The 60948-nt window shown below is 47.3% G+C and overlaps 3 protein-coding genes and 1 non-coding gene across 6 annotated transcripts; 1 reads left to right on the top strand and 3 right to left on the bottom strand.

The window, feature by feature from the left end:
* Positions 1 to 389: 389 nt before the first annotated feature.
* SEZ6L2 (seizure related 6 homolog like 2) lies at positions 390 to 20228 on the bottom strand. 2 transcript variants are annotated; one of them, XM_069570009.1, is made up of 18 exons: positions 20085 to 20228; positions 19031 to 19162; positions 18077 to 18373; positions 17599 to 17738; positions 17139 to 17340; positions 11439 to 11624; positions 10311 to 10479; positions 9519 to 9682; positions 7429 to 7629; positions 6832 to 6970; positions 5813 to 6009; positions 5499 to 5693; positions 3269 to 3460; positions 2994 to 3185; positions 2493 to 2531; positions 2193 to 2310; positions 1970 to 2066; positions 390 to 948 (listed from the first exon to the last, which is right to left on the bottom strand). In XM_069570009.1, exons 1-18 carry the CDS (start codon positions 20161 to 20163, stop codon positions 919 to 921), a joined length of 2769 nt encoding a protein of 922 aa, XP_069426110.1. In that variant the 5' UTR covers positions 20164 to 20228; the 3' UTR covers positions 390 to 918. The 2 variants fall into 2 exon arrangements, with proteins under 2 accessions (XP_069426110.1, XP_069426111.1); XM_069570010.1 differs by lacking the exon at positions 2493 to 2531.
* On the bottom strand, positions 12450 to 12522 carry TRNAH-GUG (transfer RNA histidin (anticodon GUG)). The gene has a single exon. It is a non-coding gene; the product is annotated as a tRNA-His (tRNA).
* A 1894-nt stretch (positions 20229 to 22122) lies between the features above and the next one.
* ASPHD1 (aspartate beta-hydroxylase domain containing 1) lies at positions 22123 to 25735 on the top strand. The gene is made up of 3 exons (XM_069570013.1): positions 22123 to 23087; positions 24941 to 25054; positions 25591 to 25735. The coding sequence occupies exons 1-3, from the start codon at positions 22208 to 22210 to the stop codon at positions 25698 to 25700; spliced, it is 1104 nt and encodes a 367-aa protein (XP_069426114.1). The 5' UTR covers positions 22123 to 22207; the 3' UTR covers positions 25701 to 25735.
* A 226-nt stretch (positions 25736 to 25961) lies between these two features.
* KCTD13 (potassium channel tetramerization domain containing 13) lies at positions 25962 to 39746 on the bottom strand. 2 transcript variants are annotated; one of them, XM_069570012.1, is made up of 6 exons: positions 39288 to 39746; positions 37744 to 37913; positions 29559 to 29648; positions 29417 to 29469; positions 28532 to 28732; positions 25962 to 26742 (listed from the first exon to the last, which is right to left on the bottom strand). In XM_069570012.1, the coding sequence occupies exons 1-6, from the start codon at positions 39529 to 39531 to the stop codon at positions 26703 to 26705; spliced, it is 798 nt and encodes a 265-aa protein (XP_069426113.1). In that variant the 5' UTR covers positions 39532 to 39746; the 3' UTR covers positions 25962 to 26702. The 2 variants fall into 2 exon arrangements, with proteins under 2 accessions (XP_069426113.1, XP_069426112.1); XM_069570011.1 differs by having other exon boundaries at positions 28537 to 28732.
* Positions 39747 to 60948: the final 21202 nt, after the last annotated feature.

Raw genomic sequence — 60948 nt, 5'->3', positions numbered from 1 at the left:
GGAGAATCCCATGGACAAAGGAGCCTGGCGGACTACCATCCACAGGGTCGCAAAGAATCGGACACAACTGAAACAATTTAGCAAGCATGCATGCATGCAAACAGTGAGAGATGAGAAGCACCTACTGCCATCTATGGCCCATCCTGAAGAGCCTGGAAATGCCACGCCCAGTAGAGAGATAGCTGAGGCCAGGAGGGGACCCAGCTGACCCTCCAGAGGCTGAGCCTAAAGCCAGGCCAGCCTCTTCAACACTGCCCTGTTTGCAAACGTAAACTGCCATCTTTTCCGCAAATTGCTCCTCTCTCCCCAGCCCTCTCCCCAGAGAGACCAGTATTGCCACCTCCAGTGCTCTGTGACCCACCTTCCCACACCCCACCAGCCCAGTTACAAATGGTGATTTTCTGTTTATTGCTCAAAACCAAAAATCCAGAAGCAAAGGCGGGGACACCATGGGGAGGGGACATGGCAGGAAAGGGGTAGGGGTCTTGTCCTAGCTCTCCGCTTCATCCCTCTTCTTCTGACCCTCTAGGGTTAGAGGTTAGGCCAGGGCCAGAGCAACTGGGAAGGACAGAGCCTTCCTGGCCAAGGGAATAGCAGAGCTCTTGGGTATAGTCCCTGTGGGGTGCCCTGGGCTGGAAGCGCCCCAGCAGTTGCAGCCGGGACTGAGTTCCCCTCCCAGGGTCCAAAAGCAGGTAGAGTTGGTGGGGCAGGCCCCTTGTTTGGCAACTGAGAAGAGGAGGCTTTGGGCACAGGATGCTGGTTTATTTACTGTAGGGTCCCCAGGGCCATCAAAGCCCCCTTGTGGGACCAGGAGACTATTTACACAGCAGGGAGGAAGGAAACCAGAGACCAGGTCCTGTGCTCCTTCCTGCCCAGAATGAGGAGAGGAAGGGCGTCCTGCAGCCTTTGTCTTGGTGTTCAGATGGATACTTCATACTCGCGTGTATCCTGGAAACAGAGAGATGTATCAGCTGCTGGAGTGGGATGGAGGTGGACGAGACAGCAAAATAGGTATCCACAAGGAAGGGGAAAGACTCTGTGTGTGTGTGTGTGTGTGTGTGTGTTGTTTTTTGGCCATAGAGTGCAGGGTCTTAGTTCCCCGACCAGGGATTGAACCATGGCCCCTGCATTAGAAGTGTGGAGTTCCAGTTCACGCTGGAGCCAAATTCTCAGTCCCTTGGTACTAAATTTACCCTTGAAGTTCCCTTAAATTGCTCGTTAAGCATAGACTGCTGTGGTCTCAGATGTAGATCAACACAGCCTGTTTTCTTCCAGCACAGGAGCAAATGGCTTTTCTTTGGTCGAATACCAAATAAATTAACTGATTTAAATACCCCTTGTATAAGAAAAGGTTGCCTTTAAATAGCAAAAGACATTGTCTATCAAATGATAGAGTCTTTACTACTAGACTTCCAGGGACATCCAAGACTGTGTTTTTCAAATAACATTGATCACTGGGAGTTTGGCAGCCATGGGATGTGAATGGGGCCGAATCTGGCCAATGGATATGTTTGGTTCACTCTACAGTATCTTAAAATCACATAAAAATTGAAATTTCTGGATCTTCTTGGACAATTGGAAGATCTGGCAATTGAGCTTAGGTTTCCACCAGAGGATGAGATGGCTGGGTGGCATCACTGATTCAATGGACATGAACTTGGGCAAACTCCAGGAGATGGTGAAGGACAGGGAAGCCTGGTGAGCTGCAGACTGTGGGGTCACAGAGTCAGACATGACTTGGCAACTGAACAACAATTCCACCACAAACTGGATGGAGTACAAGTTTTCCAATTAGCCACAGTCCACACCACTCCCCATTGCCCACTGACTTGCTTTGTTCACTGATGTGGCCTTTGTAGGCAGCTGAGTTTGCAGTTCCCAAGACTGATATTACAGAGACCTTGAGAGAAGCTTATGGGTCCTGGGGGAGCAGAGGGATGGGGCATTCTAGGATAGCAGAAAGGCTCACCCCAGCTTCATACAGTGGATTGCTGAAGTCTGACTCCACCGTGATGGGGCTGTAGGAATGGGAGCCCGAGAAGCCGAAGAGGGATTTGCCCTGTAGCCTGGGAAAGGAAGGAGATAGAGGGGCTTATCGAGAAGTGAGCCCCCAACCCCCCCTCACCCGGGCTTCTGTGCCAGGCAGGCAGGACGTCTGCCCTGGCCAGCAGCTCCCTGAGTCGGGTACTTACTTGGTGTAGTATATGTAAACACCACTCCCGAGGACGATGACCAAGCCCAGGGGCAGCAGAATGGCCAAGGCGAGGTTCCCACCCTCTAGCTGCCGTGACGGGTCAGTGGTCTGGGTCACTGGAGAGAGGAGGAGAGGCCAGTGAGCTGGCGCTGGGCCCACCCTCGGCTCTCCCAGCCTCCTGCCCTGGGCCTTGAACCCCTGGGCCCTCACCCCGCCAGGGATCTGGCCTCCTGCCCCCGGCCTCTGCCTTGCCCTCCCAGCTCAGCCAGGCCTGGGTCTCCACTGTGCCCTCACTGACCTTCCAGTTTTCGGTTGTCCAGGAGCTCCTCAAAGGCCACTGCAGGGAGAGGAGGGGGAGGGGACGGGGTCTGAGCCAGGGAGGGAAGGAGGCTGCGGAGAGGGCCGGGAGCCCGGTGGGGCTGGGTTGGACAGCCTGGTTTCTCTGCCCTCTGCTCAACCTAAGCTTGATCCTTCCCTCAGGGGGGCAGGGCCTTGGTCCTCCTTGTCCAGACCCCTGGGGAGTCTAAACCCACCAGGTCTGTAGAATTTGTCAAAAATAAGGAAACTGAGACCAGTCCAGAGGGCAAGGGACTGCCAAACCAAAGCCCCCTGCCCTACTTCCCTTAGGATGAGTCCATGACCTTGAACTTCCCCAGGGCTTGTGGATCTACCTCTGAGGATGAGAGCCCATGGAGGTGAACAGGAAAACTCAGCAGTCTCAAGTGTGCTATCTGACTTTCCCTGCCCTGTCACATCCCAGACACTGCTATGCCCCTTCCTGCCCTGCATGCCCAGGCACCTTTGCAGAGTGGAGGCTGGCTGGTCCACTGGGAGGGGTGGCCGGGCACACAGGTGATGGTGACCTCGCCGATGAGCTCAAAGCCCTCATAGCAGAAGAAGCGCAGAGACTCGCCAGCCTGGTAGTGATGCTTGTATAGTGTCTGGTAGCCATTCTCTGGCACCCCAGGGTTCAGGCACGGCTCGTACTTCACTGCGGGGAAGAGGTCAGCCATGGATCAGCTGCACTGTGAGCAGGCCACCCAGCCACCTGTCCCAGGGTGTCCCCAGACTCACAGGCGCACTTGGGGACCCGGTCGCTCCACTTGGGCGTGCCCGTGTCCCGGCTGTAGCAGGTGAGCACGGCCGCCCCCTCCAGGCTGTACCCAGGCAGACAGCGGTACTGGACATGGGAGCCAACCGGGAAGCCGGCATCGGAGGTGGTGCGGTGCCCATTGGTGATCTCACCCGGGTCTGCACAAGTCATGACTGTTGACAAGAGGGCAAAGTCAAGGGGAGCCGCGGCCTTAAAAGATCTCCTAGAAGCTGAGAGCTGGGGAAGCCCTGAGCCATAGGCCATTTCCTTGGGGCAGACCCCTACCCCCCACCACCTCCCACTCCTTCCTCAGAATGAAGAGAGCAGGAATTGGGAAAACTTTAAAAATGCAATGCATTTTACATATCAGGTTTCCCAGTATTGTTGCCTGGAGAATTCCATGGACAGAGGAACCTGGTGGGCTAATGTCCATGGGATCGCTAAGAGTCAGACATGACTGAGCGGGGCTGACACTTTTCTTCCAGAAGACAGACTGTGTGGGGCAACCTGGGCCCCCATCCCAGGGTGAAGTTTGAAATAGTGAACCACTTAGCCAGAGCAAACCAGCTAAATGCCTGCTGTGTCAGCCCTGCCTGGCAAATCATCAGCAGAAGAGGGGCCCAGCCTTCCTGTTTCCCTCATTCTCAGCCCAGTCTGCTCACTTATGTTGCCTGCCTGGCCCCTGTGGGCATCTGTTCACAGACATGCTATGAAAGAGTCCCAGGCAAAGCCATTTCCTATATACAGACCTGTGCAAGGCACCCTGCTAGATGTTTTACAAACACAATATCATATACCCTGATGAGGGATCAAGGTCACTGTCATCTCCCTTGGGGCTCAGAGTTCAAGGCAGTCAAATGACTGGCCTATGGTCACTCAATCAGAAAGTGGCAGAGCTGGAACTGTTCAGGATCACAGCCATGGAGCATTGGGCTGAGTTTCAGAGACCTGGGTCTCAGCTCAGCTGAAGGGTCAGTGTGAGGCCTGGGGCGGGTCCTCTCCTTAGACTTGGGCAGCTGGGCCAGGCCCTATTCCCTCTGGGCCCTGCTCTCATCTCTTCCTGTCCCTGCCCCATCCTATCTGGTTTCTGGATTAGACATCCTGTGAATCCTTCGAGGAAAGGGGACCTGTGTCAACTAGAAAGTTTTCCTAGTTGACAGTGTCCAGTCGAAATCTGGCTTCCTGAAACTTATCCTCATTGGTCCCACTGTCCCTCCTAGGTTCCAGATGAAAGACCTATAGCCCCATATCCTGGTGACCCAAAATTTGGTGAAAGTGACAAGATGCCACCCCTCTTTTCAATTCCAAAAGATAAACACTCCCAGCTCCTTTAAATGTCGCCTCTGTGAAATCTCCAGCCCTATCTGTGGAGTAATGAACCCCCCTCTTCCCACAGCCCTTCTTCATACTTATAGCAGCTAGTACTTACTGTTTACTATCACCAGGTACTAATGTGAAAACCTTTCATTTGTTTTTCACAACATCCTATTCCTACTTCACGGATGAAAAAACTCAGAGATGTTAAGTACCTTGCCTGAAGTCACCCAGCACTTAGCACTGTAATATCTTGAGTTAAGTATCTGTCCCTCTCCCAGACTGTGAGCTGTGAGCTCTGTCTCCGTAGGTAGGGTTCCTGACCTCTCTGTACAACCCCAGCCCCAACCCAGCACAGCACTTTATTGACTGCATTAAAATTAACCAAGTCCTCTGACGAGCTTAGGCCCCAGCAAGGTGGCTCCCCATAATGTCAAGGGTTGGGGACTGAGAGACTGGAGAAGGGCCTAGAACAAGAAAAGAGATGATAGTGCGGGCCAGGTAAGGGGTGGAACTCAGACGGGGCAGAGACGGGGTTAAGAGACTGTGGGGGCGCGGCCACGAAAAGATAAGGCAGGTCCCAGAGGAACAGGGTGTGACCCAGGACAGCGCAAGACGGAGGGATGTAGCCGTGGGAAGTTGAGACTGGGGAGCAGAGAGGACAGTTTTGGGACACCGAGGAGCAGAGGAGTGGTATACCTAGGGGGCATATGGTCAGGGCCTGAAGAAGATCTGGGCAAGACCTAGAGCGAAGGGGTGAAGCCCAGGCAAAACAGGGGCGGGGACAAGATGGGACGAAGCAGGGAGCAGAGGGGTTGGGCGGGGCCCAAGCAGAGCAGCGAAACACAGGTGGGCAGGGGCGGGGCCATGAGTGGCAGGGGTGGGGCCCGGGCTCACTTTTTTGGCAGGCGGGCGGCGCTGCGCTCCAGGACAGGTCCCATTGGCAGGTGAGAATGTCGGAGCCGAGCAGCTCATAACCAGGCTCGCATTGATAAGTAAGCACAGTGCCCCGGATCAGGTCCCCGTGGGAGGCCGTCCTCCAGCCCCACTCCGGAGGCGGCAGCTCGGGGCACGTGTCGTTCCTCGGGACTTCTGCAGGGGACAGACAGCGAGTTTGGAGGCTGTCCTGAGACTCAGGGCGCCCTTCCAGCTTCGGGGGCCTCTCTGACTTGCGGGACCCCTGCCCATCTCGGGACCCTCGGCCTTCGTACCTTTGAAGTGCAACACGAAACCCTGGCCCAGGCCCGGGTTGGGGGGTCCGGGCGGTGCCTGGAACTGCAGCGTGAGGTCGGACCCAGAGGAGAGGAGGCGGCGGCGCGGTTGAGGCCCTCTCAGCTGGGCCAAGACTCGTGCACTTGGACCGTCCCCATCGAACAGCGTCAGCATATCCCCTTCACGCACATTCAAGCTGCAGAGTGGGGGATGGGTTATGATCAGCCCCTCCCGTCCAGTTCTGCCCAATCCTAACTCGGTTCGTGGACTAACCTTACCTACTCTCCAGTTGCCTATCCTATGCCTCAGGTTTGGCTCAATAATGGGCTTCTCCATGCTAGCCGCTCCAGGTTCCATTGGTTTCTCCCGATTTCTGCTTCCCAGTACCCAACCCTGCTCACTGCTAACGCCTTCTACTCCCCACTCCCTTCTCTATCACCAGGTGATGCTCAACTCCAAAAGCCTGTGATTGGTCAGGCTCAACTCCAACTCTGACCAACCACGGGCCATGCTCATTACCACCCCGCCCAATTCTAGGCTCCCCCTGAGTACTTGCTTTTTGAGCTATGCCCTCTCTAGTTTTGTCCAGGCACATAACCACCTCACATCAAATGAGCTCACTGGATTTCCCCCACACCTATGTTCATCTCGTGTGCTGCTGCTGATGCAACAGTTGGGCCTGGGTCCCCTGAAATCACTCCACAGGTGGCCTTGGAAACAGTCAAACAGTGAGACTCCAGGCCAGAGTCCCCTTTTCACAATAGCCCCTGAGGAAGGCTGCATTACCCCCATTTGCTTCTCCAAGGTTTTCCAACCAATACATGATTTGTCCCTAGGTCTACTTGATGTCCCACACCCCCATCCTGAATCCTTATACACCTTTTAAATCTGAACATATATCCACCGACTCATGTGAAAAAGCTCAGGACAGCTGGGCTGAGAAAGCAGGGCAGTGCATTGTCATACCACACTTGGCCGAGCCCACACCCATCGCACCCTCTGTGGTACCCAAACGTACATCTCAACTTGGAGCAAGATGCGTTTCTCTTCCTGGACATGCAGACCCCACACACAGTCTTGGCCAGGGCTATAGCTCTGGGGCCAATCCGGAGAGAGGACCACACCCGCTGGCTCTGACAGCTCCCCTCCACACATGGCTAGGGGAGAAACGGTGTCAGATTCAGGATCAGGTGGGCATGCAATCTCCATTTCACCACCATTCTCACCACTCCTAACTCTGCGCACCATACCTCCTCCCGGACTTCTATTATCTATTACCCATCTGATTCTTGCCATGCTTAGTCCTGTTGTGTCCAATCCCCAGCCCCACTCTTAACTCACCGCGCCCACCCACCAGCCGATGCATCACCACCCAATCTCTGACCCAGCCCAACTCCAGCCCTAGCTCTTGAAGATATTTGTGTTATGATCCCTGAATTCTGTAACAAGCCCACCAACTACTTAGCTAAGAAAACTGAGCTGAGCCTCTGAAAAGGACAGGGATTGATCCAAGGCCTGAGTTTACTAGGTTCTCCTTTCTGATGGCCTTCCTAGGTTCCCCGGCTCAGGAGGTAGCCTGTGGACTGAAGGAAGTCTAGGGTGGTGGAGGGCTCACCCTTGCATGCTGGCTCCGTGTCATTCCAGTGGGGTTCTGTAGGATCCACACATTCGATGACATTGGGGGGGCCAGGGGGCTCCAGGGCATATCCTGGGAGGCACGAGAAGGTGGCCAGTGCCCCTGGGCGGTACTCAGGGTCCGTGGTGGTGACGTTGCCATGTGCCAGGAAGGGGGCGAAGCAGCGATCTTCCTCAAAGGCTAGAAAGGAATCAGTCACAGGAAGTAAACATTAGGACAGGGACTTCCCTGGCAGTCTGGTGGTTAAAACTCTGTGCATCCAATGCAAGGGGTGCATGTTCAATCCCTGGTCAGGGAACTAAGATCCCACATGCCATGTAGCCAATAAATAAATACTTTTTAAAAATACACACACACACACACACACACACATAATAGAACAGGCCTCTAGGGATCTCAGACTGGGGAACTGGGCTGAATTCCAGTGTGGTTTGGGTTATTTAAAATCGAATGCCCTTGGGTTTAGCTTTCACTCTCCAGTTTCCCCCAAACCTTAATATTCCTCATAGGCACATTTATGTTAGCTCCTTGGCCTCTAGACAGAGGCTGAGACCAATCAAGTCCCAGCCACTGTTCTATAGATGAGGACACCAGGTCCACAGTCAAAAAGCCATTTGTCCCATGTCACAGGTTGGGGCAGTGGCGGAACCAGACCTTCTTAAGCCCAGACTCCTTGATTCCCAGCCAGAGATGCCTGGCTCTGGAAGCTGCAATGGACTGAGGGGGAAAGGGTGCCTTTGGAGACTTGGCTCATGTAGGTGTGCTCACTCCTCAAAAATAACAGTTGACTTCTGATCATCCCCGATAATCCATACTGTGGCTGGAATCCAAAGTGAGGCAAACACAAAAAGCTACTTATTTAACTTTGGGCTAAGGCAGTGAAAATGAACATTTGTAGAGCATTTTAGTTTTTAACCCATCTGATCATATCTTAGCTGCAAAGACTCAGGTAAGATTCAGGTGCTTATGATGCAGAAACAGTCTAAAGCCCATGGAGCAATAGTGACCCACAATTGTGCAGGCAGGCCTCAGACCTAGAAATTCTTTTTGCAGTCTCAGAATCTAATATGCAATTTATTTATCAGATCCACTGTTCTATTTCACTGTTACTTAACCTAGTAAGGTGAGATGTCCAAATCCTATGCACCCATCAGGGCACAGTGCCGATTCCCTTTCTCCTTTGATTCATATCAGAAATGACCCCCTTTCATCTCTGTACATTTCACTTTCTTTGTCTCTTTCCTGCTACTGTTTACATAAATCTTCCACTTGAGACACAGTGAAACTCTGTATCCCAGATATATCAGGCTTTTCTCTACCTCTCTACTGTTGCTCATGCTGTTCTTTTATCTGAGATGCTCATTTCCAATCTTTGTCTTTTAAAGTGGTCTCCATCCTGTAAGTCCTAGTTCAAATGACTCCTCCTATGATCACTGACCTCCCTGCTTCTACCTGTCTGGCATCCAGTCTTCCTTCCTCTGTTAAGAGCGCTCCTATTTTCATTTTGGGTCTCATGCCCTCCCCACTTCCAGTGCATGAGGTTCAGCTGGGGCCAACTAGGAATGGACGTGTGACGTGGATCTGCCAATCATTATACCACCTGACAGTGACTGGCTCAGGCATAGACATCTGACCTAAGCCAGGACATTGAAAGCCTTGCCTGGCATCTTTGCTGAAGCTCTTAGAAAAGTGGTATGCTTCCTCTCTTTTTGATGGAGTTACTAAAGCTGGTGGTCTGTAAATCTGGAACTGCTAGGTACACAGGCTGAGAGTCTGCCTAAGAATGAAGCCAGCCAAGAGGAAAGAAAGGAGAGATGAAAGCAACTGGCCTCTTGGCTGTGTATCTGAGACCAGCTGTACCTGGATCCAGCCATACCTGAAGCTTAAGTAGAAAGGCCACATCAGGAAATTAGACAGAATCTTTGTCACTTGGGGATCAGGAGGCAAGTCGGTTTTTAGGAATCCAAACATGGAGATGAGCAGAGATGGAATATGTGCTTGTGACCATGCCCGGGCATCAGGAGGAAGGGAAAGTGGGGGAGCTGGGGCCCCAGGGGGAAGGCTGTTACCTTCAAATCGGAGGCTTAGCAGCAGGGGATTGGCAGGTGTCTCTGAAAGCAGCTCCACATAGAGGGATTGGGCGTCACTGATGAGACCCCGCTCTGGGACATCATCCATGTCCGAGTCATAGATCACTGGTGAGAGGGGACTGCCCCCTGAGCGTACCATCAGCCTGGGATGGACAGAGGTGGTCAGGAGCTTGGCTTCCCCTAGGAAGCTGCTTCACCTCTTGCCTGCTCTAACTTAATTTCATAGCTATTGCTTTCAAATATTAACTATATGCCATGGACTCCTCTAAGCCTGTACACATTTTATCTCATTGAATTCGCACAAGAACCCTCAAGTCAGATACTATTATTATTCCTCATTTCGTCAATGAGAAAATTGAGGCACAGAAAGGGTAAGTAACCTGTCCAGCATCACACAGCAGCTAGTGACAGACCTGGGGTACCAGTTTATTAGATAAAGAGTGAGGATAATGATGATGATGGTAAACACATTAAGAGTGCTTACAGTGTGCTGGTCACTCTAAGAATTTTACATATTTTTAATTCATTTGTCCTCACAGAAACATTAAGAGTGAGCTACTATTATCTCCATTCTACAGATGATGAAAATGAGGCACAGAGAGGTTAAGTGATTGTCTCAGTTTGCACAGCTACACTGCCTAAGAAAGGGGAAGGACTGACCTCCATTTAACATAGATCCCAACTGGGATGCCCCTAGTCTGCCTGCCTCCTTACGGTAGCCTTCCTATTTCCTTGAAGTGGGAACCTCTGACCCAAGGCTCAGACCCTCACCGGTCATTGTCCTCATCCAGCGAGACTCTCTCGAAGTGCAGGTGCAGCCGGCGTCCCTCGGCTGCTTCAATGACCCAGCGGCAGGTGAGGTTGGGTCCTGCAGCTCCCCCGGGCTCAGGGGACACGATGCGGCCAAGAGTAGCATTGTGGATGGTGCCCCCACAGGATGCTGTGGGCAGAGGGGCAGCAGGTTAAGGTGACTTGTCCTTGTCCCATCTTCAGAGCTGTTGCGCCCACACCTCTGCCTGGGCCCTGGCCTTGGGATGACCTCTGCCCTACAGGCTCACCCCAGGACCTTTTCCATGCCACTACCCAGGTATGGAACCAGCTCTGGAATAGAAAGACCCCAGGATGGACACTCCCCAAATGTGGACACCCTGGGGTGGGGAGTTATGAGGGATTCCCTCCAGGTGGCACTAGTGGTAAAGAAGAAAAAAACCCCCGCCTGCCAATGCAGGAGATGTAAGAGATGGAGGTTCAATCCCTTGGTGGGGATCGTCCCCACCAAGGAGGAGGGGCACCGCAACCCACTCCCAGTATTCTTGCCTGGAGAATCCCATGGACAGAGGAGCCAGGCAGGCTACAGTCCATAGCGAAGCAAAGAGTCAGACACGACTGAAGCAACTTAGTACACATGCACATGCACGTGCCCCGAAACTGAAGCTCTCGGATGGCGAATACTCAGGATATGCCCCCAGGATGAAGGCTCTCCAGTATAGAGACCCTCAAGATACAGACCCCAAAAGCAATTTCCTCTAGGATGAGGGTTATCCAAAACAGGGACCTCTAGAATGATGACTCCCCACGTGGGGACCCTCCAGGAATTCCCTGGCAGCCCAGTGGTTAGGACTCCATGCTTCCACTGCTAGGGGCATGGGTTCAATCCCTAGTCAGGGAACTAAGATCTAGGAACCCTCCAGATGGGATTTCTCCAGATGGAGACCCTCCAAGAATGGAGACACCAAGGATGGAGACCCTTAGGGTGAAGAGCTCCAGAGGGAGACCCTAGGATAGGGAGTCTTCAGGATAAAAAAACCCCTTCAAGATGGGTGCTCCCCAAAGATAGAGATCCCCAAAGACAGGCCCCTCCAGCGGGGCTCCTGGGACAGGGAGGAGCAGGAGACTCACCCACGCAGCTGGGGGGCTCACTGCTCCAGGCTGGCCGAGTGCCATTGAGGCAGACGAGGGTCTCCTCTCCCTGCAGCTGGTAGCCTGAATCACAGTGGAAAGTGGCAGTGCCTCCAGGGTGAAGGTCTGTCACACTCACATCCCCATGGGCTGGCTGGGGAGGGAAGCCGCAGCTCAAGAGGTAGGCTGGATCAGGCAGAGAAGGAGGAGACCTCAGTTTCCCATGCCACTCTCTCTCACTGGCCCCCAGCACTTCCTCCCCTCTTTCTACCCCCCACCCCCAGGGGCACACACTGGCTTCATACTGGAGTCCTTACATGGACACATTTTCTCACGAGGAGGTAATTTCCACACCCCTGGGGTCCCCTAATCTTTGTAGTCTACCCCCTTGGGACCCCATTTTACAGATGAGATGATAACCTGAGACTCAGAGAAGTTCTGGACCCTAGCTAGCACTCATTGGCTGTGTGACCTCAGGCAAATCAGCAGACCACTCTGAACCCCATCCAGCTCTAATAATAACACATGGTATTTGCAGAGCCCACTCAGCTTCCAAAACGAGTTCATGCAGCACTTTTGAGGAGGCAGGCTGTGACCCACTTTCCAGATGTAGAAATTGAGGCTCCGAGTTATTAAGTGGCTCATATCATTTTCTCCTCTCCACACCCACAGACTTCCTTCCACTGGGGTGCACTGTGGTATTATATCCTCAGCTCTCATCCAAAGGAGTCACAATGAGCTCCTTTAGAAAGTATTTTGCCATTACAGACTCTAATACTCAGCACCCTCTGAGTAAGTCTTCCACAGAAAGTAAAGTGCTAGGGAGAGTTCTGCTTTCCCTAAGCAACTGGTTTGTTTTCTTTCCTGTTGTGAGAACTCTGGAATCTCTCTTTTTGCACTGGCTGCTGGGAAGCTCAGAACCAGATGGAGTGAGACTTGCTCCCAGTAACAGTGGCTTATCCATCCACGTTCTTTTTTTCCAGTCGTGCTACTCAGCCTGTAGGATCTTAGTTCCCCAGCTAGGGATTGAACCCAGGCCCTCAGCAGACACAGCACAGAGTCCTAACCACTGGACCACCAGGGAATTTCCATCCACATTTTTTTTTTTTCAAATTTAATAAGCATTACCTGGTGCCAATTTTTTCTTACTTATTCTATTTAATTTTATTGCTTGTGGTCTTTTTTTGAAAGCCTCCTGAAATTCTTGCAGTCATATGAGATAAAACAAATAAACAGAAAGTGCATTGGTAATAAATGATGGACGCTGAACTTGATCCTGACAGAGCTCTGTATGTCTGGTTAAGCAGAGCTCATCAAGAAGGCCTTCCTGGGGACTTCCCTGGTTGTCCAGTGGTTAAGAATCTGTCTTGCAATGCAGGGGAAGCTGGTTCCATCCCTGGTCAGGGAACTAAGATCCTACACGCCACTGCAGCTAGAGAGTCTGTGTACTGCAACAAAATGTCCTGTATGAGTCAGTGAGAATCACTTGTGCTGTAGCAATTAACACCTGACACAGCCAAATAAATAAACAAAATAAAGTGTAGTGATTTCAAAAAGCTGGCAGGGGTACTTCCTGGAGGAAATACCTCAAAGCTGTATCTTGTAGGAGGGGCAGGCTGTGGTTAGCAGAGGGTCCAGCTTGTCTAGGCATTTGCTTTTTCTGATTCTCCAGTCCCAAGTGGTTCTGTTAGAGACCCTAGTCTCTCTGTGTTTCAAAATTCAACAAGCATTTCCTTGGCTGGGTCCGAAGGCCAGAGGTGAAACAGACTAAAGCCTTGCCTTCAGGAGTTCATGGTCTACTAAGATCGACACAAATACGACCTTGTAGATCATAGGATCTGAGCATTTCCTGGTGGTCCAGTGGTTAATGACACTGAGCAGAGCCCTGTGGGGCTTCTGAGCACAAAGTCTTTCTGTGTCCCCCATTTCTTTGGTTATAGGAAACAGCCTTCATTCAGCCTCTATGACCTTCCCTCAGTTCTAATGGGCAGATTCTAGCAGCTGTTAATTAGGGAAGGGAGGGGATGCTGAGACCAGAGAGAGTCAAGAGAAACAATAGTGGGACTTCCCTCGTGGTCCAGTGGCCAAGACTCTGATCTTCCAATGCAGGGGGCCCGGGTTCAATCCCTAGTCAGGGAACTAGATCCCATATGTGGCAACAAAGATCCCCAGTGCTAGAACTATTACTTAAACCCAGAGCAGCCAAATGAATAAGTATTTTCTTTTAAAAAAAGAAAAACAATAGTGCACCCTTGGGACACAGTCCTATTTCCCCATCAATGGATACACACAACAACATCTTTGAGCTATTTTGTAGATACTGAAACCCTTGCCAAGTGCGAGAAGCTAACAAAAATTGATGATGGTGTGCTGCCCACAAGTTTATAGACCCCAGACCAGTTGGACTTGAAGGTTGATGATGCTGACTTCTACTGATCTCACCACCAACCCATCAGAAGAATATCCACGAGCTGATCACTCCCCCTTTGAACAATTACTATAAAACTTCTCATTATTTTCTCTAAGTTGGGACACATTATTTTGAGGTCATTGGCCAGCTCTGGGCCCCTTTGCCTGGCAAAGTAAAAAAGCTCTTCTTTTCTACATCACTCCAAACTCTGCCTCTGAGATTCAATTCAGGACTCGTGTACAGAGAAGCCGAGCTTTCAGCATCCTTAGGGCTTGGCAATTTCACTGCTGGGCCAGGGTTCAATACTTGGTAGGGGATCCTGCAAGTCACACAGTGGCCAAAACAAAACACATCCCCCACCCCCTGCAAAAAAAAAAAAAACCAACAACCCAAACACTGTGATTTCAATAAACTTTAGCTTCTGTGATGGCTCCCTATGATTGACAGACTCAAGCTTGAAAACTTTAGCTTTCTGAAAGCCCCTTCCACAACTGGGTCTAGCCCACAATATAGTTTTGTGTCCCAATTCCATGTATTTTTCACATAATTTCCTCTACCTGCAAGGCTCTTGTCTTACTTTTCCTTATCTCTCAAGGAATAACTGAAGTACCACCTCCTCCAGGAAGTTTTCCTGACCCCCTTACTCCCCTTTTCAATAAAGTTAGGTGGGGTGTTTTTTGGTCTATACAGAATCCACATGCATAATTTTATCGTCACATTAATGCCTGCCTATTGCCACTGTGAGACTGAACCAAACCATTTTTATTTTGTCTCCTAAAAACCTACCCTTGCTGATCAATTGATGCTACCAAGAGTCAATGTGGAGCAGTGCAAAGAGCACTGAATTTAGAGATGGGCACACCTAAGCTCCGATTCCAGCTGCACAACTTATTTGCTGTATGGTCTCAAACACGTGACTTTGCCTCTTGGGCCTTCCATCTGTAGATGACAATAACAATTCCTATAATTGAGGATTGGCCTTAAAGAAAATAAACACACCAAGCACCTGGAACTAGAAAGTCCTCAGAAAATGTTAATCACTTGCCCCTCAGCCTCAATTAATAAATGGCTGGGGGTCAGGGACTTGGGGATCTGACTTCTGACTTTGCAGTGCATTTGCTAGTGGCCAAACCATCCTTGTAAGCTTTGAGGCTTTGTCTTCCTCTCAGAGACAAAGTTGACAAAGGCCACCCCCAGGGCTGCTGTGAGAAGGGGAGGATGGTTGGCCCTGGGGTGAGGGGTGATGGAGCCTTTGACCATCCAGAGAAGCTAATGGGGACTCTGTGGATCAGAAGGCCCAGTTAGTGGAGACTGGCAAGGGCTTAAACAAGGCCTCAGTCCCAAAGGGGCCAGGAGAAGCTGCAGAACAAGGAAGACTGAGGCAGGTCATGAAGGCCCCTTTACGCAGTAGCCCTGCTTCCCCAGATGTTCCATTTAGCCTAATGAGTCCTATTTTCAATGCACTAGGGATGCGGCTGCTTAAAGGAGCCAGTGGAGAGCCATTTTGCAATATCTGAGGCCTAGCCCTCAGCCCTGGGCCCTCAAGGCCTGCCCTTGCTCCCCAGCAACCAGCCCCTGACCACCAACTACATGTACCCCGACTCACTGGTCTCCCTACAGGTAGGTTTACTAACTCCACCTTGCACACCTGACCCCGTGGGGCAGGTCCAGAAGAAAGATCACAGGAGAGGGTGTGAGGAAGGGATAATGGTTGCCTGTGTCCTGGATAAAGTCACAAGGGATCCAGGGTCTGCAGAGCTCACAAGGGGGCAGCAAAGCCATGAGATGACATGAAGGGACACAATTCCCTCTCTGTTTCTGAGCCGAGGAAGGGACTTTGGAGATGGCAGCAATGTCCAGAAAAGGATCATGGGCTGGGCCCCTGGCCTCATGCACACATGTATGCTAGAACATGCACTTGCATCGTGGGAAGGTTTCCATACACACAGGCAAATATGGATGAACACGTGTGTGTAGGCTGTCTGTGGGCGGGCGCTAGAGAATGCAAGCATGCGCAAACACGTCCCCTCTTTCCTGCCTGCTCCCCCGGAAGTCAGCAGGATCTTTTTAGGTCACAAATCTGAGGCTGTCACTATCTTGCTTAAAACATTTCGAAGTGGCTCCTCCTCCCCTGTAAGGATAATGTAGTCTGAGAACTCCTCACTGAAGCTAGTAAGGCCCTTTGTGATCGACATCTGACCTACCTCCCAGTCTAGTCTTTTCGCCTATTTCCCTACCACTTTCTGGGCTTTTCCTGTAATAGCAATGATCAACTTTTTGAGCCCTCGCTGGGCACCAGACAGTTTTAAGCATTTGTATGGATTCATCTGACCTTCCTAATAATGTGATGAGGTAAGCATCATCATCCTCATTTTTCAGTTAAGATGATGCAGTCCAGAAAGGTTAAGTAACTCACCCCAGGTCACACAGGACAATTCTATATTCCAAGCTGAGTGACCTCAACTCCTCTGGGTGGGGTGTCACAACTTTTTTTTCTCCTCTCTGGGTCTTGGGATATATTTTTTGATCCATCTAGACATCTGCCTTTCTCTTTCTGTCCCTCCCACCCTTTCCCTAGTTAACTCATTTCAGGTGTCAACTTAGTCATCACCTCCTCCAAGGAGGTGTTCCTATATTCCTTACAGAGGAAATGTAGGTCCCTTTGACATTTTGCCCATTGTCCTTCCATCATAGGGATTGGGGTCCGTATCTCACTGGATTATAATCCTCTTGATTATTTGCCCATCTCCCTACCTAGATTCTGAGTTACCTTTACGTTTGGCTTGTTTAGTCTTCTCCTCAAGGATAACCCAGGGCCAGTATGAAGTGGGCTCTGGATAAAGATTTGTTGAGGGAATGGACGAACTGTCCCTTGGATGGGTGCATACCCAGACACAGATCTGCGTGTGAGATAAGTGTGTATAGGTCTTCTCTGGGGCTTCCCTGGTGGCTCCTGGTAAAGAATGCTCCTGTCAATGCAGGAGATGTGGGTTTGATCTCAGCATCAGGAAGATCCTCTGGAGGAGGAAATGGCAACCCACTTCAGTATTCTTGCCTGGAAAGTCCCATGGACAGAGGAGCCTGGCAAGCTATAGTCCATGGAATCACAAAAGAGTCAGACATGCTTTAGCAACTAAACAATAAGAAGGTCTCCTCTTAGGATTCTGCCCCTCACCATTCCTAGTCAAGAGGAAAAGGCTTTGACATCACCCTGAGGTTAGCAGGCCTATGAGATGTCCCCTGAGCCCAATGTGGCCCCTGCCTTTCCACAAGGACCCCGAACTCCTCACCCTGATAGTGGATCCTGAAGCCAGCACCCCTGGGGACCCGTGGGCTCTGAAAGTGCAGGAGCAGCCGGTTGGTGGGACTCCGAAGGACCTGTCCTTCACCCAGCATAGAGGAGTTAGCCAGGAGTCGGGGGGCCAGACCTTGAGACCCCCCACCAGCCAGCACCAGAAGTTCCTCCTCCCGAGACAGGTTCAGCATCTGCACCTAAAGAAGCCAGATTCAGACCCGCCAGGGCAAGTCAGCCAGGGTGGTAACCCCCTAAGCCCCCCACCCTTTTCCCTGTATGTAACAGCACAGTGACACTGGCCAAGTTGTAGAACTCTAGGGGAGTTTGTGAGAGCCTCAGAAACCAGGCTCATCGGAGAAAACAAGTTCTCTGGTTCTTAGGCCAAACCTGCCCACACCCCTGGGCCCAGAGGAAAGGGTTAGGAGGTTTCACAATAGGATGCTTAATGCAGTTACCTGGATCTCAATGCCATAGCCAGGGTAGACATGGATACTGTACGTGCAGTCCAGGAGCCCCAAGGTGCGGCTGGCTGCGCTCCCTAACTCTGGGGATTCAACGTGCCCTTCGCCTTCGGAGATGTTGTTATTACACAGAACTAAAGAGACAGAAGCGACGGGACTGAGAGAATCTCTGCATTCGTGCCCTCCCAGCCAACTCCGGGGGTCCCCATCCATCATCTCCCCAGCAGCCTTCATAACTTAATCCAATGCTTACTCTCCCACTGGCGCCCAGAACTCCCTTCCCCAACTGTCATAATAGATAAAAACCTAGAACGGCACTGGTACATAGTAAGCATAGATCAATGCTAGTCTTTATGATTACTCTTAAGCAGAAGACTCTCTCCTATCTGGATCCCTTCTTCCACACATATGCAGCAGCCTCTCCCCCATCCACGCCCTGCTCCTCTCCCATATCCCCCGTCAATCGTCTCACCTGGGCTGGTCACTGTTGTGGTGACAGTTGTCGTGGTGATAATGGTGGTCGTGGTCTCCTCTTCTCCCTCGGGCCCCAAGGGTGGGCCTGGAGAGGCGGGACCGGGAAGGGGCGGGGCTGTGGTTCCTGGGGGCGGGGTCAGCAGCTCTGGCGCGGTGGGGCCTGCCCCCCTACCCCCTTTAGGGGTTACGGCGGTTGTCAGAGGCCCTGTGCCCGGCTCAGTGGCCCGAGGCAGAAAGGGTGCTGCAATAGTCTGGCCAACTGGAGGGGTTGCTAGTGTGGGGTCTGGATCAGATCCTGGGACAGGGCAAGGGAAATCAGGGAAAAGGAGGAGCAAATTGGTGGGCCTTGGTTGGGGAGCAGGGCTCAGGGAAACTGAGAGTTCCCCACTGAGACCAAAAGACTTCTCCCACAAGGCACAGATCCCCCACCTCTCCCTTCCCCACCCCAGCTTCCCACTGCCTCTCAAGCTTTCCACAGCCTGCCCTCCACCCTTTTTCTTCTCTGTGTCCAGGCCCTTCCACTCTGATCATCTCTGTCTCTCCATTCAGATCTGGCTCCCTCTCCTGGTTACCCCTTTCTTGTTCCTCTGTCTTTTTCTTTTGCACTCTCTAGAACTTTTGATCTCTGTTTAATATTCTTACCCCTTTCTGATTTTATGATTCTAAATCTACTAATCCTTGCTTTTCTCTCTCTTTCTGTGTCCCCCCCCCCCCCCCAGCCACTCTATCTCTGATTCTGGTTCTCTGAGTTTCCATCTGTCTTTCTCTTTGATTGTCTGCTTTTCCGTCTGGCTCTGTTTCTTGATCATTCTGGCTCTCTGTCTACGTCCAGTGTTGATTCTCTCGAACCATCTCTCTGTCTCTCTCTGTATTTTACTGGCCTGGTTGCCCATCTCCCTGAGTTAATGTCCCTCCCTCTGCCTCTCAGCTTCTGCCACTCTGGGGGCCTCACCCGGCAGGTATCCCATCTCTGGGCCCTTCCTCAGCAGGGCCCCATGGAGCAGCTCCGCCAAGGCCTCAGAGGCTACTGCGGGGGTCTCACTTCCAGGCTCCGGCAATGCCTCCTCCTCCTTCAGGGGCAGACCTAGGAGATGAAATCATCTGAGCTCTTCCACTGCCCCACACGCCTTCCTTCTCCAGAAAGATCTTTTCCAGAGCTCTTCCTCCCCAGTCAGCTGGGCCAGCAGGAGCTCGGAGGGTCCCAGACTGGGCTGAGAGCCAAGACTGGAGGAGGGGCTCCCCGCTGCCCATCATACCTCCTAGCCCTTTCTTTCTCCCTTTTCCCTTAGGCCGTGTGGGCCCTCAGTAAGCACCTTGGACAGCGCCAGCAGGGCAGAGAAGCGGCGGGTTGCTACCTTCATTTTTCCCTCAGAGGTGCTTCCCGCAACCCCAGGGCTCTGCGGAGGGTCTGGCAGCACCTCCCAGCCCTTGCTTCTGCAGTGCTTAGCTTTCTCTCTGGGTTTCTGTCTGCAGTGTGGTTCTCTCTCTCCCCGCGCTACACCCCCTCCCCTTCCCTCTCATTCTCTGCAGTCTCTGCCCCCTTCACTGGAGTCTGGCTGGAGGGTCAGAGTGGGGGAGTAAATATCTGGCCTCTGAGCACTGTCTCTGTTCATCTGTCTTTGTCCATACGTCCAAGAATGTTTGTGTGTGCAGTGCCTGGCATCTCTCCCATCACATCCATCTCCCACCCAGGTACCCTGCCTGTTTCTGCCGCCTCCGCAGATTGCCCCCCCACCCCGCACCCGCAACTTCCCCAGCCCTTCTTCCTGGATTTAACCCCTGAGACGCTGCTAAAAGCTCCCCTCATTCGTTTCCCAACTCCTCAGTATATGAGGGTAGGGGCTCCAGGTGCAAGCCAGAAAGCCCTGGCTTTCTAGGTCCGTCAGTTGTGCCCCTCCCCTCCCCCAGGAGCTCAGAAGACGCAGGATGTTCTGAGAAAGAAAGGTATAGAACCCCCCCCAGGGGGACATTCCCGGGGGCCCACCGCCACGCACCCATGTCCTTACCCCGAATCCAGGGACAGCTCAGCAGAAACAGGAACAGCAGCTGGAGAGGCGGCGGATGCTGGGCCCTGGGAGTCCCCATGGCGACTCACCAATTTCTCTCCTCTGCGACTCTCCTAAATAATCTAGCTGTCACCTTTCCTCCGTCTCCTTTTATCTTTCTTGTTAATTTTTACCCCCTACTAGCAGTTAGTAAGGGAGACAATTTTTCTGCCCTTTGGGATGGAGAGGTAGAACTAGGTAGGGGGGTCGTCTGGAGCCCACCCCTCTTTGCCCAATCTCTTCTGTCCTCTGCTGTCGAGTGTGTGGGAGAGGGGGCGCGGCTCCGGCTGCAGGGGGTGGGGCCGAGAAGGGCGAAGGAGCCGGGTCGCCTGGGTTACCCTCTGGCTCAGGCGCCTGGGTCCCCCGGGTTGGCTGGATTCTAAGCTGGGGGAGTGGGTCGAGGCAAAACAGGTCCCGGGGACCTAAGGTGGGGTCGAAAATAGGGAGGGTCCCTACTGTGCTCTAGTGGAGCTTGGTGAGGAGGGGAGGAGAAGGGGTTGCAGAACCTGGAGAGCTGAGGCTCGGGCACTGAAGCTGCGGGAGGGAGAAGCTGAGAAAGGTATCGAGCCCACGTCAGATCCTGGGGACGGGCGAAGGGAGGGGCCTGGGATTTATTTGGGGGCGGTGGGGGGAGGGAAGAGGAGGAAGTGCAGATGGAGGAAGGAGGGACCACATGAGCCAGGGTCGTAATCCTCACTCCCGCGGCCCCTAGGGGAAGCGAAAGAAACTCTGGTCCCAGCAGTAATTATACCTCCTCCCCCAACCATTCCAGCATATTTGAAAGCTGAATCTCCTCTTCCTGGGGTGCCCAGTGGGGCAGCGTAGCTGGATTCGCTCTTGCTCAGCCTCCCAGTATGCCCCCGGCTTACTTCCAGACCCTTTCAGAGGAGCTCATGTGGAATGGGCTTTCCCTTCCTCCAGAAGAATGACAGGTTCCTACGTTTGTGAGAAGTCTAAGGGGTGACAGGCTGGGACCTGGGGAGGGGAGACACCCCCCCCCCCCAACGTACAACACACCCCAGCCAGCTGTCCGGCGGCTTCAACTTTGATTTTTTTTTTTTTTTTCCTCCCGATCTCCTCACAAGAGGCCTCCGGAGCGCCCTTTTCAGCACCACCAGAAAGGACAGCTCTTCTCGGCCCCGCCCGAGCTGGCCTGGCCCGCGGCGCGGCGGGCGATTGGCTGCGGCCACCTTCAGTATTAATCTGGCTCCCGCCGGGGGCTGGCTCTCGTGAAGGCGAAGGGGGAGGTGGAGTAACAGACCGTCTGGTCTGGAGATCGGCTGACCCATCGACAGGCCGCAGCATCGCTGTCCGCAGACCGCGAGCGCCGGCCTTGTCGATCAGTCCTCGCCCTCGCCCCGCCCCTTAGCTTGCCACACCCCGCTCAGGCCCCGCCCTTTCTTTTCGCATTGCGGGGCGCTGGAGGTTGGCGCTGTGCCCCCGGCGCCGCACGTGGCGGCCCGTAGGGGCCGGGGGAGGCAAATCTGGAGACGGACCCCCCCCAGCCCCTCGACCCCAACCCGGCTGAGTTGCGGTTGCCACTGGGCGAGGGCGGGGGTCGCCAAGCTGAGAGGACTGTGGGGAGGGGTGACGTCAGGGTGAGTGGGAGCCAAGAAAGGAGCGAGTAGGAGAGAGGTGGGGAGGGGGTAGCGGGAGAGAGAGAGAGAAGCCGTGGGTCGGGTCGAATGAGAAGCGAGGGCAGGCAGGAGACAAGGGGAAGGAAGGAGAGAGAAGTCGCTGCAGAGGACGGCTGACTGCGTTCCCTTCCCGGGGCTGCGGGTCCAAGTGGGGTAGGAAGTGCTGTCTGGGGAAGCTGGAAGGGCAGAGGGCAGGGGGAGGAAAAGAGAGAGCGAAAAGAGGTGGGGTGGGGGCGGTGGTGGAGGAGGAGAGAGGAAAGGAGAAGGGGAGACAGGAGAGACTGACGGGAGAGAGGAAACTGCCGGAAGGAGAAAGAAGAGGAGGAGAGAGGCAAAATAGAAAGAAGAGAGTTGAAAAGAAGGGTTAGAGGTACAGGAAGGGAGGGAGAAAGGAGAAGGTACACGGTGGCAACAGGACCTCAGAAGGACAGAGAATCAAGAGTAGGAATGTGGCGAGGAAGCAGCACAGGGGGTAGCCAGGGAGCAGCCATGGAGGGAACCGGTGGAGAACTGGGGGGACAGGGGAACTGGGGTCTGGAGGATGGCCCAGGCCTCTTGGCCAGGGCCTCCCTGCCCATCATGCCTGCATGGCCATTGCCTCTGGCCTCTTCTGCCCTTACCCTGCTCCTTGGAGCCCTCACTTCCCTTTTCCTCTGGTATTGCTACCGCCTGGGCTCCCAAGACATGCAGGCCCTGGGGGCTGGAAGTCGGGCTGGGGCTGTTGGTGGTAGGCCTGGAGGGTGCTCTGAAGCGGGCAGGCCAAGTCCAGGCCGCTCTGGAGAGTCCGGAGAAGGACCCAGGACGGAAGGCCTAATGAGCCGTCGCCTTCGGGCCTATGCCAGGCGCTACTCTTGGGCAGGGATGGGTAGGGTGAGGCGGGCAGCTCAGGGTGCCCCCAGCTCGGGGGGAGGGCCAGGGGTCCTGGGCATCCAGCGCCCAGGCCTGCTTTTCCTGCCAGACTTGCCCTCTTCCCCCTTCGTGCCCCGGGAGGCCCAGAGGCACGATGTGGAGCTCCTGGAGAGCAGCTTCCCAGCTATCCTGCGGGACTTTGGGGCTGTGAGCTGGGACTTCTCAGGGACGACTCCTCTGCCTCGGGGCTGGTCCCCACCCCTGGCCCCTGGGTGCTACCAGCTCCTGCTATACCAAGCAGGCCGCTGCCAACCCAGCAACTGCCGCCGGTGCCCAGGGGCCTATCGGGCACTGAGGGGGCTGCGAAGCTTTATGAGTGCCAACACCTTCGGCAATGCTGGCTTCTCCGTCCTCCTGCCTGGCGCCCGGCTTGATGGCCGCTGTGGGCCCACTAATGCCCGCGTCAGATGTCATCTGGGTAAGTGGATGCTGCTTGCAGACCACCTCCTTGCCTCCACGATTTCCCCTCCAGACTCTCTCCTTTGCCATCATAGCTTTCTACACTGTGATTCTGATCATGCCTTTCTTCTCAGAAATCTTCCATGACTCCCTATTGCCTACAGCAGCATTTCTTGAGTTTCAATGATCAGAAAGCCATCTTCACAAGGTTCCCACAGTCATTTACCACCTGTCCTGTTTCTTCATATTGACTCCCCCTCATGTTTTACTTATTAGAAGGCATCTGTATAGAACAATGATGATCAGTATTACTTGCCCTAAATAGAAGTTATTCATAAGACAAGTTTAAACTTAAAAAAAAAAAAGCTTGAAAACTTCTGGCAAAATCTTCTAGTCTGAGACTGAAGCCTACATTCTCCTCCTTTAAAAAGGAGCAATGTTGGGAATTCCTCAGCAGTCTAGTGGTTGTAAATGTTGCTAAGTTGTGTCCGACTCTTTTGCGACCTCGTGGACTGTAGCCTGCCAGGTTCTTCTGTCAATGGGGTTTCCCAGGCAAGAATACTGGAGTGGGTTGCCGTTTCCTTCTCCAGGGAATAAAACCCAGGGGTAAAACCCACGTCTGACCCAGGGGTAAAACTCACGTCTCCTGCATTGGTAGGCAGAATCTTTACCACTGAGCCACCAGGGAGTTTGTATTTTCATTGCTGAGGGCCTGGTTTTGATCCCTGGTCAAGGAACTAAGATTCTACAAGCCACATGGTGCAGTCCAAAATAAAAAAAATAAAAAGCAGCAATGTTAGTAGGGGTGTTAAAGTTATGGTAGCATCAAACTGAGATTTTCTTTTCAGTGTTTTAAAGGTTGAAAGAAAATGAGGAGAAAAAAAGCAATCCCTCATTTTCTGATTGATAAGTTATTTAATGCTATGACCTCGTTTTGCCTACTCCTGTGCTACCAGTTGAATGTGTTCTATACTTTAAAGCACACTGGCTTTGAAGAGCCTGGATCAAGTTCAGCTCTTTTCTCTCTTCTCCCACCTGTTCCCTTCTTTCCCTTCCTTTCCACCATGCCCTAAATTATGAAGGCCTTCTGGCTGGTCCTGGCAGATGCCACACGCATGCTCTTAACCTAGGATGTCTTTCCCCCTTTACCACCTCCTGGAAAACTCCTAATTAGCCTTCACAATTCACACTTTCAAATGTCACACCTCCTCTGGGATGTCCTCCTATTCCCCATTACTTGAGTTGGCTCCTCAGTTTTCTGCACCCCACTGTGTGGTCTTCGGCAGGATGGAGCCCTTTGCTTTATACTTTTTGGGGAGAGAGGACCTAACACAAGAGAGGGTTCTTGAGTTAAACCGACAGAAGCTAAAGAAGGGAGGCTGGTTCCTTTAGAAACCCTTCCCTTTTCTCTGAAACAGAACAGATTGCGCTTTGCACTGTGTTTCCCATCTCCTAGCATTTCCTCTCATCCACTACTGTATTGTAATTTTACATGGGTCACTTTCTAGAGAACTAGGGAACACCATTTGTTGTTGTGTTGTCCAGGTGCTAAGTCATGTCCGACCCTGCGACCCCACAGACTACAGCCTGCCAGGCTCCCCTGTCTCGCACTATCTCCCAGAGTTTGCTCAGATTCATGTCCATTGAGCCAGTGATGCTATTTAACCATCTCGTCCTCTGCTACTCCCTTCTCCTTTTGCCTTTAATCTTTCCCAGCATCAGGGTCTTTTCCAGTGAGTCAGCTCTTTTCATCAGGTGGTCATAAAACCATAGAACCTGGCATGTAAAATTCTCAGATTCTGTTTTTTGACTCAAGGGGGTGGGCCTCTTCAATGGAGGCAGGAATTTGGAGGTCTGCATCTCTTTCTACAGGCCTGAAGATTCCCCCTGGTTGTGAGCTGGTGGTCGGGGGCGAGCCCCAGTGCTGGGCTGAGGGACACTGTCTTCTGGTGGATGACTCCTTCCTATACACAGTGGCTCATAATGGTAATGGGGCTCCCATTCTGCCAGGAGGGATGAGGGACTGGAGTGAAGGGGATTAGACTATAGAGGCTACAGAATTGGACCCAGCTGGCTTCCTGTCCTACACCACTATTTCCCAGTTGCATGACCTTGAACAAGTCACATGATTTCTCCAATCACCTGGAAAACAGGGCAACCCCCTTCTTTGTCAAGTGACTGTAAGGATTAAATAAGCTAATGTAGGTGCACAGCCAAGTGGTTCGTGGCACCAGACCCTCGACCTGACCACCTGGTTTCCTGTCCTCCCTCTGGCACTTATGAGAAGTATGACCTGAGTCAAGTTACTTAACCTCTTTCTGCCTCAGTTACTTTGCATAAAACGGGAATGCTTATGGTACTATCTCCTAGTTTTGATGATTAAGAGCTAATACACATAAGGGATTAGAACAGTGACTGGCACTTATTTGCATAGTGTCTGCCTTTCTGAGTATTTGGTAAGTGCTCTGGCCTGTAAGTACTTAATGTCAGCTGCTCTGCTGTCTCCACCCCACGTGCCCTAGGCTCTCCCGAAGATGGGCCTCGAGTGGTCTTCATCGTGGACCTCTGGCATCCCAATGTGGCTGGGGCCGAACGCCAGGCTCTCGACTTCGTCTTCGCACCAGACCCTTGAAGGAAGATGCTCCTTTCAGACATCCGGGCTGGAGAGAGGCTGCACTCAGGGATGGCTTGAGTGGTAGCCAAGACCGCCTCTCCACTGCAGGGGGTGGGGTGGGGCTGAGGGTGGGAACTGGCTGAAATATAGATTTTAAATCCTCTCCTGACTACTTTCTTCCCAGCTGCCAGCCCAGGGAAAGGCTGGGGGCAAAGGTCTGTTATCCAGGTCTCTCCCTAAACAAGCCATTTTCCTGGGAGCCAGCACCAGACCCTCAACTCGGCTTTATTCCAATCATTTAATAGAAAATTAAAATAATAAATAATATGAAACAAATTGGGAAGATGCTGAGCTGGTGCAGGCCCAGGTCAGCCTAGTATTAAGGAAGTAGGGAGAGTGGTGGGGAGGAGGAGGGAGCAAACAAGCCTGCGCAATGGTGAGGAGGTGGCTCAGAACGCGGTGGGTGTTATTACGGGCTGGCTTGACACTTTGGCGTGTTAAGATGTACTAAAAAAAGAGAAAGGGAATTCTAAATCCTTCTAAACCGGCTGGTGAGGGGAGAGGGCAGGACAAGGATGGGGATGAAGGATGGAACGTAGGCCTTCTGAAGGCCTCTGAGGGGAGGGGCTGGAATGTACCGTGTGGTTAGCAATGAGGTGGGAATAGATGGAAAAGGGCCAAAGTGAACTGTACCATGTGATGAAGGGACGGAAGGGAGACCCACGACTTGGCCAGCAAAGCCGGGGCAAAGATCTGGGAAGGGGAGGAGGAAAAGAGAGAGGGACTTGGGTCCCAGTGGCTAGAGGAAAATTCAGGGCAAAATTCAGTCCTTGAAGACAATCTGTTGGCCGTGAGGACGCTCATCGTGGGTGATGTGGCGCCGGACGTGGATCCTGCGGACACGGTGCTCTCGGTTCTCCTCCTCCTCCCCTCGGCTGGCCCCACCACCTCCAGCTGCACCCCCTGTGGCCTCCAGGAGGGCTGGGTCTGGGCCTCGGGGAGTCTCGTAGATCAGGATGTTCAGGGTCTCCTCAAAGATCCGGGCTTCTGGGAATTCCACCTGCAAAGGCCAGCAACCCCCAGCTCCCTCCTTCTGGCCCGACTATACAGCCATCCCCTCCCCCAGGCTGCTCTTGCATTGGCAGGCCTCCTAGCCTGTGCAGTCGCCTAGCCTCCACAGTCACAGGTTCCTCGAGCCTGGACTGTCCTCTTTGCAATGTCTTTACTCAGCAAAGTCATGCTTATGCTGTGAAGTCCAGCTCTGAAGTCAGGCAGAGTTATCTGCTTTGTCCTTTGTTGCTAGGTCTCTTGTTTTTTTTTTTTTCATTTGACAAATATTTACTGAGTGACTGCACAGTACCAGGCATTATTCGAGGCACTGGGGAATACAGCTGTGAATAAAACAGGCAAACTTCCTGTCCGCAGGAAGTTTACATTCTAGGATGAGGACCCAGACATACATGTAATAAGATATAAAATGTCAGATGATGATAAATGCTTTGGAAAAGTTATAGCAGGAAAAGGGGAGGAATGTTACCACTTTAAAGACAGAGCTCAGAGAAGGCCTCACTGAGGTGACATTTGACCAACAGCCAAAGGAAGGGAGGGAAGGAACCAGACAGAGAACTAGCGATCACTCTGAGAAGAGAACAGCAAGTGTAAGAATTCTGGGGCAGGAGTGTGCTTAGTGTATCTTTAGATCAGCAGCAAGGCCAAGCAATGAGGCAGAGTGAAGAAGAGTAGAAAGGGATGAAGAGGTAGTTAAGGGTTCCCTTTGTGTGACTTGGAGATATATAAACAACAAAACTTTAACGAGCTGCATTCTCATTACTGGTTTATCTTCCTGTCTTCCCAACTACAGAGGAAGCTACTTGGAAACTGGGTTATTCATTCATTCATGCATTCAATAAATGTTTCCTAGCTTCTGTAGTGTGATAAAAGCCTGGCTAGTGCTAGAGAGAGAGGGGAAAAAAAGATATAGCTCTGTTCTCAAGAAGCTAACCCCTTGCTGTTGAAGTAAACACCCTCCACAGTCCCATCCCCAGCAGACTACAATCAACGCTGTCTTTAGCTGCGAGGTGGGTAGGACCAACTTTTCTGGCGTGGTTGTCTTGAAAATTCTTGGGCTAAGTTGTCCCAAAGAAAGTGATGCTTGGCTTAGATCTTAAAGATTAAGCACAAGTTCACAAGCAGACAGGAATGAGGAAATATAATCCTAAGAGGGAATGGTGTGTGCAAAGGCCGTGAGGTGTGAAATAGCACTGGGTGCTTAGAGACTTCCAAGATCTTGTCAAGGTCAGAGGGACCAGGGTGATAAGATCTTCAGGGACAGATGTCATCACAGAGGGCTTGTTTTTCACTCAGCATCTCATTTACCTTGGTTTCAAGCCTCTTGCAATGCTTAGAAAGTCTCTGATGATGGTTGCCATGGAAATAACTCAAGGCCTACAATCTCAGTGTGTTCCAAATACTTGAAGTTTTAAGAACCTACTCTGGGTCATTAGATTCTTCTGAAAGTCTAATGACAGGTATGGTCCTTCTATACAGAAAAATGCACACACAAAACCCCAAACCACATATTCTTTCAAGATAGCCTTGAAACTCAACTGGCCTACATTAAGAATCCCATTCTAATCCAACACCCTCCTTTCACAGATAGAAAAGCAAAGACCCACAGAAAGTTAAGATGACTAACCCAAGGTTACAGAAATATGACCCCCAAAACTTGAAACTCCAGCTCCTGACTCCTACTGTTGGAATTCCCAGGCCTGACTGGATGGGTTGCCTCTGTCCGGGGTGCTGATCCTGCCCACCGCCACAGCCCTCCCTGACCAGGCCCCGAATCCCACCTGACCTTGGTCTGCTTCTTCTCCGTGGCATAGACAATGGAGGTGCAGCACACCTCGGCGATTTTGCGGCCCTGCCCGTAGAAAGACCAGCAGCAGATCTCGTCCCCCAGAACATCCTTGAGGAAAAGCAGCCGCCCGTGGAAGCGCAGGGCCAGTTTGTCAAACAGCTCGATGTTCTTAAGTAGGTTGTCATCTGAAGTGCTGAGGACCAGGGGGGCCAAGAGGCCTCAGCACGACGGGCTTCCTTCCCTCTGTTCTGCAACCCACCCCCCTTACCTCAGCTTTAGGGGCCCTGAGACCCAGCACTCTGGTCCTGCCTAGGAGGCTGGTGCCCAGCAGGCCTTGGAAAGGAAGCAGCATTTGTTCAGCAAGTTCCAGCACAGCAGAGGGATCTGCCCGTGCAGGTTCCGGAGGCAAGCGGCCTCACCAGACATTCTCGCTCCACCCCCTTTTAACTGAGTGACACTGAGCAAATTACTTCACCTCTTGCTCCCTCAAAGGCCTCATCTGTAAAATGGAGATCACAACAATAACTACTTCCAACGACTGTGAGGTTCCTGTGAGTAAATGTATGTAAAGTGCTTACAGCCATGCCTCTTACAAAGCAAGCACTTAGGAAATGCTACTCATTATCATCTAATCCTCACTGGGACCCTAGTTCACTGATAAAACTGAAGCTCAAAAAAACCCCACAACCAACCCAAAACCTGAAGCTCACAAGTGAAAATGACCTCTCCAAAGTCCCCAGGGGATAAGTGGCAAAGCTGGAATTTGCATCCAGGCAGGATTCTTTCCATACCCTCTGTGTGGCCATAACCCTCCCCGTGGGTTATGCTGGAGCCCAGGGTTCCACCCACTGCACTTCCCCACCTCCGAGGGGGTCACCTGGTGTAGGAGTACTTGTTGTTACTGCGGTTGTGCAGGAGCTTCACCACGGGCTGTTGGGGAAAAGAGGGTGGAGAAGGGTGGGGGTCAGGCTGCCGGGACAGGCGCCCAGCCTCCACCCTACAGGGCTCAGGGGCCTCACCTTGGAGGTGCTGGCCAGGAGCTGCTGCTCCTCCCGGGGAGATGTCACCGTGGGGATGAGGCACAGCGGGGACACGTTCTCCCTTTTTTGCTGGAGAAGAAGCGGAAGGTGATTAACAGCACAACCAAAGGCCACTTGCTCCCCTAAGAGCCTTCCAACACTGCTTGTTGCTTCTGGGGAAAAAATCCAGACTCCTCAGGGTCCACGTGTGAGCCCTCTGACCTCGGCTCTGCCACTCTCCCCTGCCTGCCGGGCTGAGCCCCGCTTGCTCCTTTCTGCATCCAGCTTGTGCCCCCTTTGCTGCTGCCACTTCCAGCAACGGCCAGCACGCAGTTGTCTGCGTGGCTGGCCCCTTCATGCCATTCAGGTATCAACGCGACTAGTGCCCCTAGGAGGGTACCAGTCCTCCTCCCTGGGCTCCCTGGCTAATTAGCCCCTTCTACTTCTTCCTTTTCACACTCTCCATTCACTTTCTTCATGGCACTCAGGTCCTCACATTTTCTCATTTTTTGGTATATTTGCTCATAGTCTCTGTCTAGAGAATAAATACCTAGTACACAGTATATGGTCAATAAATATCTGTTGAATGAATGAACTGGGCTGGGTGGGAGGTTGGAGGGAGAATTAGAGCCAGACACAGAGGTTTCTTTTCTCTTCTCTGCCTTTGAGAATCTTCACGCCAAAACCCTTCTCACCTCCCCCAACCTAAAAACTAGGTGTGTGATTCTAATACAAATTCCAGAATTTTTTTTTTTTAGAAACACCTAAGACTTCTACTAAAATTAACATGGAAGAACAATTCTACTATTACTTAGGTGAATTTTTAAAAAGAGTCAAGAAAGAGGAGATTGACCCTCCCAGATATTAAAATATCTTACAAAGCCACAATAATGAAAACAGTGTAGGTCTTGTGTGGAAACAAACAAAAACAATGAAATACAATAGAGAACTTGGAAACAGACTGATATATATATATATATATATAAAATGAAAACTGACATTTACAGACAGAACATCACAAATCAGTGAGGGCAAGTGTATATTAGTTATTGCTGTGTAACATTGCTCCAAAACCAAACAGCTTAAAACAACAACAAATACTTATTATCCATTTCTGTGGGTCAGGAATTCAGGAATGGCTTAGCTGAATGCTTTTGGCATGGGGTCTCTCATGAGGTTACAGTCAAGTCAGCTGGGGTTGCAGTAATCTGAGGCTGTCTTCATCTGGAGGATTTGTTTTTCACAAAGCTTATTCATATGGCTGGCAAGTTCCTGCTGGCTACTGGCAGGAAATATTTGATCCCTGTCATTTGGACCTCTGTGATGGGTTACTTGAGTGTCCTCACAATATGGCTGCTGGCTTCTCCAGAGCAAATAATCCAAAAGAGAGCAAAGTAGAGGCCGTTTTTTTTTTTTAATATTTATTTATCTGGCTGCATTGGTCTTAGTTGCAGCACGTGGGATCCTTCATTCTGGCACACAGGCTCAGGAGCTGTGATACTCAGGTTCAGTAGCTGCCCTGCAGCATGTGGGATTTTAGTTCCCTGACCAGGGATTGAAACTGTGTTCCCTGCAATCCAAGGCGGATTCTTAACCACTGGGTCACCAGAGAAGTCCCCTCACAGTCTTTTATGATATAGTTTTGTTAGCTCTATTCAATGTGGAAGGGAACAACACACGGGAATGAATGCTAGGGAATAAGAATCACTGAGGATTGCCTTGGAGGATGACTCCACAATCCATCTTTTGGCCCCTATAGATTCAAATCCCTCCCATATGCAAAACATACTCACCACCTCTTCCTAAGATTGCCCCAAAGTCCCATTCCATTACAGTGCTGATGCGCAGAAGTCGGTGATTCTTCTTTATGGCTCTTGGCTCTGACCTGAATCATCCTTCCTTTTCCATGAAAGATAGTCCATGCTTGCAGCTCCATAGTTAATTTTTTTTAACTTTTTCTTGTATATTGGAGTATAGGCAATTAATAATGTTGTGATCATTTCAGTGCAGCTCTATAGTTTCTTTAGCCTGCTTTTTGCCCATACAACTTTTGGAAGCCCAAAGGTTTCTTTTCCTCTTGTATTATCTCTGTCCCTTTAAGTCTAAGCTGGCAGTGTTTCTGCCAATATAATTCCCTTAAAAACTTAATGGATGTCTTATGACTCATTGGAAAAGACCCTGATGCTGGGAAAGACTGAAGGCAGGAGGAGAAGGGGACAACAGAAGATGAGATAACCAGATGGCATCACCAACTCGATGGACATGAGTTTGAGCAAGCTCCTGGAGTTGGTGATGGACAGGGCAGCCTGGTGTGCTGCAGTCCATGGGGTCACAAAGAGTCGGGCACGACTGAGTGACTGAACTGAACTGTGAGTCCAGGGTTCAGTTCATTAGACAAAAACCACACCCACACAACTTTGTGAGATGAGCTCTTCTCTACTTTGAGCTTATGCTGAGACTGCTGCCTGACAATAGCTTTAAGCTTCTTAGAAGAGCTATCATTTGAATGAATGATTCTGAGGCATCTTCTTGGATATTCTGAGGTCTTTCAACAAAGAATTTTACAATCGCATCCTCAGCTTCATCTTTCAGTTCAGTTCAGTTCAGTTCAGTCGCTCAGTCATGTCCGACCCTTTGCAACCCCATGAATCGCAGCACACCAGGCCTCCCTGTCCATCACCAACTCCCAGAGTTCGCTCAAACTTAAATTCATCAAGTCGGTGATGCCATCCAGCCATCTCATCCTCTGTCATCCCCTTCTCCTCCTGCCCCCAATCCCTCCCAGCATCAGAGTCTTTTCCAATGAGTCAACTCTTCGAATGAGGTGGCCAAAGTACTGGAGTTTCAGCTTTAGCATCATTCCTTCCAAAGAAATCCCAGGGCTGATCTCCTTCAGAATGCACTGGTTGGATCTCCTTGCAGTCCAAGGGACTCTCAAGAGTCTTTTCCAACACCACAGTTCAAAAGCATCAATTCTTCGGCGCTCAGCTTTCTTCACAGTCCAACTCTCACATCCATACATGACTACTGGAAAAACCATAGCCTTGACTAGACGGACCTTTGTTGGCAAAGTAATGTCTCTGCTTTTGAATATGCTATCTAGGTTGGTGATAACTTTTCTTCCAAGGAGAAAGCGTCTTTTAATTTCATGGCTGCAATCACCATCTGCAAGATTTTGGAGCCCCCAAAAATAAAGTCTGACACTGTTTCCCCATCTATTTCCAATGAAGTGATGGCTTCATCTTTAGACCATATCATATTGAGAATGCCCTGTACTTTTTCTTTGCCAGGAAGCCATTTGTTAATTTTAACATCAGTTGTTATTTGAAAGGCTGGGAATGTTCAAGCACTACTCCCCACCCCCCGTGCCAAATTACTGGCTCCTTTGTGTTCAATTTCCTTCTGCTTACCCTCTCTTCTTTTGTTTTAGTATAAGCAATAAGAAACCTGTGGCACCTAACATTCTGTCTGGAAATTTCTTTGCTAGAGCACCCAGTTCATTAGGTATGTTTTCTACTTTCTATTAATACATTACCATCAGAGACAGTGTTGCTACTTCTGCCACTACGTAACAAGGATCCCCTTTCCACCACTTTCCAGGAAACACATTCCACACTGCAGCCTCCTCAAAGGTCATCAGACTTTTATGAATACTCTAAAGCTTTTTAGGCTTTTCTTAATAGTTTTCTCAAAGTCCTTCCAATTTCTGCCCACTCTGCAGTTCTAAAGCCACTCCCACATTTTGTTTTGGCAGAATTACATTCCAGATACCACAATCTGCTATCTGTTACTAGGTAATAAATTAGTACAAACTTAGCAGCTTAAAACAATAAACATTTATTATCTCACAGTTTCTGTGGGTTGGGTACTTGAGCTCAGCTTAGTTAGGTGGTCCTGGCCCAGGGTCTCTCGTAAAGTTTGAGTCCACTGTTGACCAGGGTTGTAGTTATCTAAAAACTTGAATGGGCTCAGAGGATCCAATTCTGGGATAGTTCACCCATTTGGCTGAGAGTTCGTGCTGGCCATGAGCAGGAGGCTTCAATTCCTCACCAAGTGGATGTCTGCCTAGGGCTGCTTGAATATGCTCACAAGGCATCTGGCTTCCCCACAGTGAGTGATCTGAGAGAGGCAGAAGCTGATATGTCTTTTATGACCTAGCTTTAGAAGTCACACACTATCACCTCTGCAATCTCCAACTGGTTACACAGGTCAGCCCTATCCAGTGTGGGAAGGGACTGAACAAGAACCTGAATAAAACCAATAGGCAAAAAAAATTGCTGGTGGCTCTCTCGGACACTGGCTACCACAGACTGTGTAGTAGATGGCACTGTCTGGTCCACGGAGGACAAAAGAGTTAAATCCCTTCATAATTCACATTACTACAGTGAATTCCATATACAAAAGATAAAACTACAAAGCTAATAAAGAATACAGAATAAACTTAAGATCCTACAAGGATCTTGTGGGGGAAAAAAAAAAGAGGAATTTGAATATATTAAACTCAAGAGTCTCTCCAGTTGACAATGAAAAGCATTTTATAAATAATCCCATGTAATGTTGAATGAATTATAATTATTCTACAACACTAATGAAATGATTGATTCTGGTGAGAATTAACAATTGTGTGGTTGATAGATAACTGCCATTCATAAAGTACCTGCATTACTTTCTAGTTGGCAACAAAGGAATGGAACTACAATGAAGGATCAAACCATCACCACTTGAATCTAGTGGCCAATTCTGAGCATCAGTAATGATGGGTCATACTAACAATACTATACGTCTTTATATAACACAGTATGAAATATACAACATTACTTAAAATGTTTTCTAATCAAAATTTTTCATATCAAGCCTTTCAATCTACCATCTAGTTTAGAGAAACTCAAGATAGGATGAGGGTTAACAAACCAAATCAGGCAAATCTGGAAAGTAGGTCATTGTGCAGGACAACTGGTGGTCAGTATTATGAGAAAAGAACTGCTTTGGGTTGGAAAAATAACATAATAGCCAGATGTAATGCAGGGATCTAGACTGGATTGGTTTAGATGTGAACCAGCTATGACAGACATTTCTGGAACAAATGGAGAAATTTATACATGCCCTTGATGTTAGATAAAATTTCACTGACATGGAAAGATAGCAATTATTAATGAACAAAAAAAGCAGATTACAAAGCAGTACATACACCATAATCATATTTTGACAAACACACTCACACAGGAAAAGACCTGGAAGAGTATTTGGTGCTTTTATTTTTTTTATCTGTGTTTTCTAAATTTCTACAATACTTATATATGCATTAAAAATAATAAATGGTTATGTATAATTTTTTTAAAAATCAACAATTTCTGTTCGACAACAGACATCACAGATAGATGACATTCTAAGTGAAATGACTGGCAACATAGAAAACTGACTAGAAATTATTACCTGAAACAGACTTTCTCAACTGGGGTTCCTTACTGAATATCAAAACCCAGCAAATAATCTGAGTAACTATTTTCTCAACTCTTCTGAAAATGTCAGATAAACAGTACCATTCTATATGCACAGGAGAAGTTAATTTATTATGTAAAGTATATGCCCTAGAATAATAGGGCTTAATTCTCTCTAGGAACTAAACTATGTAAGAATCTCCAGCAAAGCAACAAGAAAAAGGAAATTCAATAGAAAATTTGGTAAAGAATAAGACTTGGCAACTCACAGAAGGGGAAACCAAAAACGCTAGTGTGAATATATGAAAAGATGCTTAATCTACTTAGTAATCAGAAGCATGCATATCAAAATTAGATCACTCTATACCAATCAGATGGACAAAATTAGAATGCTGGGTGATGCCATGAGCTGTTGAAGATATGCAGAAATGGGATTCCTTATGCACTGCTCATCAACAATATAATGTGCTACAGCCATTCGGGAGAGTACTTGCTGAAATTCATCTGTATGTGTCCTGTGGCCCAGCAATTCCAATCCCAGCTATAATCATGCGAAACATTGGTCCGGGACCCACGAGGGCACAGGTACAAAGATGCTCATTGTGGCATCGTCTGTGGGGGCAGGAAGCAGGAGGCAATCGAGGTCTCCAACCTCAGAGGAATGTATAAACAAAATATTACGAATGCACATCAGATTCCTGTGCAGCAGTTAGAAGCAAAGAACTAAATGTATGTACAGCAGCATGAACGGAACTTGGAAAAAGTGCTGAATTCAGAAACAGAACACACAATCCATAGCTCAAAGCCATTTACGGAAATTTTAAATGCTTATGTATACAAAGCAACACTTTATAGGTTTTCAAGGGTACAAACATAATCCAAGCAAACATATTGAAACGTTAGAACTGGAGGGGTACTTATGAGGACAAGGGAAGTGGGCAGGGGATCGGTAATGAAGGGAAAATGAAAAGTGAAAAGATCTGCAGAGACTAAAGATATTTAAGTGCACACTGAGAAGTATGATGAACTCAATACTCTGAACCTGAATCTTAAAAACAAAACCCCAAACCTCCAAACACACACACATATTCTAGCTGAGTGGGCTGGGGATGGAACAGCCTTGAGAAAACTTTGAAAGAAGGCAGCTGGAGTACAGAAGAAAAAGTACTGTACTTGGGAGTCAGATAAACTGGGGTTGACTTGGAGCTCTGTTGCTTAAACAGTTCTTTGACCCTGGATATATCCCCAGGTTCCCTCATGTTTCCTTTTGTCAAACAAATGTACAAGGAGGTAACAGACCCTAACCACGGTGGATATACGAGATAACATTAGATACATGTAAAGCTACCAAACAGGAATGCACTTCCAAAGTCATCTAGTTTAATGTTTTTTCAACTGCAAATGGTAACCCATAATGGCCATGAAATAAATTTAATGGGTCGCAAATAGCATTAGAAAGAAAGAAAACATATCAGAGTGTATTTCACTAAAAGTATCATTTTATAGAACTCTTACTTCAGTTACTTAAGTAAGTGAAAGTCACTCAGTCATGTCCGACTCTTTGCGACCCCATGGACTATATAGTCCATGGGATTCTCCAGGCCAGAATGCTTGAGTGGGTAGCCTTTCCCTTCTCCAGGGGATCTTCCCAACCCAGGGATTGAACCCAGGTCTCCTGCATTGCAGGTGGATTCTTTGCCAGCTGAGCCACCTGGGAGGCCCTTGGTTATATAAAGATATAAAAACGCATTTTTCTCTATGAGATGCAGTCAAAAAACTTGAAAAACAAACACAGCTATTGCCCAAAGGAATTTTATATTTTTGGATTTCAAGGACTAATAAGTATTCCCCAAGACAACAAAAAGTTGTTCATAGTTGCCACTTTTTCATATATAAAGGGCATCAAAAAAGAAACTCTTATAAGCTACTAGTATTATATCATAAAAGAAAGGACACTTTTAACACTGTAAAAATAGAACAGAATAAAAGGTTCTGTGAAACTCACTACATCGCACATATTTTTCTCATTTCCTTATCTTCTGGAACATGAGAACAGAATGCCAGAGGTAGGAATTGACTCACTCAAGGTCACTCAGTCAGCAGCAGGGGAGGTGACATTAACCCATATCTCCTGGCTGTCCTTTCCAACCTCTTTTCCTCAGAATTCTAAGAGATCCCCAGAAGAGAAGCCCAGCAGATGGGGCTCTGGAACTGCCAACCCTGTTTTATCAGGAGGGGCTGCTTCTACAGTATTTCATTGCTAGAAAAAAAAGTTACTTAAAGCCATGGAAGCGATGGAATGCTGCCTCCCAGGTTAGGACCAGATCATGGAGGTCATTATATTACAATTTAGATTTAGAATTTTTTTTTTTAACTTAGTGAGACAAGGGCATTACTTGGGATTGCTGAGCAAAGGAGAGAATAAATTGGGATTGTGTTTAAGGATCATTATTGCGGTGGCAGTGTAACAGTTCGACTGGCTGGGTAGAAACAGCAAGATGCAGAGAAAAGAAGTCATTCAAACAACGCAGCAGTCTTGGCATGAGGTGGTGGTGGGATAGCAGAAATGCAGAGGACCCCCGAAACTGCTGGGGTCACAGCCAGTCAGAGTCAGGCCAGAGGCAACATTCCAGTCACTGCGCCATATTTCCTTTTGTTTTTCTTTAATAACAGCTAACTGCTTGGGCAGCTCTCCCAGGGACATGGGAATCAGGGTGGGACTCAGGAGGTGGGGAAGGGATGCTCACCTGCAGTGCCAGCTGGCAGTCCTCAATCAGTCCCTGCACCAGGTAGTAGCGGGCTTCGCCCAGCAGCTCCCCCAGTTCTCTGGTGCTCTCAGGCAGTGGCACAGACCCGTCCCGCAGGTAGTTGAGGATTGTACCAAAATGGCGGCCACTCCGGTCAATCAGCACCCAACCTGGTGGGGTGGGGAGAGGCAGGAGAAAAGGATGGCTTTGCTGACGGCCACAGAACTACTATATTTATGAAAAAAGGATTCCAAAGCCACAAATCTGAATACCAATCTGTCTCAGGCCTCTGCCATATCCAAGAAAATCCCTTTAAAACATCTCCAGTGAGTTCTCCCATGGGCCTTTTATTTATTTATTTTTAAAACACATCCAGCCACAGAGAATTAATTCCCTCCCAAGTCTGGTCTACACTGTGAAGGTTTTCATCATGAGAAAGTACCTACAGATAACCTTATCAATAAACTCCTAACTTCTTGTGCTAACTCTGACCACCCTATTAAGAATGTCTACCGCACCCACCAGTTCACTACTTCATAAATTTCATAGAACTTATTACTATCTGAAATCACATGCTTTGCTCTCATTTTTTGCATTTTTGCATTTGTTTATTGTCCCCCTACCTGCCCCGCCCCCCACACACAGAGAAAAAAAGCAAAACTCTGGAAAACGTATCTTACCAGATTTGTTTACCAAACTATTTCTAACACTAACTGGCATTTTATAAATACTTATTCAATAAAAAAAAATTATTCACCTTCAGGCATATGAAGGCTGAGCGATACCTCCCCAATTTTTATTTGCCGGCTTTCATAATTCTTAACCCCTTCTGAATCACCTCCCCCTCCCCCCATCAAACTTTAAAGTTCCACTTGGGCATATGGGGGACGGAGCTGAATGCAACACTTCCAGAGGGTAAGGTTCACCTGGTGAGGAGAACTGTCCACTCTCCATTCTGGCGTCCCTGGCAAAGCAAAAGCAGCCCCCTCCTTCTACAGTCTGTATAGATAGATTCCTAGAGTGTACAGGGACCTGCGTTAGAGGAACAGAGACAGACAAAATCCTCTAACACTCCGGGATGGTTGTTGGCAGCGCTGAGGAAGAGAGCGGAACAAAAGGCTCGGCAAGTGGAAGAAACTGATGAAAATTGCCTGGAAGGATGCTGTTGCCAGCATGGCGGGTTCCCAAGTCTTTTGAGCTGAGGGGTGAAGGGTGGGAGTGTCGGTGGGACGCAGTAATGAACATTCTCAGCTGACATGTTTAATCACTTACCACTGCGCCCGGCAGAGTAGCTGGAAGGGCGGGGGACGGCGGGTGGTCCATGAATGTTGGTTACTACTGCTGGGGGTAAGGACCGGGGGAGGAGGGAGATAATGAATGAGAAAGGGGAGATGAAATGGGATGTGGGCGCCGGAGGAGGTGAGAACTAGCTAATTGGACGGTAGGAGTAAAGGGGCATGAGAAGACTGGGCGACGACAGACTAGGGGAAAGGGAGGCGGGATCTGGAGGGATGCAGGAGAGTAAGCAAGGGCAGCCCGCGTACCTCCGGCGTCAGTGAGCACCTCCGCGCGGCCGCTGAACATGGCCTTGAGCCTGGTGTCCTGTCCGGTGAGGGTGCGCAGCGTGGTGTAGTGCAACGAGCCGCCCACGTTCAGCTTCACGTACTTGCTATTCGTGGTTAGTGGCTTGAGACCGTAGGCGGCGGAGCCAGGCTCGAGACCCGAGGGCTTAGCGACCTCCAGGGACGGCGCCTCGGCCCCTGCCGGGCCCGAGGCCTCGGCGGACATGCCTGGTGGTGGCGGCGGGCAGCGACCCTAGGTTCTCTTCGCGCTCCCTGGCTGTTCCAGAGACCGAGACCTGAGCCCTCGGACCGGGCCACTGGCCCGCACGCCCCTACGCCGCCGCTACTCGGCAACACTGGCCTTCTGTCCCATCGCGCCGGTACCTCCCGGAAGCCGGGCGAGCACCTGCGCAGGCGCGTCAAGGCCCCGCCCCCGACTTCGCGTGGTCTGGAGTGCGGAGCATGCGTAGTAGCCTTGGGCCGTTGGGTTAGGCTGTGGCTGAGTCGGGTGCCACGCAACGTGCTCTTTGGTCGCCACTTTGGGGTCACGAAGTAAGAGGCTCTTGGCCACCTGCCTGTTGAGGAAAGCGTCGTCCCTGCCGCGTGTTTCTGCTCTCAGAGCGCTTCGTGGGCATAAAGGGAACACTGGCCCAGAGAGGCAGGGGATTGGAAACAGTTCGCCGCCTCCCAGCCCCGCGCATTTGACAAGAGAAGAGCTTCGAGCAAAGCGCCATAGAAGCTCTTAAAGGAGATAGAGGGGGTGGCCTCACAGAGGAGGTGGCAGTACTGCTAGAGCAGGCAGGGTGTGAGGAGGTAAGTCGTCATGGAGGGCTTCTCTGAGGAGGTGATACTGAGCTGAAACTCAGAAGAAGCGGCCATGAGCAGGTGTGAGGGGGGACAGTTCCAGAAAGAGCCACAGGCAAATACAGAGACCCTCAGGAGTGAACTCCCTGGACATAGTTGAGAAGCAGAAAAGGTCAGGGGTGGCTGGAGCAAAGGTCTTAGAATCCCAGCCGATGTCATAAGACTCCCAACCCCTGAGGGAAAAAAGTAAGCTGGAAACATGTTGATAAAGCGTGGTGAGAAGTGTTTTTGTGGGACCCCATCTGTGTTCAGCTGATGGGCTGACACCTCAGAGATTTAGCAGTCTACCTGAATGTCTAGCTGGGGGCCCGCTGGAGGGAAATTGAGAAAGTTGAATAGTTCCTGCCCTTCCACCAGTTCACTGGGTGATCCTAGGCAAGTCACTTTTCTCTAGGCTTATTTGGTTCCTTTTCTGCTTAATGAGGGGTGCAAATTTAAATGCCAGGGAACAGGTAGGAATGTAAAGGAGTGGAGTGGACCAGTTACAAGGTACTAGGGAGTCCTGGGGCTGGTGGCGACCTGCAAAGTCCATGCTTTACGAAAGGACTGCCAATTCTGATTTTTCAAATGTAGCTGATGAAAAAGAGAAAAAGGTATGTCTGGGAGCTAGTTTACACTCTTCCTTCAGAAACCTCAATATTGCTAGGAAGGGGCTTGGCCCCATTAACTAGGCTATGGTGTTGCCCTGTTGAGCATAAACAATTTTACAGAACACCAACGTCAGACAAAGCCAGTCTCTTATGAGTTGAAAAACCATTCCATGATCATATCTGAACCCAAAACATTGCTCAGACCACAAAAATGATCAAACATAACCCTCTTCTCCACAGCTTGAGTGACTGCTATTCCTTCATTGAGTACAGTTTTAGCCCTGATCCATTTCTCCTAATTTCTAAATAAGAATGACTAAGATGAGACTTCCCAGTGGCTAAGATTCCATGCTCCAAATGCAGGAGGCCTGGGTGCAATCCCTAGTCAGGGAGCTAGATCCCACATGCTACAACAAAGAGTTTGTATGCGACAACTAAAGATTCTGCATGCTGCAGCTAAGACCTGGTGTGGCCAAATAAATATTTTTAAAAATGAAAAAAACGATTAAGACAACCAAAAAGAACTATCCCCACTTCCTGACACCATCCAGCCTAGAATATATAGGAATTAAGTTTGCACTGTCAAAGTAAAGTTACTCAGTCGTGTCCGACTCTTTGCGACCCCGTGGACTGCAGCCTCCCAGGCTCCTCTGTCTATGGGATTTTCCAGGCAAGAGTACTGCAGTGGGTTGCCATTTCCTTCTCCAGAGGATCTTCCCAACTCAGGGATTGAACCCAGGTCTCCTGCATTGCAGGCGGATGCTTTACCCTCTAAGCCACCAGGGAAGCCCCAAACCTAGAATGAAGTGAAGTCACTCAGTCATGTCCATCTCTTTGCGACCCCATGGACACCAGGCTCCTCCGTCCATGGGACTTTCTAGTTTCTAGGCAAGAGTACTGGAGTGGGTTGCCGTTTGTAAACCTTCCCTTTTCTTAATCCCTCCAAGAAAATCATCTAACATAAGTTCCTATCCCGAAATACCATGTGAGTGAAAGTTGCTCAGTTGTGTCCAACTCTTTGTGACCCCATGGACTGTAGCCTGCCAGGCTCCTCTGTCCATGGAATTCTCCACGCAAGAATACTGGAGTGGGTAGCCATTCCCTTCTCCAGGGGATCTTCCTGACCCAGGAATCGAACCCAGGTCTCCCACATTGCAGGCAGATTCTATATGGTCTGAGCTACCAGGGAAGCCCAATCCTGTAATAAACCATTTTTATTATGCACTTGCTGAGATGCCCAGCATGGGTTCCCCATGATATGCAGGCTTCCTTGTTCAACTACAGGGGTGTTCCTGGTGGTCTTTGCCTGGAGGGCATTGTCAGAAATGGAGGTTCCATGGTGATTCCGTCCTTGACTATAGTAATAATGTGCACATCTGAGACCGGGTGTCTCTAACTGTTTGAGGTGCCATCTTGCCCATGGCTGGGAGGTAAGTTCTTGATATACTGAGCTCTGATGTTTTGTTGAGACCCTTGAGCCTGGGAATTATTTTGTTTGTTTTCCTTGGAATAAGATCCTCTTCAGGGACTTCCTTGGTGGTCCAAGTGGTTAGGATTCTGCACTGCCAATGCAGGCGGTACAGGTTCTATCCATGGTCAGGGAACTATGATTCCACATGCCACAACTAAGACCTGGTGCCGCCAAGAAAAGAGATCCTCTTCAGTTTTTGGGTTATCCAATTTTATTTTTCCTTGGGGAATTTATTTTCTGACTTTCTGCATCTGTCTGCTCCAAAGGTCCCTTCATTGGATATTGTTTGTCAGAGGAAAAGTATATAGGAACAAGATGGGTATGCAGCCCTGGGTGTCTAAGAATATTACAAAGACTTTCTTGCACAGTATCTGGTGGCTGAACACCATTTGTCCCTCTAAGAAGTTGGGCATGCCAACCACTTGGGGGTCAGTTAGCATGCTGGAGTGTCATTTGTTATCCAAATTAACCAGACAAATCACTTCATCAACTGAGGCCCAATAAGTTGGTCCTACAGCCAGCCCAGGGGACTGTGGCTTTTAGACCCTCAAACAAGGGTGCTTTGAATAAACTTTGCCTCAGGTCTCCGTTCCAAACCTTTGTAAGGAGTTCTGCCTCAGTTCTGTGTGTGTCCGTGAGAACCACTTTGTTTCACTTCTTCTGCCCAGAATCAGGTCATTTGCTCTGGCTTCTGATCAATGACGATTGGTCTTTGGCCAAGTTCTGGAGATACAAGTTTGCACAGCACTGTTTTATGAACTCTTGTCTCAAGTAAAACTGGGCCAAATTCCTGATTCCTTTATGTTTTCTTACAGTTACATTAGCTTGTATCCTTATCTTTCTGACATAATTTCATTAGGGACCATTTAGAATTGCAGTGGCCATTTTGGGGAACTTGGGACAAGATTCTTCATTTGAAAGGTACAAAAAGAAAGGTAGAAGGAAAAGAGAAGGACCCTCATGAGGGGATTGTTCTGTTAGTCAGAAAGAGATTGTTTTGTTTAACATAGGTGATATTTCATTTCTGTACTTTGGAGATTAATAAATACTGATTTTTAAATTATATAGCTCTATTGTCAAGTGCCTAAGATACGTTTTAAAGTTAGGAGGAATGTGACTCCTTTTGTGTGTATGTATTAATATATATCAAAATCTGGGGGGTAGGGGAGGGGATTTGCATTTAAAGCTTCTGTTTTGGACTTAAACTATTTTATCTTTTCCTGCAGAGGGAATACAGATTAGCTTTTTTTTTTTTTGGTAATAGTTTCATTTACTATTACCATAGTAATAGTTTCATGTTTGTCTGAAGTAGCTTTCTCTCATTTTTTCCTGTCCATTTTTCTTTCTTGGAAAAGTTTAAAGCTTAATCAAAACAACATTTTGTTGAGTGTGCACAATTCAGTTAAGTACAGTTGGCCTTCAAACAATATGGGTTTGAACTCCAAATATATTGGAAAAATTGGAGGGGAAATTTGTAAAAATTTGAAAAAATATGTAGCCTAAAAATATCAAAAAATTAAGAAAAGGTATATTATGAATGCATAAAATATAAATAGATGCTAGTGTGTTTTGTCATTTGTTAACCATAAAATATACACAGATCTATTATAAAAAGTGAAAATTTATCAAAACTTGTATACACAAACATTTATAGACTCTTCATGACACTATCGATTACACAAGGTTACCAGAAGGTGATCATATTGCTGCTTCTTCATTATCAATATATGAATCACTTTATCTGTAAATAAACATGAATTTCTTTTTCACACTATTTTTTTTCCATGCATAGCATGGCATGAAGGATCTTAAGTTTCCTGACCAGGAAACTATGCCCCCTGTGGTGGAAGCGTGGAGCCCTAACCTCTAGACGGCTAGAGAATTCCCTATCTTTTCATTCTTGATGTTCAGTGTTGGTAGTATTCAGGCTTCCCAGGTGGTGCTAGTGGTAAAGAACTTGCCTGCCAATGTGTGAGACCCAGGTTTGATCCCTGGGTGGGTCAGGAAGATCCCCTGGAGAAGGAAATGGCTATCCACTCCTGTATTCTTGCATGGAAAATCCCAGGGCCAGAGGAGCCTGGTGGGCTACACTCTGTGGGGTTCCAAAGAGCCTGACACGACTGAGTGACTGATACACACAATGTTATATTAGTAGTACATTTACTAACTACAATGCTTTGTGAAACATAAAACAGTATTGACGTAGATACTGACAGATGATTCATCATGTTAACATATGGTATCATTATCGACAAATATTAAGTGTATTTTCTCTTTCTTAATAGCATTTTCTCTAGCTTACTTTATTGTAAGTATATAATACATATAAAAAGTATGTTTTAATCAACTATTTATATAATCAGTAAGGCTTTTAGTAGCTAAGTTTGAGGAGGGAGTCAGTTTGCCCTAGAGGGTGGGGTTTTGAGGAGTGTTATTTTCTTAAGTTCCCTAACTCCCACATTGTTCAAGGGTCAACAGTAATCAAAAATGTCTGAAAGGACTGCTAAACTATATATGTTTCCTTTGTGAGCACTGAAAAGTAATACTTATATAATAGGTTTTGTATAGTTACAGATAAGATACAAATGGGCTGAATTCCAAAATAAAAGGAGCTTTTAGCATGATCCAGTGTTTTTAACATTTTAATTTGCTATGTAAAAATAATGCCAGCACAATATTTTGGTTTATACAAGGGTTAGTTTTCTCATGATTTTATATTTTATAAGTAAATTATCTTAAGTTTTCATATATGATTTCTTTTGAAATTTTAAAAAATACTCACCATGCTGTCCATTATATCACCAGAACTTATTTATCTTATAATTGGAAGTTGTACCTTTTGATCACCTTCATCCAGTTCCCCAACTCCTACCTCCAGCCTCTGGCAGCCACCAATCTGTTCTCTGTTTCTCTGTTGGAATTTTTTAGATTCTACCTATAAGTGATATAATATCTGTCTTGCTCTGTCTACCCTGGTGGCTCAGCTGGTAAAGAAACTGCCTGCAATGTGGGAGACCTGTGTTTGATCCCTGGATTGGAAAGATCCCCTGGAGAAGGGAACGGCTACCCACTCCAGTATTCTGGCCTGGAGAATTCAGTCTATGGGGTCGCAAAGAGTAGGACACGACTGAGCGACTTTCACTTCTATGTCTGTTAGCATAATAGTCTCAAGGTCCATTCAAGTTGTCACGAATGACAGGATTTTTTTCTTCTTTGTGGCTGAAATAAACAAATATTACATTTTCTTTATTCATTCATCTGTCAGTGGATCCTTAGGATGTTTCCATATCATGACTATTTTAACTAATACTGCAGTGAACGTAAGGGTGCAAATATCTGTTCTAAACATTGTGGTTTCATTTCCTTTGTCTGTATACCTTAGAAGTGGAATTACTGGATCATAGGATAGTTCTATTTTTAATTTTTTAAAGACCCTCCATTCTGTTTTCCAAAGTGGCTATACCTGGTTACATTCCCACCAGTAGTGCACAGCCTTCCCTTTTCTCCACATCCTCTCCAACACTTACCTCTTGTCTTTTTGAGGACAGCCGTTCTGTTGGAAGGTGATATTTCATTGTGGTTTTGATTTGTATTTCCCTGATGATTAGTAATATTGCATGCCTTTTTATGTACCTGTTGGCCATTTGTATGTCTTCTCTGGAAAATTATCTAGTCAGATTCTCAGTCCATTTTTAAATTGGATCTTTTTTTTTTTTTTTTGCTATTGAGTTGTATGAGTTCTTTATATATTTTGGATGTTAATCCTTTATCAAATGTATGATTTGCAAATATTTTCTCCTACTTCATAGGTTGCCTTTTCTTTTTGTTGGTTTCCTTTGCTGTGTAGAAGCTTTTTAGTTTGATGTAGTTCTACTGGTTTATTTTTGCTTTTGTTGCCTTTGTCTCTGGTATCAAACCCAAAATATCATTGGCAAGACTAATATCAAAGAACTTACCTTGCCTCTATGTTTTCTTCTGGAACTTTAATTGTTTTAGGGCTTACATTCAAGACTTTAATTCATTTTGAGTTCATTTTTGTTGTGGTGTAAGACAGCAGTTCAGTTTCATTCTTTTGCATGTGGGTCTCTAATTTTTCCAACACCATTTATTGACGAGACTATCCTCTTCCTGTTGTATATTCTTGGCTCCTTTGTTGTAAATTAATTGACCATATATGCATGGGCTTATTTCTGAGCTCTCTTTTTTGTCTGTTGATCTGTGTGTCTGTTTTTCCTTTGTCCCTAATTTTTTTAAAAAGCAAATGGAAGTTTTACTCTTTATTTTTATTTTATTAATATTTAGAAATTTATTTTTGGCTGCACGGGGTCTTCGTTGCTGTGTTCAGGCTTTCTCTACTTGTGGCAAATAGGGGCTACTCTTCTTTGTGGTGTGTGGTCTTCTCATTGTGGTGGCTTATCTTGCTGTGGAGCACAGGCTCTAGACGTGCATGCCTCAGCAGCTGTGGCACACGGGCTTAGTAGTTGCTACTTTCAGGGTCTAGAGTGCAGGCTCAGTACTTGTGGTGTGCAGGACTTAGTTGCTCTGTGACATGTGGAATCCTCTCAGACCAGGGACTGAACCCATGTCCCCTGCATTGGCAGGTAGATTCCTATCCACTGTACCACTAAAGAAGTCTGCCTCTAATTTTTAAATTGAAGTTTAACTGACACATAACATTATATTAGTTTCATTATGTTGTAAAATGTGATTCAATATTGTATATGTTGTGAAATGTTCATCATAATAAGTCTAGTTAATATCTGTAACCATACATAATTACAAAACATTTTCTTGATAAGACTTTTAAGATACACTCTTTTTTTTTTAATATACTCTCTCTTTTTTCCTCAGTACCATACTGTTTTGATTACTATAGCTTTGCAATGTAGTTTGGAATCAGGAAGTGTGATGCCTCAAGTTTTGTTCTTCTTTCTCAAGATTGCTTTTGCTATTTGGGATCTTTTGTGGTATCATACAAAATTTATTTATTTATTTTGGGCTCTGTTTTGGCATGTGTGATCTTAGTTCCCCTACCAGGGGTTGAACCCATGTCCCCTGCGTTGGAAGCATGGAGTCCTAATCACTAGACCACCAGAGAATTCTCCCATACAAATTTTAGGATTGTTCTATCGCTGTGAAAAATGACAGTGGGATTTTTGATTAGGGTTCATTGAATCTTTAGATTGCTTTGGATAGCATGGACATTTTAATAATATTAATTCTTCCAATCCAGGAGCACAAATATCTTTCCATTTATTTGTGAATTTAATTTGCACTGGGAGTGAGATGGTTGGATGCCATCACTGACTCAGTTCAGTTCAGTTCAGTTCAGTCGCTCAGTCATGTCCGATGCTTTGTGACCCCATGAATCGCAGCACACCAGGCCTCCCTGTCCATCACCAACTCCCTGAGTTCACTCAGACTCACGTCCATCGAGTCAGTGATGCCATCCAGCCATCTCATCCTCTGTAGTCCCCTTCTTCTCCTGCCCCCAATCCTTCCCAGCATCAGAGTCTTTTCCAATGAGTCAGCTGTTCACATGAGGTGGCCAAAGTATTGGAGTTTCAGCTTTAGCATCATTCCTTCCAAAGAAATCCCAGGGCTGATCTCCTTCAGAATGAACTGGTTGGATCTCCTTGCAGTCCAAGGGACTCTCAAGAGTCTTCTCCAACACCACAGTTCAAAAGCATCAATTCTTTGGCACTCAGCCTTCTTCACAGTCCAACTCTCACATCCATACATGACCACAGGAAAAACCATAGCCTCGACTAGATGGACCTTAGTCGGCAAAGTAATATCTCTGCTTTTGAATATGCTATCTAGGTTGGTCATAACTTTTCTTCCAAGCAGTAAGCGTCTTTTAATTTCATGGCTGCAGTCTCAATGGACCTGAATTTGACCAAACCCTGGGAGATAGTGTAGGACAGGGAAGCCTGGTGTGCTGCAGTCCGTGGGGTCTCAGAGTCAAATATGACTTAGTGACTGAACAACAAGACATAGTAAAAATGGAGTATAGCAAGAATGCTCCTTTCTCTCTCTCTCTCTCTCTTTTTTAAATTTGTTTGGCTGTGTTGAGTCTTAGTTGTGACATGTGGGATCTTCAGTTGCAGCACACCGGCGTAGTTTTTCAATGGCATGTGGGATCTTAGTTTACTGACCAGGGATCAAATCTACATCTCCTGCATTGTAAGGCAGATTCTTAACCACTGGACTATCAGGGAAGTCCCAAGAATGCATCTTGATATTGCCCAAATAGCAGAGACATGTTGACAACATTGAACCAATATAGGTGGATGTAATTTTAAGGGTATTGCTGAGAGTTTTTCAATGTATGTCTTACCAGCCAGTGACATATTCCTGGCAAGTCTACAAAGGTGGAACGTGGACAAGAACCAAGACCTTGAGGCCTTTTGAATACCTCCATATGAACTATAAGTACATTTTAGATTTTATTCTTAGGGTAGATTGAGACTTTTTCCTACTGGAGAGTTATGGATATATTGGGGGCAGGAAAATCGCTTGATTTTTAAATTCCCAGCACTGAGGAAAGAAGTCTCAATTTATCTCTCCAGTTACAAAGACGTTTCAATTTATTTTTTCCATACCATCATTAAAAAAATTCTGTATAGCTTTACCTTTTACTTGGAAAGCACACTGTTCATATCATCTACTATCTTCAGCAAAAATAGAACTAAAAGAATGAAAAAAAATACTCGTAGAAAGGGACTTCCCTGGTTGTCCAGTGGTTAAGAATCCACCTGTTAATGTTGGGGACACAGGTTTGATCCCTGGTCCAGGAAGATTCCATATGTTGTGGAGCAACTAAGCCTGGGCACCACAACTACTGAGCCCGCATGCTCTCGAGCCTGGCTCTGCCACAAGAGAAGCCACTGCAGTGAGAAGCCTGTGCACTGCAATTAGACAGTACCCTCTACTCTCTCCAACTAGAGAAAGCTGGCACGCAACAATGAAGAGCCCGGGCAGTCAAAAACAAATAAATAAAAAAATTTAAGACTTGCAGGAAAGGACTTCCCTGGTAGTCCAGTGGTTAAGAATCCACCTTCCAGTGCAGGGATGTGGGTCTGATCCCTAATCAGGGAACTAAGATCCCATGTGCCATGGGGCAACCAAACCAGTGTGCCATAACAAGAGAAGCCTGCATGCCACAACTATAGAAAGCCCATATGCCATCACGAAGAGCCCACATGCCACAGTGAAGACCCAGTGCAGCCCCAAAAATATAAAATAAATGACAAATAGGTCTTAAAAAAAACTTGCAGAAACCAAAAATTTTGCCATTGCCCTTGACAATAAGATCAATTCTCTCTCCTCAGGACCCACAGGTTATCTCCTTCTGAGTTAACTGCCTCATGCATTTGAGAATCACTTCCAATCTTTGACTGACCCCATTATAAATTTATGTTTCATATATTACTTCCAGATTTATCACCAACAGATATAAACTGCATCTCCAAAACACCCACCTAAGTAGCTCTGCATGATCTGAAAACTGAAGATTTGGTCTTCTGGAAAAGAATCAGAAAAAAACTGCCCTTGAGTCTCTACACAAAGGACCTTTAACAGATAACTGACACAACAGTAAAACTCCATGTTGTTGATCTTTCAGCTCATATTTCCTAAGTAAAATGACATACATTGCTTTCTCCAGGGTACCGAGCCTCTAGTCCGCTGGGAGACCTCAAACTGAGCGTTCTTAGACATTTTATAGAAGCTACTTTCACAGTCTTTTACAGAAGACTGTGGGCAGCTTCTGTCCAAGATGAAAGGGGAAGATGATAACTGCACGTATGAACAGATTCTGCAGAACAAGACTAATTTTTTGATTCTTCAGTACCCCTTCCCTTACCTTTTGTTCTCCTAGTAATCTTGCCTATTGTCTTTAACATCCTCTTTGACTAACTGTTTTCTTTTTTAATTTAAACATTTTAATTTATTTGCTGCATCAGGTCTTAGTTTTATCATGCAAGATCTTTCATTTTGGCACATGGACTCTCTAGTTGTGGCTCAAGGGGTTAGTTATTCCTTGGCATGTGGGATCTTAGTTCCCCAAGCAGGGATCAAACCCATGTCCCCTGCTTTGCAAGGCAGATTCTTAACCACTGGATCACTCGGGAGGCCCCCTAAAAGTTTTCTTAATATGTCTTCCCTGTTCTCATCTTGTTACTTTCGACTCTTGTGGTCTCCTCCTGCTGCTTAAGGAGAAAAAATAGTCTGGTGCGTATTTTTCAGACCGTAGGTATTGCTCTGAATTGACCTTATTCCTGGAACTATTGCCTCCCCATCTAATCCTATTGACCAAAAATGTAGTAACTTCTAACACACAATGTAGATACTCAAAACAAGTCCCTTCTGGTCTTAAGTTTTTCCCACATAATTAATTCCAAAGTTTGGTCTTAACAAAACTTGGACTTGAATGAAATGCTTTTGCTAAGGTCTTTATGCTCATGCTGGTGCTCAGTCACTTCAGTCGTGTCTGACTCTTTTCGACCCTATGGACTGTAGCCCACCAGGCTTCTCTGTCAAAGGGATTCTCCCTTATAAAATCTAGGTCATCAGGAATAGGAACTAAGATTAGGGCTATCCTTGCTATTCTCTTATAAGACACTCCAACTTAACTTGAAAGCACCATGTAATCCACTCAAGGAGTCTGTCTACCTCAAGGGTCCCCAAATTGGGTACTCCTAACCACAATCGATGCCTCAGTAGGGTCCGTTTTTTCTTTTTTGATATGTCAGGTCTTAGTTGCAGCATGGAAACTCTTAGTTGCAGCATGTAGGATCTAGTTCCCTGACTAGGGATTGAACATGGGACCCCTGCATTGGGAGGGCGGAGTCTTAGCCACTGGACCACCAGGGAAGTCCTGGGTTTAACTTCTCATGCAGACAACAGGCTTTTACCTGCCTGCTGCACACTAACTTATCCTGTGTATTCAGGGTAATTGTTAAGAGCCTTTAAAGTATTTTAAACCATCACTTCTCCAGAAATCTCGAAAATGAGGCAGACTGTTTAAGAATAGGCTACTCAAGAAAACTCCCAGGAGGGATAACCTACTCCATTATCATGCATGCTGTATGAGCTATACTTGCCAGAGAGGGTCATACTACTGGAAAAGGTGATCCAGATCTTGTCTCTAACCTCAGCAGACATCGTAAATGGCAACTGCTACTTAGAAGCCCAACAACCAATTTACATTTAAGTTCATTAACCAAAGGGAAATTCATGTTTTGGCAAACACGGCTTGCAGCACCTATATAAATACAGGTCAAGTTGAGCAGCCTGTGACTATGCTAAAAAAATAAATAACTTGAATTGCTAAAAAAGACAAGCTGGACTTTGGAACCACTAATAGCGGGGGCTGTTCTTCGTTGTGGGGTGCAGGCTTCTCATTGCAGTGGGTTCTCCTGTTGCGGGGCACAAGCTCTAGGCACGTGGACTTCAGATATCACAGCACAGTGGCTCAGTATTTGCAGCTCATGGGCCCTGGAACTTGGGCTCAGTAGTTGTGGTGCACAGGCTTAGTTACTCAACATGTGGAATCTTCCCGGACTAGGGATCGAACCCATGTTTCCTGCATTGGCAGGCTGATTGTTATCCACTCTACCACATGGGAAGTCCTGGTCACAGTTTTAAATGCTGCTGTGTAACCATCGTTGTATCAGAGGTTTTGAGAATTCATTCGGCAACAAAAGGAGAAGGAAAGACTAACCTTAGTCTAACTATAGATCTTCTCTTGACAGTTTCCTGATGAACAAAATCTTGGCAATGGTGAAAAGCTGGGTGGTAAGCTAACATCCTGAAGCATGACTCCATCTGCCTTTGGCCAAGAGGGAGACAGAAAGAGAAAGCATCCTCTGACAGCCTGAAGCTGGCTGGCACTATCATGTCAGACTTGGTTTGATAGGAGCCAGTATGAACTCACAGCTAGATGTTGTTTTCTCTTGATAAAATGTAAATGATTTTACAGAACACCAGTATCGTAGATTCAGGGCCACTCTGTCAACTGTGATGGATCAAAACAAAAACAAGACCACTATGTCATTATATCTGAACACAGTCAAAAATAATAGGGACTTCACCGGTGGTCCAGTCACTAAGACTCTGAGATTCCAATGCAGGGGGCCTGGGTTCAGTCCCCGGTCAGGGAACTAGATCCCACATGCCACAAGTAAGAGTTCACATGCTGCAACTTAAAAGATCCTGCATGCCGCAACTAAGACAGCACAGTCAAATAAATAAAGAGCAAACGAACAAAAATCAAGAACATTATCCAAACAACAGAAATGACCCAATACCCATATCCTGCCTAATATGAATTACTTTTCCTTCTTTACCAGTGATGGCTTTAGTCTTCCTATCATTTAGATTAAAATTGTTAAGATACCAATCATAGAACTATTCCTCACTTTTTCATAGCATCTAAATCAGAGTCAGCCCATTTCCTTGATCCTCCCCAGAAACCTAACACAAGTTCAAGTCCTACAATAAGTCGTTTACAGCATCTCTTACTGAGATGTCTCACAGTTTCACATATTGTGTGGTTTCCCTCTGCAGTGAGTCAATAAATCCAGCTTTGTTCAATTATAGGTTTGTTCTTGAGAGTCTTTGACAGGAGGGCATTGACACTGGGAAGTGGATTTTTTTTTCACTGAAAAGATAATGGATTTTTTTTTAAAGTTGATTCAAAACATGTTTTAAACATTCTGAACTCATACCAGATAGATTTGTGGGTTTTATTTGGCCTGGGGGCTGCCAGTTTGCAGCCCTTTCAGTTGGATGATCTCCCTTCTGGGTATGAAAGATGAATGGTGAACAGTTATACAGGATGCAAGCTGAACCAAGGATAGAACACATCCTTTCACATGCATCATTTCACTTAGTGTTCTTTTCCACTTAAGTCTTTCAGGATTCTCTTGATTCCATTCATGCTGTGCCATTTGCACGGTGGCCTGCTGCATGTTTGACTATAAAGGAGGTCAGATCCCAGTTTTATAGGAAGATGCTGATATATACCTGTTCCCTTTTCACTGTGAGCCTGTAGCCATAGGAACTGTGATACAGCAATCAAAACCACCTCTGCGATCAAATCCTCGGGGAACATAGTTCACTTTAATGAAGTTGACCTGATCACAGAGGGATCTGGTGAACTTTCTGGGCTTCTCAGCATTGTCAGGCTTCTCCTCCTGACTTTAAGCTGGCCTTGGAGAGGAAGAAAGTGGAGCTCTGTCAGGTATGGGCTTCTTACTGGGAGCTGGAACGTGGGCCAGGCAGAGAAAGGCTGTGGGGAAAGAACCTTCCAGGCCTGCTTCTCCTGAGGAGAAAGCAGGAGAAGAGCCTTGTATACCAGGTCCTGTGGTGTCTGAGGCATTGCTAGTTGTATGAATGGAGTCTAGAGCATAAAAGGATTCTAGCATCACTGAGGATGTTGGCTAAAATATCTTTAAGGACTCTTCCAGCCCTGGAATCATAGGAACAAAGGACTCAATTCTATGATATCTGCTTTGGCTTGTGAAGATGGAAAGGAACAGAACAGCTGAGTAATTTTTTTTTTAACCTGGCTAACTCACTTCCCTTTCTGTATGCCTGCCATTTCCCACATCATATGTCCTTCACTCTGTTCTCCAAAAGCCCAGGGACCTTTCCCACCTTTCATTGCCTGAGGTGAGCTCTGGGGAACCCTAAGCCCACCAAACCCCTGCCTCTTCCTTTTCCTCTGCTTCATGGGCCAAGGTTTCTGTCTCAGTTTCCCTGAATGACAGGACAGTTTCCCTAGGAAGGGAGTCAGCCCCAACCCCTTGGCAGCCCAGACTTCCCTGACCAGTGCTGATTCTTGAGGTCAAGACAGTCTTCCTGTGCTCAGAATATCAGGCTGGGCCTTGTTGTAGCAGAAACTGACTACTTAGTATCCCCATTCTGAATATAGCCACCCCAGGGAAACTCTCACATAATATATGGATCTTAACCCGTAATCAAGATGTTTTGGACGCTGTCCAGTGGGCGATGGCCACCATCTTTCCAGGAGTGGCTCAGTGGCAAGATCAAGTTCCTAATCCAAGCCTCCAGTTCCACTCCTTTCCCCTTTCTCATCGAGAGAGAAACTGAAGACAGAAACTCCTAAAAAAGATGTGACACTTTTCTGTCAATCACCTAAGGCACAGTGGAGGGTTGAATCCTTCTCCATCCTTTCCTAATATGCAATCTTGAGTCTTACTTTATCATTAAATTTTTTAAAATTATTATTGGAAATGTAATATACATGATAAAAAATTCAAACTAAGAGTATACAGTGTAAAGTAAGTGTTCCCCTCACCTTGACTTCTGATACTCCAGTCTTCCTCTCTAGAGGCAGCTGCTGTTCAGAGTTTCTTGTTTATCTTTCCAAAATACTCTGTGAACATATAAGCATGTGTATCTAGTGTTCTCCTTTTTGTGAAATACACATATTGGCATACTCCATGTTTACCTGCATTATGTTCTTTCTATCTGATACATCTCAGAGCTTGTTCCGTGTTTGTACATACAGGTAGTCTCATCCTACATAGCAGCCACAGAGTATTCTATTGTGGATATGCTATAATTTGTATAAGGACCTACTGGTGGGACAGTCAAGTTTTATATATATGCATATATTTATCATAAACTATGTCTTAGTGAATATCTCTATATTAGAATACTTGAATGAGTAAATATGATAGATGCATTCTTTTTTTAAATTTTGCTTATTTATTTATGGCTGCACTGGGTCTTTGCTGCTGTGCACGAGCTTTCTCTGATTGCTCTTCGTTGTGGTGAGCAGGCTTCTCACTGTGTGTGTTTCAGTAGTTGTGGCACAGGGCCTCAGTCACCCCTTGGCATGTGGGATCTTTCCAGACCAGGGATCGAACACGTGTCCCCTGCATTGGCAGGTGGATTCTTAACCACTAGACCACCAGAGGAGAAGCCCTGATAGATACATTTTTAAAAGCAGAATTTCTGCAAGTAAATGTTTAACTCGATCGATATTTTCACTTTGTCCTGCAGGGAGCGTAAGTCAGTCAGTTTACACTCCTATCAACACTGGGCAGGCCTGTTTCCCACACGGTCACCAACAGAATATTTCCAGACTTTTGATCTTGGTGTGGCTTTACTATTTTATTTATCAAAATAATACATGTATACTATTGTCTGGCCCTGAGATGGCAAGAATAATAATTCTATAAGAATGTAGAAATATATCAGATGGGTCCCAAACCTTGCCCTCATAATCTAGACATACAAATGACAATATTATCTGGAAAATCCAACAATGGTACAAGATACAAAGGTAGCCCAAAGAAGGGGGAATTAATTTTGGGGAAAGTGGGGCTTGTTCACAGCTGGGAAATACTTTGTGAAGGACCTGATATCTGAGATGAGTTTTGAAGAATTCATTTTAATTAATAAATTTGTGTGAAGCACCCACGTTGTGCCAGGCACTCTTTGGAGTCCTTAGAACACACTGCTGCTGCTGCTGCTGCTGCTGCTGCTGCTAAGTTGCTTCAGTTGTGTCCAACTCTGTGCAAGCCCAGAGACAGCAGCCCACCAGGCTTCCCCGTCCCTGGAGTGGGTTGCCATTTCCTTCTCCAATGCATGAAAGTGAAAAGTGAAAGTGAAGTCGCTCAGTCATGTCTGACTCCTCGGGACCCCCTGGACCGCAGCCCACTGGGCTTCTCTGTCCATGGGAGTTTCCAGGCAAGAGTATTGGAGTGGGGTGCCATTGCCTTCTTCCTAGAACACACTAGTGACCAAAAGATTCCTACCCTCATGACGTTTATGTTCTAGTGAGGGGGTAATCAATAAACAGTAGACTTAATGAATAAGTAAATTATGTAGTATGTTACAAGGTTATAGGCACTATAGAAAAATAAAAAGCGGAACTTTCCCGGTGGTCCAGAGGTTAAGAATCCACCTGCCAATGCAGGGGATGTGTGTTTGATCCCTGGTGGGGGAACTAAGAGCCCACATGCCATGAAATAACTAAGCCTGTGTGCCACAACTATAGTCTGTGTGCTGGGATGAAGACCCAGTGCAGCCAAAAGAAAAAGAAAGTAAAAGCAAAGTAGGATAAGGGGATCAGGAGTATTCATGGCAGAGGGGATGTGAATACTAATTTTAAGTAGGGTAGTTGGGTAGGCCTTGTGGAGAAGGTGACTTTTGAGCAAAGACTTGAAGGAAGTGAGCAAGTTAGCCAAGAAGATATCTAAGGAAAACTTTGCAGGCAGTGAGAACAACCAGCACAAAGGCTCTAGGGTGAGCATACACATGACATAATTGAAAAGCAGCAAGGAGGTCGGTGGACTGAGGGAGGGGAAGGGCAGTAGGAAATGAGGTCAGAGAGATGATGGGGGGCCTGGCGCTTGGGGGCCTTATAGGCCACTGAGACAACCTTGGCTTTCCTCTTTCTCTCTGGATACCACTGTTCCTTCTACTTGGACTCCTCATCCCCCAGAACTTCACACAGAAAATTTATTCACATCCACATCCTTAAGGCATCAGCTCAAATGTCACCTCCACAAAAAAAGTTTTTTTCCCCTCTGTCCTCCTTATATATTTATTTAATATTTATCTATTTGGCTACACAAGGTCTTAGTTGTGGTACACGGGATCTTTGATCTTTGTTGTGGCATGCTGACTCTTCATTGGGCATGTAGGATTTAGTTCCCTGACCAGGGATTGAACCCTAGTCCCCTGCATTGGGAGCACAGAGTCTTAGCCACTGGGCCACCAGGGAAATCCTTGACTTCCTTATTTAAAGTGACCTGGTGACTCAATGGTAAAGAATCCAGCAAGAGACATGGGTTCAATCCCTGGGTTGGAAAGATCCCTTGGAGAAGGAAATGACAACCCACTCCAGTATTCTTGCCTGGGAAGTCCCATAGACAGAGAAGCTTGGTGGGCTACAGTCCATGGGGTCGCAAAAGAGATGGACACAACTTAGCAACTAAACAACAACAACAAATCATGTTTCCTAGGAAAAATACCAAAAAACAAAACAAAAAATAAAGTGACCTGTCTCTTATTCCCTTATCTTCCTATTCATTTCCTTTACATCCATTTCAATTTTTTTGGTCTATCTTTCTCACTACAGTGGAAGCTTTATGAGGTCTGGAGCATTATCTAACTCATTTGCCATTATAACCCTAGCATCCAGATACAGTGTTGCTCTATAAATATTTGTTGAATGAATATGGGTGGAAAAGGAGGGAAGGACGATTGAGGAAGCCCTGAGGAGATGAGAGGAGATTTGGAGCACAGTGCCAGCACTGGTCTTGGGTGGACAAGGGACACATCTTCCTCTGTGAGCTGAGGCAAGGAGGAAAGCATAGATTGGTATGCAGGGTATGTAGGGTATGTGGCAAGGGTAGATGGTAAAACATTTCATAAGTGATGGCCACTCTAATGGCACAAAGTGAAGAGCAACTAAAGAGCCTCTTGATGAGGATGAAAGAGGAGAGAAAAAAAAACTGGCTTAAAACTCAGCATTCAAAAAACTAAGATCATGGCATCCAGTCCCAACACTTCATGCCACATAGATGGGGAAAAAGTGGAAACAGGGACAGACTTGATTTTCTTGGGCTCCAAAGTCACTGCAGACGGTGACTGCAGCCATGAAATTAAAACACACTTGCTCCTTGGAAGAAAAGCTATGACAAACCTAGACAGTGTTTTAAAAAACAGGGACATCACTTTGCCAACAAAGGTCCATATAGTCAAAGCTATAGTTTTTCCAGTAGTCATGTATGGATCTCCTCAAGAAAATTAGGAATACCAAGGGAATATTTCATGCAAAGATGGGCACAATAAAGGACAGAAACAGTATGGACCTAACAAAAGCAGAAGATATTAAGAAGAGGTGGCATGACTACACAGAAGAGTTATACAAAAAAAAGATTGTAATGACGCAGATAACCATGATGGTGTGATCACTCACCTAGAGCCAGACATCCTGGAGTGTGAAGTCAAATCGGCCTTAGGAAGCATCACCTCGAACAAAGCTAGTGGAGGTGATGGAATTCTGGTTGAGCTATTTCAAATCCTAAAAGATGATGCTGTAAAAGTGCTGCACTCAATATGCCAGCAAATTTGGAAAACTCAGCAGTGGCCCCAAGACTGGAAAAGGTCAGTTTTCACTCCAATCCCAAAGAAAGGCAATGCCAAAGAATGTTCAAACTATGGCACAATTGCACTCATCTCACATGCTAGCAAAGTAATGCTCAAAATTCTCCAAGCTAGGCTTCAACAGTATGTGAGCTGAGAACTTCCAGATGTTCAAGCTGGATTTAGAAAAGGCAGAGGAACCAGAGATCAAATTGCCAACATCTGTTGGATCATAGAAAAAGCAAGAGAATTCAAGAAAAACATCTGCTTCATTGACTACGCTAAAGCCTTTGACTGTGTGGATCACAACAAACTGTGGAAAATTCTGAAAGAGATGGGAATACCAGACCACCTTACCTGCCTCCTGAGAAACCTGTATGCAGGTCAAGAAACAACAGTTAGAAAACAACCAATTGGTTTAAAATTGGCGAAGGAGTACACATCAAGGCTGTATATTGTCACTTTGCTTATTTAACTTATATGCAGAGTATAATATGTGAAATGCTGAGCTGGATGAAGCACAAGTTAGAATCACAATTTCCGGGATAAATATCAATAACCTCGGATATGGAGATGACACCACCCTTATGGCATAAAGCAAAGAGGAACTAAGGAGCCTCTTGATGAAAGTGAAAGAAGAGAGTGAAAAAGCTGACTTAAAACTCAACATTCAAAAAATGAAGATCAAAGCATCCAGTCCCATCACTTCATGGCAAATAGATGGGGAATCACTGGAAGCAGTGACAGCCTTTATTTTCTTGGGCTTCAAAATCACTGCAGATGGTGAGTGCAGCCATGAAATTAAAAGACACTTGCTCCTTGGAAGAAAAGCTATCATAAACCTAGACAGCATATTAAAAAGCAGAGACATTACTTTCCCAACAAAGGTCTGTATAGTCAAAGCTATAGTTTTGTCAGTAGTTATGTATGGATGTGAGAGTTGGACCATAAAGAAGGCTGAGCATTGAAGAATTGATGCCTTTGAACTGTGATGTTGGAGAAGACTCTTGAGAGTCCCTTGGACTGCAAGGAGATCAAATCAGTCAATCCTAAAGGAAATCAGTCCTGAATATTCATTGGAAGGACTGATGCTGAAGCTGATGCTCCAATACTTTGGCCACCTGATGCAAAGAGCTGACTCATTAGAAAAGACCCTGATGCTAGGAAAGATAGCAGGCAGGAGAAGAAGGGGATGACAGAGGATGAGATGGTTGGATGGCATCACCAACTCAATGGACATGAGTTTGAGCAAGCTCCAGGAGACAGTGAAGGACAGGGAAGCATGGCATGTGGCAGTCTATGGGGTCACAAAGAGTTGGACATGACTTAGCAACTGAAGAGCAACAAAGTGATGGCCTCTTTCTGGTGAGGTCCTCTGCTGACAGTTCAGATAGACTGAACTGAGAAGTTGGGAAAAGGATTTGAGGAGAGTGGCAGAGATTTAGAACAGTTGCTGAGGGGAAGGGAAGAAGGAACTCACCAACATTTTAAGACTCCCATGTGCCAGGTACTGTGCTGAGTGTTGAGGTTATTGAGATGAGGAGAGTGTGACACATTCTCGGCCTTTCAGGAAGTCACATTCCAAAGGAGATAGATTTTCTTCACAAAAAGGTAAAATGCAGGGTGCTCTGTACTGTAATGTAAGGAGTGTTGCAGAAGCATGATGTGGGTGGAGGCTCAGTTCTGAGCGTGGAGGAGAAACATCACAGAGGCTGTGACCTTTGAGGTTAGTCTTGAAGACAAAGTATGTATAAGGTAGAAGTAAGTGAGTTCCATGAGTATAATGCTAGCCCAAAATATGGTGGTGTGGAATACCTAGAATTGCAAGATATTTATGTGGCTGGAGTGAAAAATGGAAAGATGATGCTGCGTGGTTGAGACTAAGTTGTGAAGGATGTCCCAGGAGCTGGAACTCTCTCCTGGAGCCAGTGGAGGTCATTTTTATTTTTATTTCGTTTTCTTAAATGTTGTTTATTTTTTGGCCAAGCTGTATAGGTGTGTGGGATCTTAGTTCCCCAACCACGGATCAAACCCATGCCCCCTGCATTGGAAGGGTGGAGTCCTAACCACTGAACCACCAGGGAAGTCCAGCAGAGGTCTTAAGGAGGGCAGCAGAAGCTTGTGATTGCTATTTTAGAAAGCTGACTGAGTAGATGACATGCATGACGGATTGACGGGAGGAGAAACTGGAGGCAGTGAAAAGGGTTAGGAGATAGCTGCACTGGTCCTGATGAGAGAGAATGAGAATCAGAATCAGAAACAATCAAAGGTAGTAGGCATGGAGAGGAGGGGAAGGGTACCAGAGATAATTCTGATGATGGATGGAGTGTGTGGGATAAGGGAAAAGGGTGGAGTCAAGGCTGACTCAGAGGTTTCTTACTTGGGAGATTGGGTGGATGGTGATCCTGTCACCTGAGATGAAGATGCAGTAAAAGGAGTATACATTAGGGAAAGGTAGTAAGCGGTTTAAAGAATTATTGGAGTATAGTATTAGTCCTTATTAATTATCTATTAATCCTTATTAGTTATCTATTTTTTATATAGTTATGTGTATATGTCAATCCCAATCTCCCAATTTATCCCT

This window comes from Ovis canadensis, chromosome 24, assembly GCF_042477335.2.
Source record: "Ovis canadensis isolate MfBH-ARS-UI-01 breed Bighorn chromosome 24, ARS-UI_OviCan_v2, whole genome shotgun sequence".
NCBI lineage: Eukaryota > Metazoa > Chordata > Mammalia > Artiodactyla > Bovidae > Ovis > Ovis canadensis.
Note: the sequence above shows the minus strand (reverse complement) of the source record. Positions and strands in the feature narration are given on the sequence as shown.

Excerpts from the sequence above, each read along its gene's own strand:
- SEZ6L2 (XM_069570009.1), bottom strand. The coding sequence starts at position 20,163 with ATGGGGACTCCCAGGGCCCAGCATCCGCCGCCTCTCCAGCTGCTGTTC. Across the intron at positions 17,739-18,076 it reads CACAACAGTGACCAGCCCAG|TTCTGTGTAATAACAACATC; the intron begins GTGAGACGATTG and ends CTGTCTCTTTAG. Across the intron at positions 2,067-2,192 it reads GTTTACATATACTACACCAA|GCTACAGGGCAAATCCCTCT; the intron begins GTAAGTACCCGA and ends TTCCTTTCCCAG.
- ASPHD1 (XM_069570013.1), top strand. The coding sequence starts at position 22,208 with ATGTGGCGAGGAAGCAGCACAGGGGGTAGCCAGGGAGCAGCCATGGAG. Across the intron at positions 23,088-24,940 it reads CCGCGTCAGATGTCATCTGG|GCCTGAAGATTCCCCCTGGT; the intron begins GTAAGTGGATGC and ends CTCTTTCTACAG. Across the intron at positions 25,055-25,590 it reads ATACACAGTGGCTCATAATG|GCTCTCCCGAAGATGGGCCT; the intron begins GTAATGGGGCTC and ends CACGTGCCCTAG.
- KCTD13 (XM_069570011.1), bottom strand. The coding sequence starts at position 39,531 with ATGTCCGCCGAGGCCTCGGGCCCGGCAGGGGCCGAGGCGCCGTCCCTG. Across the intron at positions 37,914-39,287 it reads GGTGCTCACTGACGCCGGAG|GTTGGGTGCTGATTGACCGG; the intron begins GTACGCGGGCTG and ends CCACCCCACCAG. Across the intron at positions 26,743-28,536 it reads CGGAGAAGAAGCAGACCAAG|GTGGAATTCCCAGAAGCCCG; the intron begins GTCAGGTGGGAT and ends TGGCCTTTGCAG.